General features: G+C 41.6%; 5 protein-coding genes across 5 annotated transcripts in view; 2 read left to right on the top strand and 3 right to left on the bottom strand.

The window, feature by feature from the left end:
- LOC127500293 (extracellular calcium-sensing receptor-like) overlaps positions 1-3,915 on the bottom strand; it is a 4,591-nt gene extending 676 nt beyond the window's left edge. Inside the window, exons 1-6 of the mRNA XM_051871381.1 lie at positions 2,455-3,915; positions 2,053-2,344; positions 1,039-1,821; positions 728-961; positions 367-490; positions 1-238 (exon numbers count right to left, since the gene is read on the bottom strand). The exon at positions 1-238 is cut by the window's left edge and continues 676 nt beyond it. Coding sequence (XP_051727341.1) covers positions 1-238; positions 367-490; positions 728-961; positions 1,039-1,821; positions 2,053-2,344; positions 2,455-2,768 — 1,985 coding nt within the window. The 5' untranslated portion in view covers positions 2,769-3,915. The remainder of the gene's footprint in view (positions 239-366; positions 491-727; positions 962-1,038; positions 1,822-2,052; positions 2,345-2,454) is intronic.
- Positions 3,916-20,573: 16,658 nt separating this feature from the next.
- On the bottom strand, positions 20,574-41,091 carry LOC127499607 (extracellular calcium-sensing receptor-like). The gene is made up of 7 exons (XM_051869997.1): positions 41,079-41,091; positions 23,869-24,019; positions 23,459-23,750; positions 22,443-23,231; positions 22,134-22,343; positions 21,786-21,909; positions 20,574-21,657 (listed from the first exon to the last, which is right to left on the bottom strand). The coding sequence occupies exons 1-7, from the start codon at positions 41,089-41,091 to the stop codon at positions 20,744-20,746; spliced, it is 2,493 nt and encodes an 830-aa protein (XP_051725957.1). The 3' UTR covers positions 20,574-20,743.
- A 1,107-nt stretch (positions 41,092-42,198) lies between these two features.
- LOC127500324 (extracellular calcium-sensing receptor-like) lies at positions 42,199-44,665 on the top strand. The gene is made up of 3 exons (XM_051871428.1): positions 42,199-43,187; positions 43,268-43,495; positions 44,509-44,665. The coding sequence occupies exons 1-3, from the start codon at positions 42,318-42,320 to the stop codon at positions 44,644-44,646; spliced, it is 1,236 nt and encodes a 411-aa protein (XP_051727388.1). The 5' UTR covers positions 42,199-42,317; the 3' UTR covers positions 44,647-44,665.
- Positions 44,666-44,833: 168 nt separating this feature from the next.
- Positions 44,834-47,185, top strand: LOC127500338 (extracellular calcium-sensing receptor-like). Its single transcript, XM_051871444.1, has one exon. The coding sequence runs from the start codon at positions 44,837-44,839 to the stop codon at positions 45,632-45,634; it is 798 nt and encodes a 265-aa protein (XP_051727404.1). The 5' UTR covers positions 44,834-44,836; the 3' UTR covers positions 45,635-47,185.
- A 5,596-nt stretch (positions 47,186-52,781) lies between these two features.
- LOC127500300 (extracellular calcium-sensing receptor-like) lies at positions 52,782-56,966 on the bottom strand. The gene is made up of 6 exons (XM_051871391.1): positions 56,592-56,966; positions 56,191-56,482; positions 55,136-55,924; positions 54,828-55,055; positions 53,880-54,003; positions 52,782-53,774 (listed from the first exon to the last, which is right to left on the bottom strand). The coding sequence occupies exons 1-6, from the start codon at positions 56,810-56,812 to the stop codon at positions 52,876-52,878; spliced, it is 2,553 nt and encodes an 850-aa protein (XP_051727351.1). The 5' UTR covers positions 56,813-56,966; the 3' UTR covers positions 52,782-52,875.
- Positions 56,967-71,470: the final 14,504 nt, after the last annotated feature.

Below are 71,470 nucleotides of genomic sequence, written 5' to 3'. Positions count from 1 at the left end.
GAAAAGAGCAGCAGGAAGCTCAGCTCTGAGTTGTTGGCTCTGACAATAGGTGTTTCTTTATGAAGATAAAACAGAAAAGACACAAATGCTGTTAATAACACCCCAGTGAAGGAGAAAATACAAAGCACCATCCCCATGATTTCTGTATAGGAAAGGAATTCAACCACTTTTAATACACATCTGTCTTTGCTTTCATTCGACCAGTACTCCAAATCACAAGGAAAGCAGTCACTAGAATCTGTGAAGGAATATCAAGAAAAGATTACTTGAATGGAAAGTGCATCATGAAGTCACTTGACCAATGGACAGTATTACACTTCACTTTATCACATTTTCATGAGAGTTATTCAGCATGTACAAATTTACCTGTGCCATTACTGATTTCTCCCTCTGCACATGGAATGCAGTCATAACAGCAAACAGGTCGTCCTTTTTGCACAGCTTTCCTAGTGCCTGGAGGGCAGCTCTCACTGCACATGGACACAGGCAACTATGGGGAGAAAAAAAAAAAAAAAAAAAAAAAAAAAAAAATCATATAAATACCAAAATGATATTTGAATTAAATGAATTGCTTGACAAAATAGAGTATTTTTATTTTTTCTCTTTTGCAACTCCACTTAATATATTTTCAGACAGATTCATGTAAACTACTGTTTTTCATTGGTTTTCCTAATTCAAACAGATACTTCATATGCCCTCAATAATGCATTATACAGAATCAATGTACCTGTCCACTGTTCCCTGCCCATAACATGTGTTCCTTATTAACTTGAAGATGTTGATATTGCTCTGAAGGCAGTGAACTTTCAAAAGATCCCACATGTCTAAACTGTAGACTTCCATCCTCAGCAGGCTGCCAGTTCACCAGGTCATATCTCGCCACTGGATCACCATTTGCATCAAAGAAAATTTCTTCACCTGTTTTAACAGTGAATCTCACATCTCTCATATACTCCAACACCTGTTAGGAAATGTCAGGAACATGATTAATGTTTAATTTCAGTATAATTTCTAACCTATTATTTGTTGTGCTCTTACCTTTTGTGTTGTGGGCCATTCCCTTTTGCTGTTGATGGTGGAGGATTTTAAGTCTTTTAATACGTTATGTAGTGCATGAGCGACAGAATACACTGCAGTGTACACTTTATTTGCTATTCGTAGCTCTGATACATCAGTATATTCATTTTGCTGCTCAGCCAGTCTCTCTGAGCCAGTACAACCGCCACTGCTCATGAAAGAGCACTGAAAAGCTGTTTCCCAGAATTCTTTTAACAGTTCATTGTTTGGTTCTTGATCGGGGTGCACATTCACTAGGAACTCTCGCAGGCCCACAAGTTTGGCATTTGCTACAGCAAAGCCCACAGCTCCAGAAAGGAAACTGTATTCCTTTGTTTCTGCAAGAGTTCGAGAAGTGATCCAGGATTCACTGCCAACCCACTGCAACCCTGTGATGTTATGTTGCGCAATTACTTTCACAAGGGGGACAAAATCTCCTAGTGCAATAAAAGCCAGCACCACTCTGGCAGTGCCCTTTTTTATTACTTCCAGTGTCTTCAGAATCTGCTCTTCTGGATCAGTTCGAAATATGGCCTCTGAGTATTCAATACAAATCCCCTCTTGTTTTGCAGCCTCCTCAAATGCTACAATACCATTATTGCCATAGTCACTGCGACTCCTGACAGTCCCAACCCAAGTCCAGCCAAAGTGCTTGACAAGCTGAGCCAGTGCTCTACTTTGGTAATAATCACTGGGTATTGTTCTGAAGAAGGTTGGATACTTTTTTCTGTTACTCAGACATGCACATGTGGCAAAATGACTGATCTACAAAAAAAAAAAAAAAAAAAAAGTATTTTAACCATGTATTAACTTTTCACCCCTCCCCCCTTACAACAATTTACAAAAAAAAAAAAATATATATACAATATATATATACAAATATATATATATATATATATATATATATATATATATATATATATATATATATTTGTTTATTTATTTATTTGTATTATTAATATTTTAAATCTTCCAGTGCTTCATCAGAGTTCTTACAACAGGTAAGCTGAATGGGCCAGCGACAGATGCCAATCCAATGGTGGGAGAGGATGTTGACTCTCCAATAATGGCATGAACAGCTGGTGGTCTAAAGCAGGATGTGTCACTCAAAGTTTCTTCATAACCGTTCATCAATGCCATGCCTGAGAGGACAGCATGAGCTATAGAGCCACAGGAGTCGTATATCTTATATCCCAAAGAAACACCAGGCAACAGTTGTGTGCTGTTATTAATCTCCTCAATAGCAAAAATCAGTGTCTGAGCAAATTTGAATTCACGCAAGTTCAAGCTGTGAAAGTAAAGCATAATTTCAGTGTTACATTTTGCAAAGAATAATCATAGAGTAACATTCAACTTTTTTTTTTTTTTTTTTTTTTTAAATCATAATATCATACAGACCTGATGCATTTTATTGGCTCTGGTTTGGAAGTGAAAGGATGCATCTTTAGAAGAGCATTTCTGTGGATTGTGAAAATCGCTCCAATGTTGATGTCTCTTTCTGCAGAGAGTAGAGGAAGGGCAGGCTGACCAAGCAGTCTGCAGACCTGTGCTGAAGCTATTACACAGATCCCATGTAGCAGCACTAGCAGCAGAGACACAGTCCTCTTTGCCATGCTAATATGTATGCAGATTGGGAACCTCTGAGGCATTACAGGGAAAGTGTCACCTTTTATTGAGACTTTGAATGCTTTGGGGTTGGCATATTGAATCATTTACTCATTATGGAAGAAAGAGCAGCGCAACTAGATATTTAGGGGTCAAAGGGCATAAAAAGGTGCTGGAACCTTATAGTTTAAATTGTAGATGGCACCATAATACGTACATTTACATTTGTTCCCCCTAACTCTGACACCATATGATCTCAAATTGAAATTCAATTCAGTCTTTAAGATTTTTCCACCATTTTCAAGGTCCAAACTTTCAAGGTCCAAAAAAAAAAAAAAAAACTCATATACATTAGATACATGAAATTCAGAGGACGCTTGCCAAATAAAAACATACAATTAAAAACATGTCTTTGTGTTCAAGATAAATATTAATTTGAAACCAAACTTTTTTTCCCTAATAACCTTTAATATAGGTTAAATGTGCCTTTTTTTGTGCAGAGATATGTCACTTTGTGTAAATCAGCAATGTTAATATTTCTCTCATGGGAGCTTAATGGTAAAACTTTATGCCTATGCATATAGAACTGCTGTTCCCACAGAGGGAAATTGCACATTATTATGGCATATCACACTCCTGTGTAATTTGCTGACACCTTTAATAGTCAAAAACATTTTAATGGCTAAAAAGCCTATAAAGCTAGTGGAACATGCATGGTCACAATGTATTGTCACTGTTACATCCCCTGTTGGCATAGAGGTATGAAGAAGACGTACATAATAAAATTTAAACACTCTCTTATAATTTTGGTCTCTGGGGAGTACTGTTGTAACTGTACCGAGATAACTGCAAGTGGTTCGCTTTATTTACAAGGAAATATAATTTACAAAAATGAAAACACACAAACAAAATCCTTATTTACAACTATATACAATTAAGCAAAAAGAAAAGAAAAATAATAAATTGAAATAAGCCACAGAGAGAAAGAAAATGAGCGATGTTAAACAAAAATAACAAAACCAAAACACTCACTGACTAATCCCCACCTCTAACTGAAAACAAAACCTGACAATAAAGAAATCTTCAGCGTTCAACACGCCATTACTAAAGCTAAAGCTTGTGAATCATTTCACACCGGACTTTGTGAACGAATGTCAATTCAAAGGGACAATACAAAACCAAGTTGTTACTCAAGGATAGATCAGTACAAACTGTCGGTGATCCAGCTTACAGCCTCCAGAGTGATACTGGATATGGCAGTAATAAAGGTGAGAGCACTTTATTACAGTTCATCGGAGTTGATTTACGGATATAATGTTTACCAGTTTATTAAGCACCACCCGAAAAGGCATAAGGTCTTTATGTATTTGTTTACTGTTAGTTGTAACGAGTGTTTCTGTGTACTTCGCTATGTATGTTGATGATAATGCAAGGGAGAGAGAGAGAGTTTATGGATAATGTTAATGCACACTTGCACTGTGTTTTATTAAGCTCTTACAGTGCCTTTCTAGAGTGAAAATGCTTTATATTTTGTGTGAAGTACAATAAATGCTATAAAACTCATCGGTAAACAGGCTTGTACTAATATAGTGGATGAAAACAAGAAGACAATATAAGTTATAACCGTAATTAAACTAACTATACCTATCTCCATGCAGCATATATTCGCAGTATTCGAGAATGAGCTCTTGAAGCTCCACCCTCTTAGGCTGAGCGCACCAGCTCATTTTCATTTAAAGGGCACACACTGGTATGGCGCGTTTTTGCTCACCCCCAAAAAGTGGAAATTTTAACATGCTATAAAAAATGATCTGTGGGGTATTTTGAGCTAAAACTTCACATACACACTCTGGGGACATCAGAGACTTATTTTACATCTTGTAAAAGGGGGCATAATAGGTCCCCTTTAATTCAAGGGCATTGTGAGTAAATGCATAGCATTATCAGGTGCAGGCTGGCCAGCTAGAAAAAGTTGCCTGGGTCCTAGAATATCACGAGTGAGCAAATGGAAATGATGCACCATGTTCTGTGCTCCGTTTAGTTTTGTTTTGTTCTGTTTAATAAATACAAACTTGATCTTCATTTCATCACGCTTGTCTATGGCCTCGTATTTCAAGTGTGCAACAAATTCAAAGCTCATTAAAGAATCATTGGCATACAAGTCCTCCAGCGTCTTTATACCTTACTCGCCCATGCTTTTAGGGAACCATCAGCAATATCAAGAGGAATAATAGGGTTTTCCCAAAGTGGTAAATGTCTAAGCAGAATAATACTAAAGCTGCATACCCATGCAGAAAATGTATGAAGTATTAACAGATTTTTAGTGAATGTAGATAAAACATCTTTTTGATCCTAAAAAAGGAATAACCTTCAGTGGGACGGAACTCATCTCCCACTGTTCTGTAACGGCGGCCCATCCACCAGGTATAAATTATACCACCAGTTACATGAAATTAAAGAAAATACAACACTTTAAATCAGGACAAATAACAAAACTGGATGCAGTTCAGTTGAGTATAGGTATTTGCAAAGTCAAGCAATCAAAAAATCAGCGTTTTCCAACAAATCACAATTTTCAACAAATAGTAAGAAGAGAGAGAGAGAGAGAAAAAAACAGTACGACAAAATATAAAATATAAAGTCAGTTCACAGGTGCTTGTGTCCTGTACCGGATTACCTTTTTTGTTAATCATGGCAGAAGTGTCCATTTCACTCCACATAATCATATTATTATACAAAAAGAAAACAAAACAAAAAACAGGGAGAGAAGGAAACAATTAATTAAATATACACAACTTTCTCAAAAGTTCCAAAGTCTGTCAAAGAAAAAGATGCCCATCGGGTGATACGCGAATGTATAGCCATGAATGCATGTGTGTGTGTTGGGAGAAAGCCTTCAGGAGAGCTTGAGGGTTTCAGAGTACTATGGAGAAAAAATACCTGAGCTTTTCAGCACTCTTCCGCAGGGAAAACAGAAAGACACTCTGTAGCCAGTGTTGCGTTGCATTCACACAGGGCATCAGCGGCAACGCTTGACGGAGGGCGTGCGCTTGTGTTGACGCGACCGTTATAGTGATAACAGCCAATCACATTACTTTCCGTTGTTGCATGAATGCAATTGACTAGCGACTGCTCTAGAGTGTTTGCATAAGATGATCTGATTGGCTGACGCTTGCGTTGGCGCTTGAAAAGTTGAGAAATCGGAACCCACAATTCAGTTTGGCAACGCATGACATCACCAATTCAAAGTAATCGAGAAGCGTTAACGCCGACGCCGGAGAGCTGTGTGTGGATTGGGTTCGTGGATTGAGCAAACAGCAACAAACGCCTGTGCGCAGAGTACGAGACGATCTAGATGTGAGTTGCGAATCTGAAAAGTGTTTGGGAGCAAAAGAATACCAACGACACTTGCACAAAGTGGGAAGCTGAAGGAAGGCGGAGGGCATGAGCTGGTTAGTCAATGGGTCAGGATGGCAGGATCTTGGTATGAGGATGTTGATGATATGGATAGTGAGGAGTGGATGGGGTGAGAAAGAGAGGGGTAGAGGAAGAAGGCAGGGAGAAGGGGGTAATGAGAGGATTAAGTTAAGCTAAAATAGGGGTTTTGGAGGAGAACAGTGTTGAGGAAAACAAGCAAATGGTGCGGAGGAAGATGGACGATGGAGAATTCAAAGTTATCCTTATGTTTAGGAAAGAAGATGTGCACATACGCTTCAGTCCAATTGCACTTACCCAGGAATTTAAAAAAAAGCTAGGTGAAATAGAAATGGCAAAAATACTTTGTGATGGAAACATCATGTTAAAATGAAAAACAGAGGAACAAAGGAGGAAAGCATTGCTCATTGGAAACATATGTAAAAAGAAGGTAGCAGATAAAAATGTAATAAATAGAAGAAAGGGAACCCAAGAAATAATATGGGCCATTCCAACTGATGAAGACCTGGACAACATCAAAAAGAACATTCAAGGAGGAAATGTAAAGAGTTTAAGAAGATTAAATAAAACAATAAATGGAGAAAGAATTGCAAGCTTGTCGGTTTTAATTGAGTTTCAAGATGATAAACTTCCGGAGACTGTCAAAGTGGGATACATGTGTCAGTTCTCACAACAAACAGCTAGTGCTGTCAGTACTGATGTGGGTGGTACACCACCTTGTAGAACCCAAGTTGTTAGGGCCCCAGGGAGTGCAGTTGAGCCTGATCATGCAACATGTGAAAGTAACACAATGGATAGGATACTAAATATGCTGGAGAAAGCATTGACATGTAACACACAGTCCTCCAAAGCAGTTGTGCATCGCAAACAGAATGTTAAGAGACCACAGGTGTGTAAAGTCTGTCAGACTATTGACCATAGCACGGTTGCTCACTGTAGTGTAACCAGGTCATTGTTAAGGGGGTTTAAATACTTTTAATGTTTGTGAAGTATATATCTGTGGAGAATGTAATGAGAGGTTCCTTTAAAAAACGTCAGGTGGCGTCATCGCGCATCTGTATGAATGTGTGAGCACGCGCGATGACGAAGTCACAGAGTTTCGCTGCATGTGTGTGCGATTGCTGTTCGAGTGTAATTTAATATCATCCAGGTACAGATCTCTATGTATAATGCTTTTATGGAATTGTATAATTGCTGTTTACTGGAAGATTGCCGCGAATGTCGATTTATGTCCACAGAGAGTTGGATGTTAACGCAGGATTGCGTGGATGTGAGTGTGGCTGAGCTGCCGCACTGCATATACAGACGAGGCCTTTTCGCGTGGAAGAAGTGTTATATTAGTGTGTAACATCAGAAACACAGGAAAAAGTGAGTAATATACACACTGTCATTTCAGGTGTATTTAGTGAGTGTTATTGTAGTCTAAATGTATGTGCAGTTTTAAGATGTTATGTTTTCTTTATGGAGGGCCACTACCGTATTATTATTGCTGGTGTTTTTGGTATTTTTGACATTGTTCTTTATTATTGCACACAAGAAGAGACGACAAATTGTATGTTATATTATATTTATTTCGGGGTGAACAATTTGCTGTGTAATCCAAAGATATTCTGACATTGTATTTTGGTTTGTTCTGGGTTTTTTCCACCCCACATACCTAAACAAAAAGAAATAGAAACTCCTAACCGATTATAAGGAATAAAATCCGAACCTCACTCATTTTTGTTGGTCCTGAGTATCATTTTCCTGTGGCCACAGTAGATTGCACAAATTGTGTTTCACTTGCTACCTTCCTGGACATACACATGACATGTGTGAGATGTCTGCGTCACAGGTTAGGCCAAACAGCTCGACTGCTGCTGTCGACGGTCACAGTCAAAGGCCCTCTCAGGGAAACTATTGAGTTTCCCTGAGACATTGAGTCTGTATATGCTTTCTTATGTGAAAATGTCCCGAAGTCTAGCAAAGTAATCTTTATCCATCTAGTGCAGGATAAAGTTGAGTTGAAAGGAATGATGGATACTGGGTCGATGGCAGCTACCATCAGTGCTGACATAATACCCATATTAAAACAAGCAGGCGTGATGACAGAAGACATGCTGGCCCCTGTGGATATTGTTTTAGTGGGATGTGGGGATAAACAAACCAGTCCTTTAGGACTATGCGATTTGAAACTTGAGGTTTATGGGTACAAGTTTTTAGTCCCAGTTCTGTTTGTTGACGGACAGATTGATCCCATTGTTTTGGGTACAAATGTGCTTAAGCCACTTACGACATTTCAAGTCAAATGATGGATTTTGCCATGTTATGAGTAATCCTGATGCACTGGGCCAGAGTGAGAGTAGCCAGTTTCTTTGTCTTCTGTCTAACCTAGAGAGATGGCGAGGGGAGTCCATCCCAGACAAGGTCGGAACTCTGAAGTTGAAAAGTGCTGTAACTCTTCAGCCTATGACTGAACATTTGGTGTGGGGTCGTTTACCCATGGGTACCGTGTTATCAGCTGGCAGTACGGTACTCGTTGAGCCATGTGAATCACCATGTGTGAACAAACAGATAATGGTTGGGCGAATAGTTTCTCCACTGTGGGGAGATGGGTGGCTACCCATGAAGAATATCAACCCCACTACTGCAGAAATTACTCTACGCAGAAACTCAAAAATTGCAGATGTTTTCCCCTGTGTCGTTTCAGAGGACTTTGATCAGTTGTCTGACACTTTGACTGTTCACCAAAATGTGGGGAAAGTGTGAAGTAATAGTTCCTGTGGTAGCCTCACTGCCAGAAGAGTGTGCAGTGACATCTGTGATGTGAATGATAAGCTGGAAAAGCTAGGGCTTAGCTCCATTCCAATTGGTGGCTGCGAAGTTTCTTTACAGTGTAAAGAGAAACTTGTTGATTTGAATGGGACCTATGAGTCTGTCTTCTCGAGACATGATCTAGATTGTGGTGCCATCATTGTGGTGGATTTTTGCCATCATTTTAGACTAACAGACGACCGACCATTCAGGTTACCATATCGCAGAATATCGCCTGCTCATTATCATAAATTGAAAGAGACTTTGGACGAGATGGAGGCAAAAGACATAATTCGTAAATCCTGTAGTGAATTTGCCTTTCCCTTGGTTCTCATGTGGAAAAAGAATGGTGATCTATGAATCTGCACAGATTTCAGATGGCTTATTGCCAGAACTGTTAAAGACGCCCATCCGCTTCCACATCAGAGCGATGTCTTGGCTGCGTTGGGGGGAAACATGTTCTTTAGCACCATGGACTTGATGGCTGCCTATTACAGCATACTCCTCCATGAGCTTGACAGGAAGTATACTGCATTTTCACCGTTAGGATTGCACGAATACAATCATCTCCTACAAGGGCTGAGTAATAGCCCAGCCACGTTTATGCGCATGATGCTTACCATATTTGGTGACCAGAACTTTTTAAGTCTTCTGTGTTACCTTGATGATTTGTTGGTGTTTGCCAGGTCTGAAGAAGAGAGCTTAGCCTGATTGGAAATGGTATTTCAACGCCTGAAAGAGCATAACTTGAAACTTTCACCTTCAAAATGTCAGTTTTTGAGGCGCTCAGTTAAATTTCTGGGTCATGTAATTTCCCAGCATGGAATTTCGAGGGATCCAGATAAAGTGGAAGCCATAGTCAAGGTGGAAGAGACTGATTTGATGGAGTTAGATGGTGTCACTCCATCGCCTTCCAAAATGCTTTCTTTTTTAGGGATGGTAATCTACTACCAGCATTTTATTGAAAACTGCTCTGTACTGGCCAAACCCTTGTTTGTTCTGATTGGTGGTCAGAAAAGGCTTCGTAAATCGAAAAGCAGAAAAAGGCCTTTGCTGTCCCGCAAAGTTGGCCCAGATGATTGGACCCAGGAGCGTAAACAGGCGTTTCGGAATCTTAAGGCAGCACTCGTTGAGGAAGTACTTTTGGCTCACCCTGACTTTAGTAAGCCATTCATTTTATCTGTTGATTCATCTACAGCTACAGTCTACAGACTTGGTGCAGTATTGTCGCAAATTCATCACAACAGTGAAAAAGCACAACCAATAGTTTTTTCCAGCAAATCTCTAAATCATGCTCAGGCAAAATACCCTGCACATCGCCTTGAATTTTTTGCAATGAAATGGGCAATTTGCCATTGTTTGCGTGGTCATAGGTTCACTGTGTGGACCGACAACAATTCCTTGAAGTAGATACTGACCAAGCCCAGGTTGGATGCCTGCAAGCAGCACTAGGTGACACAGTTGGCACCATTTGACTTTGACATCCAGTATATTCCAGGCACTAAAAATGTGGTGGCTGACGCCCTCAGTAGAGAGCCTTTTGTGCAGTCTAAAATTTTGCACAGATTGACTAGGGCTCCTCATTCCACCCTTCTTAAGCAGGCGGCCAATTTCAAAATGGATGATGTTCAGAATATGTTTCGGCTCTCGGCGGAGCTTCCTGAGATGAGGGGTGTGAATGTTCAGTTTGAGCCTGGAGACCCTACCGTTAAAGCTGTGTGTACTGCAGGAAGTGTACATGTGCGCAGTGATGAGATTACTGCTGTCATGCAAACACATCAGCATTGGGAAGATGCAGTTGCTATAAGAGCTATTTCACATGTGCAGTACATAGAATCTCTTGTCGCAGTGGGGCAGAACCTGGTGCCCGTTTTCAATCATGATGAACTTCTTACCAAACAAGTCAATGATGCTGTTATCGGTTGGGTCAATTTTTTTATTGACCGCGGTCATTGTCCCTCTAGACGCGAAAAAGTTAATGAATCACATGGGACGTTAAGGATATTGAGACAGTGGGGTAAACTGTAAGAGATGCATTGTGAGCAAAGCTCCTGAACCAGAGGCTAGGGCCCCATTAGTTCCCATTCAGTCGGTCACGTTCGACGTACGTCGGACAGACCGACGAATAGGAATCTCGCTAGAGAGGCCAATCTACTTCGAGTGTAACTACAACGAGCCAATGCACATTGGCATGCAATCATATGCATCAGCTGCTCGCCTCGCAGCGCGGGTATATAACGAGCAGCAGGTGCGTTGCATCTTCAGCTTTTCGCTTCGGAGCCGAACGGTGTTTGTTCCTGTTCTCTGCAAGCAAGTGTCTGCTAGAAGACGAGTCAAGCTTTTTGGTTGAACTTCTCTTTTTTTTCGAGTGCGGGCGAACAGCACAGCAGCGGAGTCGAAGTCCTCTCTTTATTTTCTGTTTTTTGTTTCGTTTGCCATTATAGAGCAGATAGCTGTTTTGACAGCGTCAGAAGGCTGTTCTCACGGCCGGTACGGTGCGCTTCGAGCGCTGAAAGCCGTTTTTACGGCTGGTAAGAGTGAGCGCCTTCAAAGAGAGAAAGAGCACACGACAGGCTGCACACAATCCCTGTCTGTGTTGCGGAGGCCGTTCCCCTGCGTGCTTCAGCACTCTAAAAGAGTAAAGTCCCTAAAAGAGCTTACACAAATAGAGCTTGCGTCTTTTTAAAGATGACATTCTATTTGTGTGTTTCTGGATGCGGTCGTTTCCTGTCCTCACTGACGGCCACGATCACTGTTTCACATGTCTGGGCGCTTGCTGAAACGATGTTCGTGGGTGGTTCATGTTTTCGTATGAGAACATGATCACGTCGACACGCCGGTCGTGACTCTTCTTTCTCCGGGAAGCTTGAGTCCCCTCTGTTGTTGGCCAGCTGCCGCTTGTGTGTAAAAGCACAGCCGCGGGTCTGCCCGACACTCTGGGAGACCGCGGAGATCAGCGAGAGCAAACCTCTCGCTCCTCTGCGTGTCGTGTGCCGTCGAGCTGTCGGGCTGCAGCGCGGGTTGTCACGGCAACCCAGCGCTCGCTCGCCGCTCTAGATGCGCGTCTCCTTGCCTAATCTCCATTGTAGCGCCCTCTCTGGTGCACCAGAAGAGGTCTACTTTGGTGAAATGGCTTGGGTGTCTTGAGGTTGAGGGGTTCCTTCGGGGAACCAACCCCCTAGGGCCCCTCCCTCTAGCGCATTACATGCTGTGCAGCTTCTGGATTGGATTGCTGGTCCTTTTCATAGGGGAACCTAGCATTCCATTTAGGGCTCCAGCTGAGGGTCAGATGTCGATTGCAGCATCGGAGAGAGGGCTGTTATGCTCTGGAAATGAGGGTGATGCTGCCCACTGTAATGGTGTGTGCTTATGCTGACTCAGATTCAGAGTTTACAGCCATGCTTTCCCGGGTGTTCCGGATGTGCATGAAAAACTTGGCAGTATGGAACTATATTGGTGCCGTAAATATGGAATGCCAAAAGTGCCAAAATCTGCATAAGTTTTTACTCTCTCACTACCCTTATGGGTGGGGTGGCTGTTCACAGACCACACCCACCCTGCATGTGAGGCCAAGGCACTCTTTATGCATGAGGGTAGTTCTGAGCCGGGGTTGAGCTGCGCTTGTTGACTAACTGTGATCAAAGTCACGGCGCAGGCCTTCGGCCAGACGATGTCCACCTCAGTGGTCCAGAAGCGCCCCCCTGGCTTACCTTGCTGAGGTGCAAGAGGTCGTCAAGCTAAACGCTTTCTCGACACTCCCATCTCACAAGGTGGCCTTTTCGGTGACACTGTCGGGGACTGAGCCCAGCAGTTCTCCTCAGTTAGTGGCAGACCGGGGAGCCTCCCCCGACAAACCATTGAGTTCCTCGTGGGCCCTCAGTCTGCTCGTCGCCAAGGATGTCGTCCCCTGCAGAAAAAAAAAAAAAAAACTCCGGCCCAGTCTGCTCTACTGTGTCCGCTGCAGGAAGATGACGCCTCCCGTCTCTGTTACTGTTTAAGTGGTTAGTGAAAAATCACCCCTGAGACGGGTGACCCAGAGATGGGTGGGACCAGAGACCCAGCCCCCGGAAGAGGGCTGGGTGGTAAATCCTGTTGGTTGGGTTTGTTTCTGTTCTCCCGCTGGTCCAACAGCCAGCGGTACCCAAATTTTCAAAAAGAGAGCAGTTCCTCCATCTCTGGGTCTGAAGAGGGCTCAGAGAGCAGTGGGAGGAGAAAAGCCTCACCACTCTCATCCTCCTCTTCCTTCGCCAGAGGGCAGCAGCGTGCAGTCGAGAAGGCAGCAAAGCCTCTCCTGCGCCCCCTGCCCAACCGTGGAACCAGGTAGGTGTTGCACAGCACACTCTGACCCCTCTTCGGGCCGCCTCGCAGAGAGAGCCTCCCGAGCTGCGTCCCTGTGTTCCACCTCGCTGCCTCACTGCGGGTACGCCTGCGGTCCCTTTGATCCCGCTTGTACGGTCTCTGTGAGCCTGGTTAGCGCTCCCCAGTCCGTCTCGCTGGCTCATTCGGACCATCGGGCTCGGCTATGCGATTCAGTTCGCCCGGCGTCCCCCCCAAGTTCAGGGGTGTCCACCTCACTGCAGTGAAGGCTGTCGATGCCCGTGTCTTGCGTGCGGAGATCGCGGTCCTACTGGCGAAGGACGCGATAGAGCCGGTCCCTCCAGCCGATATGAGGTCAGGGTTCTACAGTCCCTACTTCATTGTACCCAAGAAAAGCGGTGGGTTACGACCGATCCTGGATCTGCGAGTTTTGAATCGGAGCCTTCACAAGCTACCGTTCAAAATGCTCACGCAGAAACGCATTTTCGAGTGCATCCGTCCCCAGGATTGGTTTGCAGCGATCGACCTGAAGGACGCGTACTTTCATGTTTCGATTCTTCCGCGTCACAGGCCATTCCTGCGCTTCGCGTTCGAAGGTCGAGCATATCAGTACAGAGTCCTACCCTTCGGGCTGGCCCTGTCTCCCCGCCTCTTCACGAAGGTCGTGGAGGGAGCCCTTGTTCCCATGAGAGAACAGGGTGTTCGCATTCTCAACTATCTCGACGACTGGCTCATTCTGGCACAGTCCCGGGATCAGTTGTGCGAACACAGGGATTTGGTGCTCAGACACCTCAGCCAGTTGGGTCTTCAGGTCAACTGGGAAAAGAGCAAACTCGCCCCGGTGCAGAGGATCTCTTTTCTTGGTATGGAGTTGGATTCGGTCGAACAGATAGCACGCCTCACAGAGGAACGTGCTCAGTCGGTGTTGAACTGCCTGAATACGTTCAACGGCAGGACAGCGGTTCCACTGAAATTTTTTCAGAGGCTCCTGGGGCATATGGCAGCCGCAGCGGCAGTAACCCCGCTCGGTCTGCTTCATATGAGACCGCTTCAACACTGGCTCCACGGCCGGGTCCCGAGATGGGCGTGGCAACGCGGCACGTTCCGGGTGGCAATCACTCAGGAGTGCCGCCAAACCTTCAGCCCGTGGTCGGACCCCTTGTTTCTTCGGGCTGGAGTACCCCTAGAGCAGGTGTCCCGGCATGCTGTGGTATTCACGGATGCCTCTGCCACGGGCTGGGGTGCCACGTACAATGGGCATGCAGTATCAGGGGTGTGGACGGGCCCCCATCTGCTTTGGCACATCAACTGCCTCGAGTTGCTAGCGGTACGCCTTGCTCTGAGCCGCCTCAAAGGGCCGCTACGGGGCAAGCATGTACTGGTCCGTACGGACAACACTGCGACCGTTGCGTACATCAACCGTCAAGGTGGTCTACGCTCCCGTCGCATGTCGCAACTCGCCCGCCATCTCCTCCTCTGGAGTCAGAAGCATCTGAGGTCGCTTCGTGCCATTCATATTCCCGGTGTGCTCAACTGTGTGGCCGACGAGCTATCACGAGCTGCGCGGCCAGGAGAGTGGCGACTCCACCCCCAGGTGGTCCAGCTGATTGGAGAGAGTTCGGAGAGGCTCAGGTAGACCTGTTTGCCTCACCAGAAACCTCCCATTGCCGGTTGTTTTACTCTCTGTCCGGGGGAACACTCGGAACAGACGCACTGGCGCACAGCTGGCCCCGGGGCCTTCGCAAATATGCGTTTCCCCCAGTGAGCCTACTTGCACAGACCCTGTGCAAAGTCAGGGAGGACGAGGAGCAGGTCCTGCTAGTTGCGCCCTATTGGCCCAACCGGACCTGGTTCCCAGAACTCTCACTCCTCGCGACAGCCCCTCCCTGGCCCATTCCTCTGAGGAAGGACCTTCTTTCTCAGAGACGGGGCACTCTCTGGCACCCACGTCCAGACCTCTGGAAACTCCATGTCTGGTCCCTGGACGGGTCGCGGAGGTTCTAGGTGACTTACCCCCCGAGGTACTTAACACCATCGCTTCGGCACTTGCTCCGTCTACGAGACGGGCTTACGCCTTGAAGTGGAACCTGTTCGTCGAGTGGTGTTCTTCTCGTCAAGAGGACCCCCGAAGATGCTCGATCGGTGTCGTGCTTTCCTTCTTGCAGCAGGGGTTGGAGCGTAGGCTGTCCCCCTCCACCCTCAAAGTCCATACTGCTGCTTTCTCCGCGTATCATGACCACATAGATGGCAAGTCTGTTGGTCAGCACGACCTGGTCGTCAGGTTCCTTAGGGGGGCGAGGCGGTTGAATCCTCCTCGTCCTCCCTCCATACCCTCTTGGGACCTTGCTCTGGTGCTGAGAGCACTTCAGATTGCTCCCTTTGAGCCCTTGCAATCAGCAGACTTTAAAGATTCTGTCTATGAAGACTTTGCTGCTGGTTGCATTGGCCTCCATCAAGAGGGTAGGGGACCTGCAGTCTTTTTCGGTCAACGAATCGTGCCTAGAGTTCGGGCCGGGTGACGGCCATGTGGTACTGAGACCCCGGCCTGGCTACGTGCCCAAGGTTCCTACCACTCCCTTCAGGGACCAGGTAGTGAGCCTGCAAGCGCTGCCCCCGGAGGAGGCAGACCCAGCCCTGGCTTTGCTCTGTCCAGTTCGCGCTTTGCGACTGTACATAGACAGAACTCAAAGCTTCAGGACCTCAGACCAGCTCTTTGTCTGTTACGGAGGCCAGCAGAAGGGAAAGGCTGTCTCCAAGCAGAGGATGGCCCACTGGATAGTGGATGCCATCGCCCTGGCTTACCAAGCTCAGGGCGTGCCCTGCCCGCTCAGGTTGCATGCGCACTCCACGAGAGGCGTCGCATCTTCCTGGGCGCTGGCTCGTGGCGCCTCGCTAACAGACATTTGTAGAGCTGCGGGCTGGGCGACACCTAACACGTTCGCTAGATTCTATAGCCTTCGTGTCGAGCCGGTCTCCTCCCGTGTTCTCACCTCAGGTCAGAGGCACGGAGAGGCCCCGGCTTAGTGTCGGCTTGCTGCGCTCACATGCACTTTTTTCTCCAGAGAGTCCCTACAAGGCAGACCCTGTTGAGTCCTCCGATCTCCCTTCGGCAGCCGACGTGGCGGAGCGTCTGGCGCTAGGCCTATACTCCGTTGTATCCTTGAGAACCGGGTTTAGGCTGGGTACCATATGTGTGACCCTACTGGGATCCCATATGTCTAGTTCCACGGTTGCTCCTAAACAAAGCCCGTGTCTTTCCCTCTGGGAGAACCCACCTCTCATCGAGTCGGAGTCACCCCAGTTCTTCCATATGTAGTACAGCCTACGGGTTAGTCCATATGTACTTCTCCACATAACTCCTTCGGGGAAGGATGTGGCTTCCGCAGCGTTCCTTTCCCAGCGGAAGGGTACGCTTTCCCAGCGTTATCCAACTGTCTCACTGAATGGGTTTTGGGGAACAGCAGTGATCGACACTCTCTGTGTTAGCCCTGTCCCACCGTCCGTAGGCAAGGGGGTTCAGGTGGCTTACAACAGAGCGCTGGAAGAGGGCAGCCCCTGTGGCGCTTTGGTAGGGATTCCTATTCGTCGGTCTGTCCGACGTACGTCGAACGTGACCAACTGAATGGGAACGTCTCGGTTACAAAGGTAACCCTCGTTCCCTGAAGGAGGGAACGGAGACGTACGTCCCGTCGCCACAGTCGCTGTACCCCGCTGATGCTGCCGCCTATCCGGTTCGGCTCCTCAGCGAAAACCTGAAGATGCAACGCACCTGCTGCTCGTTATATACCCGCGCTGCGAGGCGAGCAGCTGATGGATATGATTGCATGCCAATGTGCATTGGCTCGTTGTAGTTACACTCGAAGTAGATTGGCCTCTCTAGCGAGATTCCTATTCGTCGGTCTGTCCGACGTACGTCTCCGTTCCCTCCTTCAGGGAACGAGGGTTACCTTTGTAACCGAGACGTTTCCATTAACACTTCGTCGCCACTCAAATTTGTCTGTATAGACTTTTGGTCAGCTGAAGATGTTATGTGTGAACCTGTACTTTTGAATGGAGAAACAGTTGACATTGACAAGTTTGTGCAGTCACTCAAGCGAGACCTCTGTGAAGCTATGAAACTTGCACAGTCACATTCAGAAAAACAACAACATAGACAAGCAGAAATGAATAACAAAAGGAGTAAGGGACAACCAGTTGACATTGGTCAAAGAGTTTTATTGGCCAACAAAGGCGAAAGAGGTAAAAAGAAACTGGCAGATTGTTGGGAGAGTACAGTTTATGTAGTAATCGACAAAAATTTCTTGTTGAACACGTACAAACTCAGAAGCCCTTCTGGTGTTGTTAAAACTGTTCATAGGAATCTGATTATGCCGGTTGACTTTCTGCCATTGCTTGATGCAGACGCTGTCGAGGAACAGTTATCCAGTTTGAGTGGTGATGAACCTGAGGACTCTAGTTTTGAGCAGCTTGCAGAAGAAAGGACTACTCAGTGGGTTGCTGACCTCTCTAGCAGCTCTGGCGGTTCTATAGCAAACAGAGATGAATTGGATGAGCAGAATGTGATGTGTGAGGAAACTGCTCAGGCAAGTGATGGTGTAGAAGTTGAAGGGGAGTTGGTAACATCTGCTACCAGTGAGTGTGATGTTACTTTTGCTGGTGTTGACTTCCATGTGGACTGTGATAAACGTGGTTGTGACCTTTCTGAATACAGGAATGGGAATCAGGATGATTCTGCAATGGGTGTCAATTTGAGTGAGGAGTATGTCACTGAGGTTAAGGCAGTTCACGAAGAAAGCACGGTTGAGCCTTCCCCTACTGTACAACCGTCTACCTTTGAAAGACGGAGTTGTCAGTGAAAAGACCTGATCAGAGTGAGGGTTTTCGTACTAGACATGTAGAGTTGAGTATTTTGTGCACGATTTTGTTTATTTTATTTTATTTTGTTTCTTTTTGATGATGAATTACTCTTTTGTATGCTATTCATGATGTTACGCAAAATCTAGTGAAATCAGTGGGGGTGAGTGTAACAAGGTTAAAATTGTTTTATTTCACAAGATTTTCCTGTTAATATGCATTCAATGCTGTTCTACAATTGTTTAAACCAGTGTTTCTAAAAATACATTAAAAAGGGTCTGTACATTAAAAAGAACCGATTAGTTGTTAGCATTGGTTGAAAATAATTCACACACAGAAATTCACAATGTTTAAGTTGTTTTAATTTATTTTGTTAGTTATTTACAGATGTAAGATCATATATTTAACGTACATATTTCATTGTTGTGGATTGGTATACTTGGGAATGTTATTTTTGTTGGCAGTGTTACTGATGTGTGAGCTGAAGCTGTCGTGATGGCCTGCCTATATAAAAATCCATTCTCTATGCAGGTATGCATTGACGAACCATATTTTTGTGTTTTTACTGCATTGCATTGGCTTCCTGTTAAACATTGTATAGATTTTTAAATCTTGCTAATTACTTACAAAGTACTAAATGGTTTAGATCCCCAGTACCTGAGCGAGCTCTTAATAAATTATAGTCCTTCACGTCTATTGCGATCTCAGAATTCAGGCTATTTGATAATACCTAGAATATCAAAATCAACCGCAGGTGGTAGATCCTTCTCCTGTTTGGCACCTAAACTCTGGAATAATCTTCCTAGCATTTTTTGGGAAGCAGACACACTCTGTCAGTTTAAATCTAGACTAAAAACGCATCTCTTTAACCTGGCATACACATAACACATTATCAATTTATGTTTTCAAATCCGTTAAAGGATTGTTAGGCTGCATAAATTAGGTCAGCCGGAACCGGGAACACTTCCTATAACACCGGATGTACTCATTACATCAGAAGAAGTTTGGCATCTACGCTAATATTAGTCTCTCTGTTTATCCTGATGTTTACCGTAGTCAGCCGGATCCGGACCGTATCCAGGTGAGATCAAGGACCTGCGCCTTGACACGACCACAACGCAGCCCTGAAGTGTCAGCAGAGATTGAGTCAACTAGATCATCCGCTGTGAAGGCCTCATCGACATGACAGCCAGTGGCACAGTTCCTCAACAAACCTTCCATACCGGCGTGATGAATATGATCGTCAACTGGATGGAACTGGAATAAAAACTTTGACTGTTGCGATCCCATCGGACGTATGAAAGCTGCCTGAATCATAATAAAGCACTGTTCGCTGTTGGCCAGAGGAGAACTGGCCCCCCGACTGAGCCTGGTTTCTCCCAAGGTTTTTTCTCCATTTTAACACCTGTTTGCCACCTGTTTGCCACCTGATGTCCCCTGTTGGAGTTTGGGTTCCTTGCCGCTATCGCCTTTGGCTTGCTTAGTTGGGGACACTTGACATTTGGTATTCAACAGTGTTTTTGATCTGCCTGCATTGATGCCATTGTATGCAAACTGAACTGAGCTGGATGATGACATCACTGTTTACTCCAGTGCTAATATAGATAAATTAACTAAATTAATAACTATTGATTCTTACAACGGAATGAATCAATACTGAATTTACTTAAGATGGATAATGACACCATTTTCTATAAGAGCTGCTGTGCAGCCAAAATTATAACCAGTTATCACTGTAAAGCTGCTTTGACACAATCTGCATTGTAAAAAGCGCTATATAAATAAGGATGACTTGACTTGAGTTACTGCGTTTTCTCCATTTCTGTACTTTTTTTTTTTTCTGAAGCTGTCGTGATGGCCTGTCTATATAAAAATACATTCTCTATGCAGACCCAATCCGGCGCTCTCCTGTCGTTCTTCACTAATTTTCAACACAACGCAGACTACAGAAGCATATGGTTACACTTGCTGTGCCTTCGGTGGTTGGCCCCTGAACCACTGCTTGCAACTATATTTATTATTATTATTATTATTATTATTATTGTATATCAAGTACACTTGCTATTTGGAAACAGAATGTGTGTGCTGGATGAAACAAAAATTACTGGAGCATGAAAATGAAATGGATTGACTAACAAACTGCCAATAAAGGTAATTTGACTTCAGTCTACAATTTGCATTTAATATGACATATGTATGAGGTTTAACATACAAAATACATATAAGATGCATAAAATGGTGTACATTTAAATTATAAAACCAATAAAATGCAAAATGGCTTACTGCAGGAAATATTTTACGACATTTATATCTAAAACTTGAAGGGAAAGGGTCATTAAATTAAATTTCCATTTCTTGTTAATTGCAAAAAGTCAATGTCATTTTTTATTAGGAAGTATATAATGCAGGTCCAGAACATGGCTGTCATGAAGATGGTCACTGAGAGTCCACTGTGTCTAGTGCTGACCCGGCCTACACTGCAGAGCCTGCTACAGCCTGTGGAGAGCAGAACTAAATGGTCAGACAGCCCTGAAAGTTGTGCTGCTGTTGTGTAGTTATCATTACTATAAGACATGGTAAGCCTCCTGTTTGGGTATCTCTTTGATTGCTTGTGCTGAATTTTCTCGCAGAAATGTACTTATTGCATCATCTATTTTTCTAAATAACATGATTATCTACGGGTTTAAAGTTGTTTAGATGAAGATTTCCCCATTATTTGTTTCTTTGTATTTTTTTCAGGTTTTAGCAAAATTATGTAACATTTTGGGGCAAATATACATAATAGTAAACCGAAACTTGATGCTAAAATAGCAAATATCTGAACAGCTACAGTAAATTTCCCAGGAGAACTGACATAAGCTGGGATAAATGTAAGCCAGACAGCACAGAATATGAGCACACTGAATGTGATGAACTTGGCTTCATTGAAGTTATCAGGGAGCTTCCGAGCCAGAAAAGCTAAAACAAAACACAAGATTGATAGCAGGCCGGTATAACCCAGAACAGCCCAGAAACCTAGAGCTGAACCCAAGTTACATTCAAGAATGATCTTTTCTCTGTAATAGCTCGAGTTCATATTTGGAAAAGGAGGGGATAATGTTAACCAAAGCACACATATAACCACCTGTATTAACGTTAAGCAAACAACACTAAGTCGTTGTTGTGCAGGTCCAAACCATTTCATGACATTTCTTCCTGGAAGTGTAGCCCTGAAGGCCATTAACACAACTATTGTTTTGCCCAGAACACAGGAGATACAGAGGACAAAAGTGATCCCAAATGCTGTGTGACGCAACATACAGGACCATTCAGTGGGTCGACCAATAAAAGTAATAGAACAGAGGAAACACAGAGTCAAAGAGAAGAGCAGCAGGAAGCTCAGCTCTGAATTATTGGCTCTAACAATAGGTGTTTCTTTATGAAGATAAAACAGAAAAAATACAATTGCTGTTAATAACACCCCAAGGAAGGACAAAATACAAAGCACCATCCCCATGATTTCTGTATAGGAAAGGAATTCAACCACTTTTAATACACATCTGTCTTTGCTTTCATTCGACCAGTACTCCAAATCACAAGGAAAGCAGTCACTAGAATCTGTGAAGGAATGTCAAGAAAAGATTATTTGAAAGGAAATTGCATCATGAAGTCACTTGACCAATGGACAGTATTACACTTCACTTTATCACATTTTCATGAGTGTTATTCAGCATGTACTCTTTTACCTGTGCTATTACTGATTTCTCCCTCTGCACATGGAATACAGTCATAACAGCAGAGAGGTCTTCCTTTTTGCACAGCCTTCCTAGTGCCTGGAGGGCAGCTCTCACTGCACACGGACACAGGCAACTATGAGAAAAAAAGTTTTCATATAAGATCCAAATGATGATTTGAATTGTTAAAATTATTTGCTTGACATTGTGGAATAAATTTTTCCAGCTTTTACTGTGCTTTCATATATTTTTAGGCATTCTCATCTAAATGACTGTATTATGAAAAGTACAACAATTGGAGAACAAAGTTATTTGACACGCTTTCAATAATTTGTTATGTACCTGTCCACTATTTCCTGCCCATAGCACGTGTTCCTGATTGACTTGAAGACGTTTCTCCAAAGGCAATGAGCTGTCATAGACACCCACATGCTTGAACTGCAGACTTCCATCCTCAGCAGGCTGCCAGTTCACAAGGTCATATCTCGCCACTGGATCACCACTTGCATCAAAGAAAATTTTCTCACCTGTTTTAACAATGAAGCTCACATCTTTCATATATTCCAACACCTAAGTGGAAACCACAGAAACAGTATTAAAATATATATATATATATATATATATATATATATATATATATATATCCCTTACTTCTGTGCTCCTACATACCTTTTGTGGTGTGGGCCGTTCCCCTTTGCTGCTGCTGGTGGAGGATCCAAAGTCTTTTAACACATTACGTAGTGTATGTGCAACAGCATACACTGCAGTGTAAACGTTATGCTCTATTCGTTGCTCTGATACATCAGTATATTCATTTTGCAGCTCTGCCAGTCTCTCTGAGCCAGTGCAGTCACTACTACCACTGCTCCTGAAAGAGCACTGAAAAACTGTTTCCCAGAATTCGATTAAAAGTTTATTTTTTGGTTCTTGATCAGGATGCACATTGAGTAGGAACTCGCGCAGGCCCATAATCTTGGCATTTGCTATAGCAAAACCCACAGCTCCAGAAAGGAAACTGTATTCCTTTGTTTCTGCAAGATTTCGAGAAGTGATCCAGGATTCACTGCCAACCCACTGTATGCCTGTGATGTTGTGTTGTGCAATTACTCTAAGGAGGATGACAAAATCTCCGAATGCCATAAAAGCCAGCACCACTCTGGCTGTGCCCTTCTTTATCACTTCCAGTGTCTTCAGGAACTGCTCTTCTGGGTCAGTTTTAAATACGGCCTCTGTATATTCAATACAAATACCTTCTCTTTTTGCAGCCTCCTCAAAAGCTGCGATGCCATTATTACCATAATCACTGCGACTCCTGACTGTCCCAACCCAAGTCCAACCAAAGTGCTTGACAAGCTGAGCCAGTGCTCTACTTTGGTAATAATCACTGGGAATTGTTCTGAAGAACGATCGATACCTTTTTCTGTTACTCAGGCATGCACATGTGGCAAAATGACTGATCTACACACACAGGCACACACAGACACACACACACAGGCACACATAAATATATATATATATAAACCAGATACATGTTTTCACAATGTTTTCTATATTTAGAGCTTTTTTTTTTCATTGGGTAAATATGACTTGAAGCATATATTTACGGTGCATGTTCCAGTAGAACACTGATGTTCATCTCATACACTGATTTAACATGATATCAAGGAGCAGATAAGAGTTCTTACAACAGGTAAGTTGAATGGACCAACTACAGATGCCAAGCCAACGGTGGGAGAGGAGTTTGACTCTCCAATAATGGCATGAACAGCTGGTGGTCTAGAACAAGACGTATCACTCAAAGTCTCTTCATAACCGTTCATCAATGCCATGCCTGAGAAGATAGCCTGAGCTATTGAGCCACAGGAATCATATATCTTATAGCCCAAAGAAACACCAGGCAACAGCTGTGTGCTGTTATTAATCTCCTCAATGGCAAAAATCAGTGTCTGAAGAAATTTAAATTCACGCAAGTTCAAGCTGTGAAAATAAAGCAACAGTCGAGTATGTTACAGTCTGCAATGAATCATCTCTAAGACATCTCTAAGTTCAATCATTTTTTTCAGAATTCTCATTTCAAGGTCATTATTATACAGACCTGCCACATGTTGTTTGCTCTGGTTTGGAAGTGAAATGATGGTTTTGCAAAATAGCATTTTTGTGAAGGGAGAAAATCGCCCCAATGTTGATGTCTCTTTCTGCAGAAAGAAGAGGAAGGGCAGGCTGACCAAGCAATCTGCAGACTTGTGCTGAAGTTGGTACACAGAACCCATGCAACACCCGCAGCAGTAGCAGCAGTGACAAAGTCCTTTTTGCCATGCCAATATGTATGCAGGGCAGGAACCTCTGAGGCAGAACAAGAGTAGTGCTGCCTTTTATCGTATCTTAAATTCTGTAAGCTCAGGTGCCCCCTGTTGGAAAGCGTGCACATTTGGGCCAAGATGCACAAAGCCTAGATTGACGCTGTCTCTGAGGCCCAATAGAGGTTTTACATCATTGTCAACAACATGGAACTGTAGTGTCCTGCATGTGAAGTTTACATTAGTGACACCTAAAGTCCTTATGATCTGAACGCCATAGGCCACAAGGTTGACTACATGGCTGTGGTCGACATGAGCGCCTGGGTCGATGTGCTGGAGGATGCCTCTGGACAGTACATTGCACTGAGCTGGTTTGTTGGAAGTGGATAGGACAGTAAATATCTCTCCTCTATCAGCTGGCACCTCTACACTTTCACAGTAAAACAGGTGTGCTGGTTCATATGAAATCTGTGTATCAAGTTCACTTATTCTATGTGTCTGTCCTCCTCTGCGTATGGTATGGGGTGCTCTGTATGACTGAGATGGACCTTGTCCTGGTCTGCTGTAGGTGTGTGTTTTGGTTGCAGCGCTTGTTGAAGGCTGCAGAGCTGCTGCAGTCAGATGAATGCTGGCCACAACAGTTCGAACATATAGAATATTGCACGGCACAAACGCTTTCCTTTATTAGTTTTTTGGTACCTGCTTTTTTTATTTCTTTGTTTCCTTTTTCAGACTTTCAATTGTCCGCAATATTCTCGTCAAAGACGAGGGGGTCAATATGATGAAGTCCTTGTGCCATCGTCAATATAGGCTAACTTCTGACACCATGTAGATGCGTGTAGACAAGTTAATTGACACCTTGTGTAGAACTCAGGTCTCCTCTTTATTTTTTCATACCATTTCCCCTTCATTTCAGCCTCCACCCCCTATTCCACCAGACCACCTACATCATCTCCTGTGGACAGCCACAGGGAAGATCACAAGCAATCATCAATATAATCTACATTAGACAAGTTGAAGTTTTATGGAAGGAAAATGTTTTTTGCATAACATCTTTTTATTATCATTATTATTATTACTAAAATTTAATGATAATAATATAGATGCCAGTGAAAGCTAGAAACTGGCCACAAGTCACAAGTCTTAAGTAGTTATGTTTCAAGTTTGAGGATGATATAACAAAAAATTAGGTTCCTGCAAGGTTTTTTCTCTGACTAGTGCATTTTCGGTAATGCTTTAGATTACAGCCCTTCCATGTTTTAAGGCAAGTAAAACTGAAACTATTGTGCTATATATATGTGTGTGTGTGTGTGTGTGTGTGTGTGTTTATGGCATGCCTTTCAGGAAATTATAGTATTTATAATATATGGCATGCCGTTCAGGAAATTATAGTATTTATAATATGATTGGTTGTATATATTGAATGAAACTCGAATATATGGAACGAAAGTCTGAATATATGGAATGAAACTTGAATATATTGAATGAAAGTCTGAATATATGGAATGAAAGTCTGAATATACTGAATGAAAGTCTGAATATATGGAATGAAAGTCTGAATATATTGAATGAAACTTGAATATATTGAATGAAAGTCTGAATATATTAAATGAAACTTGAATATATTGAATGAAAGTCTGAATATATGGAATGAAAGTCTGAATATATTGAATGAAAGTTGAATATATTGAATGAAAATCTGAATATATGGAATGAAAGTCTGAATATATGGAATAAAACTTGAATATACTAAACGAAAGTCTGAATATATGGAATGAAACTTATATTAAATGAAAACTGGCGTCATCAAAGCGCCAGCTTGTGTTTTTCATTTGTGATTGTTCAGATGTTGAACTATGATCGAGTCTGCGCGAGATCTAATAGCAACAATTTTAAGTAATAACGAATTAATTAATACGCTGGTGAATGCGTGTATGGGCCAAAATACTGGCAACATGACTCAATACGCTTCTAACGATGAAGAAATCCGTTCGCTATTTAATCGCGGTAGACTTAACGCGGTAAACCACACAGGCCAACAAGTTTCTGCTTGTCCGGCAACAGAATGAAACATGCCTTCCACATGCCTTCTACAATATTTGCCCATTCACTCGAAAGGGTCCTAGACAGAAGAGGTAAGAACAGAACCGAATGCATTTGAATTGCGGTTTGTAAGAGTTTTATTTCAATCAGTCATAGTAAACCTCATAAATATCACAGGTATTAGGTTTGATTTCAGACATAGTCAATATTAGGCTATATCTTTAAATTTAAGGTAAATACATTAGGCTTGTTAGGTTTTATTTAAACTTTGAAAGGAATACTTTGGATTAGTGCACTGCTGTATTAATGGCATGTATGCATGTATGTATGTATGTATGAGTAAAATAAATTATGAAGTTACACAGTTTAACAGTGCAGTATGGTAAGAGACAAATGTTGACAATTGACTATGAACCACAAAAATAAATAACTGCAGTTTACATGAAATTCATTGTAAACACAGTTCACAATTGTGAAAAAATCAGCATATGCTGGTTACAGTAGGTATGTTTTGAAGCATGGAAGCTGGTTTGAGCTGGTTTATACTAGTCAGCACGATCAGGTATTTCACACCCTTTTGTCCAATTTTTTTGCCACAATTTTTCTTCTTCTGTTAATGAATCTCGAAAACTTTGTAGGATTTGTCCAACTTTCCGAACCGAATGAACACCAAGTCCTCTCGCCACAGCGTCCACATTGTCCAATTCTGGGCCTGCTAATAATGCCAAATGTTTTACTGTAACAACTTTAGCTTTGATGAAAACATCACCCATGCCTGGGGCTTAATTTCTCTTAAAGTCCATTCTTGACCAATAAACAATTGGTTCTTCTAATAGCCAATATAAAGAGGATATTTGTGTGAAAAGTTTTCTGCATTCTAGAATGTCCCAAGCTTTAAAACATTATAATAAAAAGGAAAAATTCCTCTCACATTTAAAATATTGCTGTTCAAAAGAAAAAACAATTTGTTCCAATCCTAGATTTCCAACCTGCTTTAGAATGCGCCCAGTTAATACTCGCCATGAAGTTTCTAAGTTGCCATAAAAAAACTTTTGCACAAATTGTATTCTAAAAGCAGCTTTTCTACTGGCCAAATGAATCAAACCTTGACCCCCAAACTCTTTTGATAGATATAAAACACTCTGTGGTATCCAGTGCATTCTAAAACTGCTCATTTATGCCACAGTGCAGATGCTATCAAATTATTGACAATTAATATTCTACCTCTGTAAGACATACGTGAACGAAGCCATCTCCATTTTTTTAAATCTTCCTTCTACCATTTCTAAAAGCCCTCCCAATTTTTATTTTCCATAAAATCATTTCCTACATAAACACCTAAATATTTTAAACCTCCACTACTCCAACTTAGACCACCTGGTAATTGGGGCTTTTCTTCCCTCCAATCTCCTACTAACAGACCAGAACTCTTCTTCCAGTTGACTTTAGCAGATGAAATATCACCAAAGTCATGTACTATTTAAGTTATTTTGTTTACATCATCTTGATTTTTAATAATAACCACAACATCATCTGCATAAGCTCATGTATACACAGGTGCAAACTGATCATCAATTCTAAGCCCCATTAACTCATTACGAAATCTGTTCAGTAAAGGTTCAATAGCTAATGTATACAACATGCCCGATAAAGAGCAACCTTGTCTTATTCCCCTTTTCACCTTAAAAGATACTCTTAAGCCACCATTGACTTTTAAAACACTCTCAGTACCTCCATAAAGAATGTTTTAATCATAATCAGAAAACCTGAAGAAAAATTAAAAGCCTCCAATGTGCTCCATAAATATTTGTGCTCCACACGTTCAAAAGCCTTCACTTGATCCATCAAAAACAAGCTAAATTTAAAACCAAACAAATTAGAAGTATGAAGTAAATCCCTTATAAAAGATATATTAAGATGGTTCTACCGGGAGGACTGATCATTATGTATCACATACTCCATTGCCTTCTTTAACCTATTTTCCAAAGCTTTAGAGAGAGACTTGTAATCAGCACATAACAGAGCAACTGTCACAGTTCCCGTGTTTCCCGGACTCAATTTCCCAAGATCGTCTTGTCTCCACACCTGCACTCACTTCCCTCGTCTTCTCCCCATCATCACGGATTACCTGCACCTGCTCCTGATCATCAGCACTCCCTTTATAATGGACTCACTCCCTTCACTCCTGGTCCGTTCTTATTGTTAGCTTACCGTGTGTTAATGTTATGTTATTGGTTAATGTGTGTGTAAGCGTGCTATCTCCTGTGTTCTTCATTAAAACCCCTGCATTGTGGACATCCGTTGAAGTCTCGTCTCTCCAGCACTGCACACCCGTAACAGCAACAGGTCTCCAGTTAGCTATGTTTCTTATTTCTCAAATCCCTTTTTTTTTGCTAGCAATGTCAGAACTCAATGGGAGTTGCTCTTTGGCAAAGCTCTCATTAAAGACTGCTAACAGATTTGACCCCATTATGCTCCAAAAAGTTTTATAAAACTCTATTGTTACTCCATAGATTCCTGGAGCTTTACCATTGGCCATACTCATCACTGCTGAGTACAGTTCAGGCAATAACAATGGTCACTCAAGTTTAGCATTTATTTCAGCCGGTACTTTTTAAAAGACCTTCAAAAAACTTCTGTGCAATATTCAAATCTTCATGATCACAAGACGCATAAAGATTTGAATAAAAATCAACAGCTCTCTTACGAATTCCCATAAGGAATGAATTAATCTACTTTGGCCATTTCTTTTTTGTGCTCAAGACCAAAAAAAAAAAAAAAAAAAAACTGGTTGGTGCATCCATTTTGTTTAAATTCTGAAACCGAGATCTCACAAATGCTCCCTGCCCTTTGATTCTCAATAGATCTGTTAAAACATCCCACATCCCACCATTGTTGAATTGATTTAAATTGCTGTAAATTTGTCTTCCATTGTTCCCCCAAAAACAACATAAAACCTTTCTTAAAACGAGGGTCATTTAACAATGAAGCACTGAAATGCCAATAAGCACTCTTTACTTTGATAGAATTAATAAAAACAACTCTGCAAGCCAAACTGTGATCTAAAAAAATTACTGGAGTTATAGCACAGGATTAAAATATCTGTAAATTATGTTTATAACAATATATTCTATCAATTTTTGCTATGGCTAGAATTTTCTTGATAATGTGCCCAAGAATATTGTCTAAAAACTCCATGCTTATTACGCCATACATCTACTAAATCAAAAGTTTCCACAACACTTGCAAGCTTAATTCTTAAAGCCATGTGTGGATCAACATGATTTTGATCCAAGTTACTGATTGTACAATTAAAATCTCCAGCTAAAAAAAGAAAATCAGGACTCACATCCTGCCAGTGTATCAGACAATTTTTTTCCAAAAAAAGCATTCTTTCTTTTGCATTAACAGGAGCATATACATTAATCAAAATCATTGTTTTTATTTCATACTTTACAATGACTTTAATAAGCCTTCCTGCTATGACTTTTTTTACTTCATATGACCGAGGTATAAAAGACCTCGAAAAAAGAATGGCTACTCCAGCACTAATTGAACTTTTATGACTCATTATGACAGTGCCATCCCATACCCTCTGCCAATCAACTTTATTATCAATACATGAGTGAGTTTCTTGTACAAATGAAATATCAATATTTTTTTTTAATTTCATCAACTCATCTCATGCTCAATTTAAATTTAGAGAGGAAATCTTAAACTCAGTCATAAAGAAAAAAAGTTATGACTATCAAGACAAACCTCACAACAAAACATTTCCATAAATTATTGTGATCTTTCCAATTCGTTCTGTGTTATTTGTACTCGTGCCTTTTGCACCAATTTCTTAAGATGATAAACTTCAGTTTCAGTGAGGCCATCTCCTCCCACATTTTCCATCACTTTTGCAGATTCAATGAACTTAGCTCGATCTGAGAAAAAAATCATCAACAATCACATTTCTCTTTCTTTTTGTTACTTTCAAGAAGCTACGAAATTGTTCTAAATCGTACTCCTCCTCTTTCCGTTCATTTATCATAATCTGAGTGGAAACTTCTCTTTCTCATAAATTGTGGAGTTCCAAGGATGATTCCAAGGATGTTTAATCCCTCTGTATTCCAGTGCCATTTTTGTGGGAGATTAGGGTAAACTCACAAAATACTTTACTTTAAACACAGTTCCTAATAATAAGAAGTGAAAAAAGAGAGAGAAACGCCAAAGACAAACACGTTCTAGGCCAAACGCTCTCACCGCTACCCACAATCCTCAGAGAGAGAGAGGGAGAGAGATTTTTGATTTTTAACAAATGGCATTATTAAAACACCACTGCTGTACAAAAATTTCAACATCATTCGTTGCTCTATAACACCTAAAATCTAATTTTATTAACTTTACAAACGCTTTAAAAATAGGCAAAAGCTCCTAAACATGCTTATTCTCAACTGTATTTCTCCGTGTAGTATGGATGTTTTGCTCAACCTACCAAAAACATAATTACTGCCATTTTTCCTTTTGATTCTGTCTATAGCCAGCACCCAAAATAAAAATTCTTTGTGTATATACCTCTCCACATTTTAAAAAAGCCTTACTTAATAATTCAAACAATGGCATTAATCTTCTACATTCCAAAAAGCAATGAAATACAGTCTCTCTGTGGCCACAAAAAATACACTTATCATTAACATTAGGATTAATAACAGATATAAAAGCATTCACTGCCACAACACCATGTAAAATTCTCCACTGTAAATCACCAACACGTTTTGTCAGTGGTGGTTTATACAGCACCCTCCACACTGGTTTTATTTCCTAATCTATTGCAAGTTTACTTCTCCACACTGTATAAGCTCTCTTGTCTAACATTGTTTTGCTCCCTTTCGAAAGGGAACTCGCACTGCGTCCTAGAACGCAAATGGGGAAACGCCCTCGCGTGACCAGTATCTGTCCAATCACAACAATCCTATTGACCGGCAACAGCCTATGACATAATACAGGTGTAACCAGGAAGTATGAAAGGGCCGCCTGGAGAACATGTCATTCTCTTTTCGTCTTCAGGGACTGTTTGTCTGTAGCGATCTGTTCAAGGTAAGACAATTTATCATGGCTGAGAAACGTTTCAAGCGTTGTGCTGATCCATGTCCTAGATATTTGACACCGGAGGATATACGCGACTTGTGCGTTCATTGTCTGGGTGAAGAGCATGCACACTCTGTTCTCGAGGGATCAGTTTGCATGCATTGTGAGCGTCTTCCCATGAGGACGCTCCGCTCTCATCTGTCCATCTTCTTGAGGGAAGAAGGACAGACATCTGTGCCTGGCGGCTCGGGCCCCTCTCGTGCTGAGGCAGAGAGGCAGCTTAAGTCGTGGGGTTCACAGGTGGAGCTCGCCAGACGCTTTAATAAGGATGTCACTGTCTCTCGCGATTCGGTGGCTCGCGACAGTGATCTGCTCGATGAGGATTCTATTTCTCTTGTATCCTCTGGTTCACGAGATAGTGCTCTTTTGGCTCCTAGCCAAAATGAAGAGCAGTCGATGGCTGAGTCTGGCAGTGAAAGTGTTAGATCTGAGCCATCTCGGCCATCCTGCCCCGCGTATGAGGAGCTGCTCGACGTGATAGGGCGCGTTTCAGATAGATTAAAGCTGTCGTGGGAGCGCGTTCAGGAAGAGACTGTTCGTGGTAGGTTGGACGAACGTTATGTTTCTGGCCACCGTCGTGCAGCCCCCGTGAGCATTTCATTCCTTCCCAATCTCCATTCTGAGATCGTTAAAGCATGGAAGAACGTCTCGGGTTACGTTTGTAACCCTGGTTCCCTGAATAGGGAACGAGACGCTGCGTTGAATCGCATTGGGATCACTTCTGCGTGATTACATCTTGAAGCACTCGTGAAATCGAACCAATAGTGTGACGGGACGTCAGAGCAGGTGACGTCACGGACCAGGAAACTATAAAGCACTCCTGAGAACAAAGAACGGCAGCTTCTGATGTGGATGAAGCAGACGCTCACAGGTGCGCAGGGAGTATGGCTAAGCAACGCAGCGTCTCGTTCCCTATTCAGGGAACCAGGGTTACAAACGTAACCCGAGACGTTCCCTTTCATGGGAACATCGACGCTGCGTTGAATCGCATTGGGAACCCTATCCCAACTAGGCCATAGGACCAAGTACCTGTCCGTTAACTTTGGGACGAGAGCACCGCGGACCCCGGAGTGGAGCCCAAGTCAAGGTTGTAAAACCTAATAAAGGTATGCTGAGATGACCACCCAGCCGCATCACAGATCTCATTAATGGGAACTCCCGAGAGCAAAGCTTTTGAAGCAGCCATACCCCTGGTGGAGTGTGCCCGGACAGCCAAAGGTGAAGGCTGTCTAGAAGACTCATAGGCAAGAGAGATGGCCTCGACCAACCACTTGCTCATTCTCTGCTTAGACGCTGGGCCCCCTGCTTTTGAAGCAGCCATACCCCTGGTGGAGTGTGCCCGGACAGCCAAAGGTGAAGGCTGTCTAGAAGACTCATAGGCAAGAGAGATGGCCTCGACCAACCACTTGCTCATTCTCTGCTTAGACGCTGGGCCCCCTTTCTTAGGGGGCCCGTAACAGACAAATAATTGATCAGTCTTGCGCCACAGGGCAGCTCTGTGGACGTAGCCCTCACCGGGCACAGCAGATTTAGTTTCTCCTGATCCGCATTTGAAAAGGGTGAAGGACAAAAGGCCTGCAGAACAATGGGCCCCGGGACATTGGTGGGGACCTTGGGTATATACCCAGGTCTATGATGCAGGAAAGCCTTGACCATTCCAGGCGCAAATTCCAAAAATGAAGGAGCAACAGAAAGTGCTTGTAGATCTCTAATTCTTTTGAGAGATGATATAGTCAACAGAAATATATTTTTCAAAGTGAGGAACTTTTCAGATACTTCCTCTAAAGGTTCAAAGGGAGCCGCAGCCAACCCTTTCCAAAACAATGGCCAAGTCCCAGGACGGAGTTCTTGCACACACAGCAGGCCTCAGCCTCTGGGTGCCACGGAGAAAACGTATAACTAGGGGGTTCTTTCCCACAGATATATCCCCCAAAGGCGCATGATAGGCGGAAATAGCTGCAATATAGACATTCAATGTAGAAGGAGATAGGCCATCCGAGAATTTTTCTTGAAGAAATTGCAGTACATGACTGATGGATGAGTGGAACGGGTCCACCTGAGATCGGCTACACCAAGTAGCAAACAGCTTCCACTTATATGCGTATATAAGTTTATATAAGTTTTCTCGTGGACGGAGCTCTGGAGTGGAGTATGGTCTCCACAACCTCAGTTGAGAGACCGGATTCTATGAGCTCTGCCCCCTCAGAGGCCAAGCCCACAGTTTCCACAACTCCGGGCGGGGGTGAATTATCATGCCGCCCTGCTTGAGACAGGAGGTCCTGCATGATTGGAATCTCCATGGGGGAGCCTTCTAATAGGGACACTAGATCCGAGAACCATATTCGGGTCGGCCAGAACGGGGCTATTAATATGAGATGGACCCCGTCCCGGCGAACCCTCTCCAGAACTCCTGGGAGCAGAGCAATCGGGGGAAATGCGTACAGACGCAGCCTCGGCCACGTCTGTACCGTGGCATCCAACCCCAGCGGGGCTGGATGGGTCAGGGAATACCACAACGGGCAATGAGAGGTCTCTTTCGAGGCAAATAGATCGACTTCTGCACGACCGAAATTCTTCCAAATGAGCTCCACCACCTCGGGGTGGAGTCTCCACTCCCCGGGCCTCGGCCCCTGTCTCGACAGGATGTCTGCCCCCACATTTTGATGCCCTGGGATATAAGCTGCTCTCAGAGAGAGAAGCTTCCCCTGGGACCACAGGAAGATCTGATGGGCTAACTTGCACAGCTGGCGAGACCTCAGACCCCCCTGATGGTTGATGTAGGAAACCACCGACATCCTGTCTGTGTGAACTAACACATGGTGGCCCCACAGGTCTGGGAGGAAGTATTTGAGTGCTCGAAATACTGCCATCATTTCCAGCTGATTTATGTGCCAGGAACGATGATGGTCCTCCCAAAGACCCTGAGCCGAGCGACCACTCATGATCGCCCCCCAGCCTGTGAGAGACGCATCCGTCGTTAGCATTATGCTACGAAAAGGAGCTCCCAGCACAGGTCCCTGGGACAGGAACCAAGGCTTCTTCCACATGACTAAGGCACAAAGGCATCGCCGCGTGACCTTGATCATGTGGAAAGGATTTCCCCTCGGAGAAAACCCCTTGGTCCTGAGCCACCACTGTAAGGGTCTCATGTGCGGCAGGCCAAAAGGTATCACGTTGGACGCAGCTGCCATCAGGCCCAACAGTCTCTGAAACTGTTTTACAGTCAGTGACTGGCCTAATTTCATCCCTTTCACGGCTGAGAGAATGGCGTTCACCCGAGCAGGAGACAGACGTGCCTGCATCTTGGTGGAATCCCAGACTACCCCTAGATAATTGGTAGTTTGTGCTGGAAGAAGTACGCTCTTCTTGGCGTTGAGCCTCAGCCCTAACCTACTCATTTGTGACAGAACTACATCTCGATGTTGAACTGCTTGTTGCTCTGATTGAGCTAGAATCAACCAATCGTTGATATAATTTAGCACGCGGATGCCCTGGAGTCTCAGAGGAGCCAGAGCTGCATCCACGCACTTCGTGAAGGTGCGGGGTGAAAGAGACAGGCCGAACGGAAGAACCTTGTATTGGTAAGCTTCACCCCCGAAAGCAAACCTGAGGAACTTCCAATGCGAAGGATGGATTGACACATGAATGTAAGCGTCTTTCAGATCTATTGTCACAAACCAGTCCTCGGACCTGATCTGTGTGGTGATCTGTTTGAGTGTAAGCATCTTGAACTTGAGCTTTTGCACTGAACGATTTAACATGCATAAATCTAGAATAGGACGCAACCCTATACTCTTGTCCTCGGACGAAGAGATATTTGTTTGCTGTATATGTAGCGGACAGTCAACACCAAATAAGACACACGAAAACACAGAGCGCTGCTGAAGACACAGAAGCTGGCGTTCTTTGTTCTCAGGAGTGCTTTATAGTTTCCTGGTCCGTGACGTCACCCGCTCTGACGTCCCGTCACACTATTGGTTCGATTTCACGAGTGCTTCAAGACGTAATCACGCAGAAGTGATCCCAATACGATTCAACGCAGCATCGATGTTCCTATGAAAAGGAACCCTTATTCAGCCCGCATCCATCGACATGGGCATGCAAATTATGCCAATGTTGAAGGGTTTCGTGAGCATGGATATGTGGCGATGTCTCCCATTGATGAGACGTTTGTGATCTTGTCAGCGGGGGGGGGCGTCAACCCTTAAAGCTCCGGCTCTGCTTACCAGACCACTTAAAACCACCTCGCGTCTGAACGGCAGAGCATACGTGGCGGCGGGTCAGGCTGGTGCACCATGGCAGTGCTTCAAGCATACCAGGCTGATCTGCTGAAGGATTTAGACCAGGGTCAGGGTCTTTGACCTGAGGCGGTAGCTGAGTTGCGCTGCACCACAGATCTGGCTCTCCGTGCCACTAAGCAGACCACTGCCACGATCGGTAGATCGATGGCGGCAATGGTGGCAACGGAGAGACACCTGTGGGTGAACTTGGCGGATATCGAAGGTTTTCTCCTCGATGCCCCAGTCTCGCCCTCTGAACTTTTTGGCACTTCCGTCGAGGTGGTTGTTGGGAAGTTCAAAGAGGTGAGGGCGCACTCAGCAGCTTTAAAATCTTGCATACCGCGCCAGTCTGAATCCATGCCCAGACAGCTGGGGGGACCTACTTCAAACATTGATGTCTTATGTACTTGCTCAATAACTGGTTTTTGTTATTTTTTAACCCCCAAAAAAAAAAAAGTTTTATACTGCAGATTCAATATAATTATTTGATTCAGGGCCCTTTGGGGGATTTAGAGGAAAAATACATTTTTATTCTTGCCTGTCCAATTCCATAATTTCTGCCAAATGTCACCATCATCAGCAGCTACAATGAGGGTTATGACCTGCTTAAGTCTGATTGGCTGCCATTTGTTGATTTGACTATTAATATTAAAGTTATTAAAAGTTCGAGAGGAATATGCCATTCTAATCTTGCGAGCGAACATGCCACGTAGGTCATGTATGATGGCCACGATAGGCCATAGTGAGGAGAAGACAGAGTGGATGAATGAGTTGGCCTCAATAGGCCGAATGAAAAGCAAGCCATATAGCTGTAAAATAATAGGTATGGGAACTGCCACCATTACCAGGAGTTTGTATCAATAGTATACTTACCGCAGGAGATTTAAGTATACGGAGTTTATGATATGCTGTAAACATGCCTAATGCTTGTTGAAACATAGATTATCATAGATAATCTTAGATGTTAATTGTTATTTGTTACTGATGATCAGGATTAGTCACATTAGTCTGAGGTGCTAGAAGACCACATGTGTGTACCTTTGGTCCATAGAGTTAGTGGTTCGCTTAACCTGAGTGGAGTATATAAAGAAATTAGAGCGAGTGATATTGAATCATATGAGAAACACCACCACCAGTAGTTTGAATTAGGAACGTACTACAAAACGATGACACCACCAGTAGCTCGCAAAGAGAAACATACCTTGATTATTACTTGATGAGTAATGATGGGCATTTGAGGTTTTTTTTTTAGTCTGATCTTGCTTGGAACTTGAATGGTGGGGATGAACATGTACACAGCTTCTTGATAGAGGAGGCTGACACCCCATGTTCAGCTGCGTTCGTAGCATTACCAGTCCAAGAAGAATGTCCTATGTAGAAATAAGTTGGAACACAGCAGTCCTTTCCATCTGCTGTTAGGAGAATTCTAGACCATTGTGATTGGAAGCCAGATATTTTAGGTAAATAATAGAAGGTATATAGTTTCTAAGGGAAAGACTCATTAAGAGCACAAGTACTGAAATTTGATATGCTTGGATATGCTTGGGCGTGACTCCTGCTAATGGCTTGATAGAACTAAGCCGACAGGACTCCATCTAACCGTCAGAACCTGCCAAGAGAACCCCCAAAAGAAATTAAACAGATAGCATGACAGATAAGTACAAAAAATACTCAAAATACATAGACACAGATAAAGACTGAGAAACTTCGTCATACAATGCCATTGCAGAAGGGAAAACGCTTTACTTGATAATGCTTTACTAGGTAACTTTAGCTAGCTATTTAACCCTGTAAAAGCTAGCAAACCTTTGCAAAAGGATAAAACCGTTAGCATCGTTGCTCAATACATTAATGAAGATAAAGCTTACTCGAAAGTGCCCTGCACAGGAGATGGGGACATGATGAGCACAAGCAAAATGCTTATGACCAGGCAGGCAGAGTATCGAGCACAGAGTAACTCTGATATGCGATGTGCAGTAGGATGCATAATGTATCACTTTAACACAGATATTGCTATGTGCACATCCACAATAGTCACATTGCAGGAATTGCCAAAGTTGCACGTGTTTAGGTCCTGTCAGTTGTGCGCACTGTTTTTCTGTGCGCACTGTTTTTCTGTGCGCACACACAGAGGCGCGCGACACACGTGAACACCGAATTGCATTCACTTTCGCATCTATTTGTGCTTGGACAGACACGTACACACAGAATTATGTCAAAATGTCCTTGTACACACAGTGCATATGACTTAAGTATCGTGAACAAAGAAAACCGATGTGTATCAATATAGGGGATCGGCGCATTCGATCTTAAAATGACAGCAGGCTTGCTGCTTTCTGTGTCATGAATGTTAACGAACGCAAAATACAAAGAGAAAAAACACTTTTGCAGCTTTAAAGACACAATATGTAAGAATAAAATATACAAAAACTACTTGCTCAGTGTTATATTTTTCCTTAAATTGTGTACTTAAATTATCCTAAATTTGTAAATTCAGAGAAATTCACAAACCCGTCCCTTGTCGCCTGTCAATGACGTAATATATGCATCATCCAGGATTTCCTCTTGTACTGCATAGTAACCATGGAAACTTGACATCTGCATGACATCTAGCGGCACGCTGTTGTAGTTTCATTCAAACATTATGGACCATGGCAAGCAAACTTTGGAATAAAAGGACAATTGGATTGAGGATCAATATCAGCGTGGCGTTTCCGAGATGCAAGAGCTTTGCGACGAACTTGACAGAGACGGCACTATTGCACATAGAGATAGGTGAGCGAAAGTACACAAGATGAATAATGTTAAGTAGCTCAATATGATGAAATGTTAGAATGTCATCAGTATGATATAGAGGCCCTTTGATGATATTGCTGAAACAAATCTGAAAACAATAGAAATCCGCAAAGAGAGGACCTGCATGCTTCTGAAATTTGGAACAGAAATTTTCTCTCTCATTGCCGCGACAGCTTAATGAACATTCGAAATGATAGGCTGACATGAACTTAAATGACACTGTAGCATTTAATGTATTCCATCTAAAATTAACATTTTCACATTGAAGTAAACCAAACTACCGCTAACATTTTCTGTGTGATTATTTAGATAATCACAATAATAGGCCTATACATGCATCGTGAGAAAAACATTGCTTACGCAGTGGTTCACTGGAGCTTTTTAAGTTTTAGATTGAAACATATCAGTAATTTAAAGGCAGGCTGAATTTTAAATGAGCTATATCCCGCGCCGGGAAGCTGTACCCCTGCGTCGAAATCTGCGAACATAATAGTGGGTGGGAACAGAACTTATATACTCAAGTGACGTGTAATGATTGGTTAGATAATGAGTAATGACGTGCATTAGAGTCTTCCTGGTAGAACTTCTACTAAAGCTCCCATTTCTTTTGGCATCCCACCTCCTCCCCTACTCCACCTTCATTGTATTTCACCTATGTAATCATCAGTAGTAGTTCGGAAGGCAAACTGGAGGTCAAGTAGAAGAGTTAGATTAGAGTTGGATTACAGATACAGTAGTATTCCTTGTCTTTGATTCTAGGTCATCTAGTCAAACATTTGCCAAACAATTTTGCTAGATGTTTACAATATATTGTTAACCTGGATCAGTGACAAACACCCAAGGGTGGCACCGGATAATTAGAGAAATTATTCCTTTTGAATTTCTAACATGTGTCACTCATTTGTCAACTGAATCTTTTCATCATGTCTGGATTCCATATCTTGATTTTTTTCTTGATATTTTGAGGTATGGTATTATCTGTCATGGGTGACTGAATGTAATCCACACAGAGAACTCACAGGAGATAAACTAGAACTCAACCACATACAACATAGACGATAACAGACAAATAACTAGGGAAACTCAGGGCTTATATACACAGAGAATGTAAAAGAGAAACAGAACAGATGTGTTGAATTAGGGACAATGAAAAGTAATTAGAAACTCAGGTAAACAGGAACAGACTGAAAACGAAACTAAAACTGAACGTTATAACATCATAATGCTGCTGGCTTTGTTTCTTTTTTTCTCTCTTCTCTTTCTCCTGTAGTATTGTATATGTCAGCAATTGTCTGTATGTCCCGATCGTCTCTATATAGCGGACAGCAAAACTGTTTACCATGTACGCTAAGATTATATGGCCACACAAACTCATGAATTGGGGTATGTTGTAAGCATGTCTACAACAGAAAATACACTAAATTCCAACTTTTGATCTAATGGGTATTGAAGATATGCCGAGGCTTTTTAATTGATGCAGAATTTAATGTAATTTAGCATGGATCCTCAGTTTGGATATGACTTTTTGACTTGAGTTGGACAAAAAGAGGCAACACCTCAAAAATTCATTGTCTTATATTTTTGCAACGCTTTGATGAAGCAGAGTGGGTAGCTTATTTTTATCTGGTGCATTTTCGCGGGAAATTCGAGCATGTTGCAGTTTGTCTTTGAGTCATTGCGTCACATCTTTATACATAAAGAACGAGTCCCAGCTAGTAAGCTACATTGCATGTGAGGCATATTATTTAGCCTTTTCTTACATTAACAATTTACAAAGTATAACAATAATAATAATTTGCACGGTTTGATGTGATTTGAGCTAAGCGATTGTTAGATTTAACCCTCTGGAGTCTGAGGATTTTTGGGGCCCTGGAGAAGTTTTGACATGCCCTGACATTTGTGCTTTTTTCAGTTGCTTATAAACATATTAATGGCAAAGGTGGTCCTTATACTGTATTCAGCACGAACTAGGCTACCATAATAGGTTGTAGACTTCTGATTAATTATCCTGCCTACTCGTTCATATAAAACATGATTTAAATTTTGTAAGACACTTTTTGTCAAGAAAGACTATGCGGGAGGCGTGAATCTTCATGAATAATGATGTGATTCACACCTGAGAAGACAAAGACCCGCATAATGACCCATATAATGAGCCCTTTCAGTCTGGTAGGCTACGTGAGAGGAAACTAAAAAAAATGTAAAAAATGTTGGTAGTTTATTCAGAACATAGTTAACAATATAAATGAGAAATCATGATTTTTGTGATATGCATGCATGTATTTTTCACATCATTTGAAGAAAATGTTGTTTAGGCATAAATTTAAAATTACCAGTCAAAAGATTGGACAAATTACTATTTATAATGTTTTTGAAAGAAGTCTCATGATCATGAAGCCTGCATTTATTTGATCAAAATACAGAAAAAAACAGCAATACTGTGAAATATTATTACAATTTAAAATAATGTTTTTCTATTTTAATATACTTTAAAAAAAAATGTATTTCTGTGATGCAAAGCGTCTAAACATTCATATTACCTCTATGGTATTTTATATAGAGAGAGCCTAAATGTTAATACATTGCTAATATATTTTATTTCAGTATTTATTACGTATTTCAGTCGATTTCACTCATCTTAGTATAGCAATACAGTTTAGGAGTAGCCACTATGGCAATTTACTAATGTAAGTTGTGTGTAGTAAACGAAGCTGCAAGTCGACAAATAAAGAACTTAAGAATAAAAAACAACTTACCTTTCACAATCATCGGCTCGATCTAGTGGATCCTCGAGTGCACAGAAATAAAAGAAGACATTTCACAGATTAGAATGGTATATAACTCTTAATTGATATGTCCAAAATTGACAGAGTATTTTTAGTCTCTTTCACACTGGTAAGAAAAAAACCGAGGTGGTATCACCGGCGATATCGCTGACTCCAGAGTGTTAATCATGGTATCTCAAAATAGCACAGTTGAGTACACTTAGATGTTCTTAAGATTAACGGAAGAAGTACTAAAGAAGAATTTTTAGTATATTAAGTACAAAATTAGTGCACAAAAGTAGAGCACTATAAGTACATTATTGAAGTGTACTTTTTTCACCTGGGGGACATTTGAAGACACAATAAAAGGCATGACCATCCCTGTTCTGCCTCAGAGGTTTTTCACCTTGCATACATATTGGCGTGGCAAAGATGACTGTGTCACTGCTGCTACAGTGGCTGGTGCTGCATGGCGTCGGTTTGCCTGTTTCAGCACAACTCTGCAGACTGCTTGGTCAGCCTGCCCTCCCTCTACTTTCTGTGCAAAAAGACATCAACATTGGGGCAATTTTTTCATTCCATAGAAGTGCTCTGTTAAAGACGCACCCTTTCACTTTCAAACCAGAGCCAACAACATGTGTCAGGTCTGTATTACTACTTTGAAACCAGGCATTATAAAAACTGAAAAAAAACATGATGCTGATAATTCTTTACAGAATGTAACAAACAAATTGATGCTTTATTTTCACAGTTTCAACTTGCGTGAGTTTAAATTTGCTCAGACACTGATTTTTGCCATTGAGGAGATTAATAACAGCACACAACTGTTGCCTGGCATTTCTTTGGGCTATAAGATATATGATTCCTGTAGCTCTATAGCTCTGACTATCCTCTCAGGCATGGCATTGATGAACGGTTATGAAGAAACTTTGAGTGATACATCTTGTTCTAGACCACCAGCTGTTCATGCCATTGTTGGAGAGTCAAACTCCTCTCCCACCATTGGCTTGGCATCTGTAGTTGGTCCATTCAGCTTACCTGTTGTAAGAACTCTTTACTTATCTGCTGCTTTTTATGTTTAATCAGTATATGATGAACCACTGGAATATTCACCAAAATAAATGCTTCAAGCCATATTCAACCAATTGAAAACAACTGTTGTAAATATAGAAAGTTTTGTTTAGATTGTAGCAGTGTGTTTATAACAATTATGCTATTTGTATAGTAGTGATGTATAGTGGATTAGGAAATGGAAAAAAAGTATCTGAAAATTGTGTGATTAATATACTCTGCATATTTTTTTTATTGCAGATCAGTCATTTTGCCACATGTGCATGCCTGAGTAACAGAAAAAGGTATCCATCCTTTTTCAGAACAATACCCAGTGATTATTACCAAAGTAAAGCACTGGCTCAGCTTGTCAAACACTTTGGCTGGACTTGGGTTGGGACGGTCAGGAGTCGCAGTGATTATGGTAATAATGGCATCGCAGCATTTGAGGAGGCTGCAAAACAAGAGGGTATTTGTATTGAATATTCAGAGACCATATTTAAAACTGATCCACAAGAGCAGTTCCTGAAGACACTGGATGTGATAAAGAAGGGCACCGCCAGAGTGGTGCTGGCATTTATTGCATTAGGGGATTTTGTTCCCTTCCTGAAAGTAATTGCGCAACATAACATCACAGGGCTGCAGTGGGTTGGCAGTGAATCCTGGATCACTTCTCGAACTCTTGCAGAAACAAAGGAATACAGTTTCCTTTCTGGAGCTGTGGGTTTTGCTGTAACTAATGCCAAACTTGTGGGCCTGCGAGAGTTCCTAGTGAATGTGCACCCTGATCAAGAACCGAAAAATGAACTACTAAAAGAATTTTGGGAAACAGCTTTACAGTGCTCTTTCATGACCAGCGGCAGTGGTGCCTGTACTGGCTCAGAGAGACTGGCAGATCTTCAAAATGAATATACAGATGTATCAGAGCTACGGATAGCAAATAAAGTGTACACTGCAGTGTATGCTGTTGCACATACCCTACATAATGTATTAAAAGATTTCAGATCCTTCACCAACAACAGCACAGGAGAACGGCCCACACCGCAAAGGGTATGTTGAGCACATGAAATAACAATAGAAAAATCATAATGAAACCAATTAAAATAGGAATAATGGAATAATATTCTCAGATTTTGGAGTATATGAGGGATGTGAGATTCAACGTCAAAACAGGTGAAGAAATATTCTTTGATGCAAGTGGTGATCCAGTGGCAAGATATGACCTGGTGAACTGGCAACTTGCTGGGAATGGAGGTGTGCAGTTTAAGAATGTGGGCCTCTATGACAGTTCACTGCCTTCAGAGCAACGCCTTCAAGTCAATCAGGAACATGTGCTATGGGCAGGGAACAGTGGACAGGTACATTGATTCTTTACATTACATTATTGAGGGCATGTGAAATATCTGTTAGAATTATGAAAAGTAACAAAGAGTGAAATCATATAAAAATGATTTCATGATGATAAACAATTAATTTAAAGCTGCAGTCCATAAGTTTTGCCTCTTTGTAGCATCTGTTAGAAACCTGCAATTACAGTTTTCAAATTAAGCAGAATTATCATCTTTATGTGGGTTGTGCATTGGCACAGCTCCTCAGCGCGGATGAATCTAATGTTTTGAGGAGAATGTGTGGCTGTCAGTCACTGCACAGGTGGATACCGTACTTCAGAATCATAAATTTTCACTGGAAAATGTCATCTGAACAAGTAAGTAACAAATCTGCCACTTTTATTCTGACCAGCTGAGAAAAAAAAAAGCATTACAATAAATCGTGCTACCAATGGTGATTAAATCTAACGATTTCTTAGCTCATATCACATCAAACCATGCAAATTATTATTACTGTTATACTTTGTTCTCAAATTGTTAACGTTAACAACATCAGCATTGCGTGACTACGTGTATTTAGTGTTTATTAGCGTTACCTGTAGATTTCAATTTCTGTACAGTCTAATCTCTAATGTTAATTTGTCATCAAAATGATAAGTTTATTATTCCAGTTGCTGTAAGAAAAGGAAATAAATGATCCGCCACCTGCAGCATCCTCACATGCGATATAGCCTACTAGCCGGGACTCCTTTTTTATGTAAACAGATGTGACATAATGACGCAAAGACGAACGGTGGCATGCTCGAATTTTCCGCGGAAACCTACCAGTACCACTCAAATTAGAACGCATTATTAAAAGTTTACTGTTGTGAATCAGGTTAAGGTCAGGAGATGAACACTGTTTTGAACACTGGCTGGTTATGTACTTGCTCAAAAATTGATTTTGGATAATTTTTAACCAAAAAATAAAAAATAAATGGACTGCAGCTTAAATGATTCAAATCATCATTTGGGGTCTTATATAACACATTATTTTCTCATAGTTACCTGTGTCCGTGTGCAGTGAAAGCTGCCCCCCTGGAACTAGGAAGGCTATGCAAAAAGGACGACCTGTCTGCTGTTATGACTGTATTCCATGTGCAGATGGAGAAATCAGTAATGGCACAGGTAAATTATCATGAAAGTGTGATGAAGTTCAATGTAAACATTGGTGAAATGACTTCATGATGCATTTCCCATTCAATAATCTTTTCTTGAAATTCCTTCACAGATTCTAGTGACTGCTTTCCTTGTGATTTGGAGTACTGGTCAAATGAAAGCAGAGACAGATGTATATTAAAAGTGGTTGAATTCCTTTCCTATACAGAAATCATGGGGATGTTGCTTTGTATTTTCTCCTTTATTGGGGTGTTTTTAACGGCAATGGTATCTTTTCTGTTTTATCTTCATAAAGAAACAGCTATTGTCAGAGCCAATAACTCAGAGCTGAGCTTCCTGCTGCTCTTTTCATTGACTCTGTGTTTCCTCTGTTCACTTACTTTCATTGGTCGGCCCACTGAGTGGTCCTGTATGTTGCGTCACACAGCATTTGGGATCACTTTCGTCCTCAGTATCTCTTGTGTTCTGGGGAAAACAATAGTGGTGTTAATGGCTTTCAGGGCTACACTTCCAGGAAGCAATGTCATGAAATGGTTTGGACCTGCACAACAACGACTCAGTGTTGTTTTCTTAACGTTAATACAGGTGATTATATGTGTGCTTTGGTTAACAATATCCCCTCCTTTTCCAAATAGGAATTTGAGCTATTACAGAGAAAAGATTGTCCTAGAGTGTAACTTAGGTTCAGCTCTTGGTTTCTGGGCTGTTCTAGGATATACTGGCCTGCTATCAGTCTTGTGTTTTGTTTTAGCTTTTCTTGCACGGAAGCTCCCTGATAACTTCAACGAAGCCAAATTCATCACATTCAGTATGCTCATATTCTGTGCTGTCTGGCTCACATTTATCCCAGCTTATATTAGTTCTCCTGGAAAATTTACGGTAGCTGTGGAGATATTTGCTATTTTAGCATCAAGTTTTGGTTTACTATTTTGCATATTTGCTCCAAAATGTTACATCATTTTACTAAAACCAGAGAAGAACACAAAGAAACAAATGATGGGGAAATCTTAATCTAAAGCCTATTAAACCTTTAAATAAGCATGCCATTGAACAACATAGCTGTACAAAGCAACAGTTAAGTAATCCAACTGAAAACAAAAAAAAGTAAAATATGGTTTGTAATTTTTAGTCATAATAACTGAACAAGTTTCATTATTACCTGGACATATATATATATATATATAGTACAACAGCAGCACTAGTTTCAGGGCTGTCTGACCCATTAGTTTTGCTCTCCACAGGCTGTGGCAGGCTCTGCAGTGTAGGCCGGGTCAGCACAAGACACAGTGGACTCTCACTGACCATCTCCATCACAGCCATGTTCTGGACCTGCACTGTGTACTTCCTAATAAAAAATGACATTGACTTTTTGCAATTAACAAAAAATGGAAATTTAAATTAATGACCTGTATTTCTAACAGCTTATATAATAATAATTATAATAATAATAAAACATCTGTTCTCAGAACAAGGAAAATAAGTTTTCCACTGAGCCCCACTTTGGTGAGTTTTGTTAAGATTTTGACTGAAAAGCTGAAATTTTACTTTGGACACCAAACACTATCATCACGTGGTGTTATGTCCTTGTGTTATGTTGAAGTTTTTTCTTCTTTCCCAGATTCTTTTTTCTACTTTTTCTTTCAATTTCACAGTGCCATGCCATTGGTTCACGGCAGGTCACCTGATCCCTGTGCTTCCTGTGATGTCATCAATCTAGTCTCCAATCGGCTCATTACACAGTGGCATAAAAGTGGAGTAAAGATGTCACTCACAAGGCCCGAGAGAATCAGAGATTTTGATTTAAATTTTGGGTTGTTGTAGTGACTTTGTTTTGTGTATCCCCTGTGTAATTAGTAACTGTATATACTATGACTTGTGTAACACTGTGCTCATTCCCTATTCATCTTACCTTTCATTGCTTAAGTCATATCCGAGGTTGAAGAAGGGACATGTAAGCAAGTTGCGCGACTTACATTGTGCACATGTAGGGATTTCACTTGAGTTGTATTAGAAACACTAGGGCAGGGACGAGCTCCATCCGCTGTATTTTTGTTTTGGAATAGTGTATTTAGGTAAGATGTCTGAGACATATTCTTTTCTTTCTTCTCATTGATAGTTTAGAGCACATGTGTCAAACTCCACTCCTGGAGGGCCACTGTCTCGTAGAGTTTAACTCCAACCACCCCCAAAACACATGCCTGGAAGTTTCTAGTAATCCCGAAGACCTTGATTAGCTGGCTGGGTGTGTTTAATAAGGGTTGGAGCTAAACAACTGGACCTAAGCTGAGATTGACACCCTTGGTTTAGAGGGTAAAGTTAGTTTGGGTTTGATTATTTCTTTGATTTGGATGCTGTCCGTGTTTCTTCTCCAATTCTCTTTTCCCCTATTTTGTTCTAATATTTGTGTTTACCATTCCTTTTTGATTTTATATATATATATATATAAAATATGTGTTTGTAATGTAAGTAGTGTATATTTTCTTGTTTATTTCCCTTCTTATATTGTAAAAATATATTTTCTCTTGTTACTCATAACCTAACATTACAAATAAAATTGCTAGTCACTCAGTTTGGTAGTTTATGGCTGCCCTGTTACCTCATTTGGTTGTGGCATGGGAATGAGGTGTGAACAGTCCAAACAAGGGCAAGGCATACATAAGTATAGGCTGGTCAGGGATGAGGCCGCTCCAGACACCAAGGCAACGATGGAGAAGGAAGGAACCAGAAGCAGAAGCAACAGATTTGGCTGCCAGGTCAGGAGAGTCAGTAACCAGAACGAATAAGTCAAAAAGTAAATAAATACAAGACCAGACTGGCAGAAAAACAATAAATAAATAAATAAATGCAGTGAGAGCTAACAAGACCTGTAGAAAAAAGCAAGCTAGGCACACGCAACGAACCAGCAAAGACATGAGGGAAAGCAGCACAATATAAATGATGCAGAACACATAAGGTTCTGGTGAACACAGTCAAGCAAAAGAGGACTAGCTACTAGCTGTGTTCGACATCGGCTGTGGCTGGATGGAACTGATTGGCAAGAATTGCCGTTTGCAGTTGGGGAGGAGCTATATAAGCATATACTATTTAAATACCACAGAACAACGTCAGTCTCCTTTCTTTGCAGAATGCGATATATCCGCTCAACCAATCACAGCGCACCATTCCACGCACTGTAAACAGTAATGGCGGCGCTCTGAATACACCCGCCATCCTAGTTTTCTTTATCTGCTTTGTACTTTGTGATCAACAAAAACAGAAAAATGAATAATTTTGACGGCATTGATGAACCTGTGGTGGTTTCTGCGGTGGGGAAGAAACGCAATTCATCGAAATGTAATCATTTACGTGAGGAGATTAAGAAGATGAGGCACTCGAGTCGAGAGGAGGAAAAATGCTGGCTGTTGCTTGTTCCACGACAGCATCAAACTTCTGTCACGGTCCCCAAAACTGAATAATGGACAGTTTTTAAAAGCCGTTTTTAATACCAATGTACTCTGTAAATGTGTTTATTTTAACTGTGCGGTGGTGCCAGATACTCGCTAATGACAAACGGAGACATAATTTATTTATAACATTAACAAGATGACTCGTTGAATTCATTTTGGGAGCGACAGCTGAATGTATTTTTAGTAAAATGCCTGTATATAAGATTAGTATTGGCAAAGTTCAGAGGCTGTCATATATGTGAATCAACTTACTTTGTTGTGTATTTTCAATATGACAAATAACTTTTATATTGATGGATTAATCACATTTTGAAAAAAAAAAAAAAAAAAAAAAACCGTGTTATTGCATTTTGGGGGGAAAACAATTTTTATAATAAAACAGTTTTTATAATAAACCTTAAAATCAAAATGTAGATTTCAATTTTTTATGTTTTTATAACCAAAATATGCTATGTGAAAGTTTGAAACAGAAAATAGTGGTTTTCATCTTGCCACTTTCTTGGTAAAGAAAACACCTTTCTACTCAAATTAATCAACATGGAGTTACAGCGTTTTAGAACCAAACTCTTCAAATACAGATTTGTGTTAGGGTGCGTTCACACTTGTCATGTTTGGTTGGATTAAAACGAACCCTGGTGCGATTGCTCTGTCAGGGTAACCACCCGTCCCGCGCGTTGTACCGCACAGCATTTTCACTCCTTGTACCGCACGTCGCATATTGAGAAAATGTCCCGCATTTTCATCAGTCTGTTGGTTTTTAATTATAATATTAAGAAAACGTGCGTGCGTTCTTTTGCCTTTTTAAGAAAGCATATTTTATTTATTCTTTTTGCTGCGTAGTTTTTCCACCTATATTTAACAGCGCTTAGACAGAAGTAACATCCCGCCTTACACAAATACAACAGCCGTTTTTTAAATCCTATCCAATGGTTGAAAAGAAAGGAGTAAACACGGTCACTGGTAGGTTGTGACGGCTGCCAATCCAAATGTGGAGCGGAGTTGGACTTGGTCAGAACTGTTTCAAAAATAGGGCGACCAGACGTCCCCGTTTTCCGGGGACAGTCCCGGTTTTTGGTGTTCTGTCCCCGGAAATGTCCCCGTTTTACAGCTCGTTCAAAACAACCCGCATATACATTGCAAAAAGCCCGACGAGCATTCAGCAGCCTGCTGGAGAAATTGTGTAGTGATCATATTCACCAACAGAGGGGGCTGTGCAGCTACACTTGGTCGCGCGCGCGCCGCTACTTCATGAGGAGCGTAATCTGGATCTGGACCAGAGTAAAGCGCCATTATCGTCAAATATCAAAATAAACATCGTTATCGGTTTCAAGGTAGTAACATACTAACCATTCATGTTAAATTAAAGTAATACTGTTTCTATGTTTTATAACAGGGCCTCAATAGGGTGCGAGATTGTTTTGCACAATTTTAAACGTCCACAAAAGTTCCGCAGTCACAACGCAGCAATTTCCACACACACGTCTTAACTACGTTGCGAAGGTACACTCAGATATGAATAAATAAAAAATAAAATAAAAATAATACACGTACTTTGTGCTTAAAATGAGTCTAAAATGCAAAATAGTTAAAAGTTAAAACAGTTGTAATTTACAGCTAAAAAACAGCTTGTGAAAATTAAAATATTAAATTCAATAATGTTAAAAAATATTTGTTAAATGCTGTTTTATATTTATCTTCTTATATTTATGTTGTTTTATTTTTGTAATGTAATGTGCTTTTGTAAAGTCATACTAATGTTATAATAGGCATATTGTTTTGAACTGCTTTTACAGTGGTTACTATTAATCGTGTAAAAGTTTTTTTTTTTTTTTGGTGAACTGTATTAAAAGCAGAGCAGAAATCCTAATAATAAAACTAATAACACAATAGTAACACAAATCTGTATTTCTATAACAGTAAAAGCCATTTTCATGTAGTCACGATGCTATGTTGTGTCATGTATATCGAAATAAAACTGATAAAAACGTAGACCCCACTTCTGTGGTATTTAAATAGTATATGCTTATGTTGAAGTTCATTCTTGTACAAACAAACGCTGTAAGCAGTACATAAAGTATTGAATGAAAATGTCTGAAACATCTGTGTATTGGACAAATATTGCATTTATTTCATTTAAGCTGTGATAAAGTATGCAAACGCAGAGCGAGCGTCACTGCTGGATGCAGAAAATGTCCAACTGCACGCCTCCGTTTTCAGCTCCTCCCCAACTGCAAATGGCAAAACTCTCGCCGATCAGTTGCATCCAGCCGTAGCCGATGTCGAACACAGCTAGTAGCTAGTCCTCTCTTTTGCTTGACTGTGTTCACCAGAACCTTATGTGCTCTGCTCTCATATTGTGCTCCAATCTGTTGCTTCTGCAGTTTCATCTCCCTGTGCCAAGTCTCTGGTTCCTTCCTTCTCCATCATTGCCTTGGCGTCTGGAGCGACCTCATCCCCGACCAGCCTATACTCATGTTTGCCTTGGCCTTGTTTGGACTATTCACACCTTACCCTCCTTGTCTTGTCAATTGTTAATAAATATCACCCATAACTCATTCTGCTTCTGAATCCTCTCTCACAGAAGCGTGATATGCATTCCCATGCCACAACCAAATGAGGTAAAAGAACAGCCATAAACTACCAAACTGAGTGACAAGCAATTTTATTTGTAATGTTAGCTTATGAGTAACAAGAGAAAATATATATTTACAATATAAGAAGGGGAATAAACAAGAAAATATACACTACTTACATTACACACACACACATATGTGTATATATATATATATATATATATATATATATATATATATATATCAAAAAGGAATGGTAAACACAAATATTAGAACAAAATAGGGGAAAAGAGAATTGGAGAAGAAACACGGGCGGCATCCAAATCAAAGAAATAATCAAACCCAAACTAACTTTACCCTCTAAACCAAGGGTGTCAATCTCAGCTTAGGTCCAGTTGTTTAGCTCCAACCCTTATTAAACACACCCAGCCAGCTAATCAAGGTCTTCAGGATTACTAGAAACTTCCAGGCATGTGTTTTGGAGGTGGTTAGAGCTAAACTCTATGGGAGAGTGGCCCTCCAGGAGTGGAGTTTGACACATGTGCTCTAAACTATCAATGACAAGAAAGAAAGAAATATGTGTCAGACATTCTACCTAAATACACTATTCCAAAACAAAAATACAGCGGATGGAGCTCGCCCCTGCCCTAGTGTTTCTAATACAACTCAAGTGAAATCCTTACGTGTGCACAATGTAAGTCACGCAACTTGCTTACCTGTCCCTTCTCCAACCTCGGATATGACTTAAGCAATGACAGGTAAGACGAATAGGGAATGAGCACAGTGTTGCACAAATCAAAGTATATACAGTTACTAATCACACAGGGGATACACAAAACAAAGTCACTACAACAACCCAAAATTTAAATCAAAATCTCTGGTTTTCTCGGGCCTTGTGAGTGACATCTTTACTCCACTTTTATGCCACTGTGTAGTGAGCCAATTGGAGACATAGGGTGCTTCTCAATATCCCTCCTCGTTTCCTCGCTCCTCCGTCCTCCATCCTATGACCCGGAAACCGATCAAGCTCAGCCATCTTGAAGGACATCTCATTTCTCTAATTGCACCGTGAGGAGGCGAGAATCAAGGAGTGAGGAAGCTTCCTGAGGAGTCATGAGTGAGGATACACAGTGTATCCTTTGCGGAAGTCTTTCTCATCGAGAAACGTGACGCACATATACATTCTCCTCCCCCTTCATATCTGTCACAATAATTTAAATGTATGCTTTACTTTAGCAGTTTAAATAAACTTTACATCTCACGTATTTCAAAAGGGCATCATGCTTTATCAATATATTATATATATTTTTTAAAATAACCAAACTTTAACAACATGTGGGTAGATCCCTCGAGTGCAGCTGATGACGCTTTGAAGTGACGCTAAAGCGAGCGAGGATATCATTACACTTGATTCAATTCCTCCATCCTCGAGCCTTTTCCTTGCGTCCTTCCCTCGCATCCTGAAGGGGTGGAGCTAAGACGTGAGGAAAGGAAGCGAGGAAAGAAAACGAGGATAAACCAATAAGAATTGAGAAGCACCCTAGATTGATGACATCACGGGAAGCACAGGGATCAGGTGACCTGCCGTGAACCAATGGCATGGAACTGTGAAATTGAAAGAAAAGGTAGAAAAAAGAATCTGGGAAAGAAGAAAAAACTTCAACATAACACAAGGATGTAACAGCACGTGATGAAAGTGTTTGGTGTCCAAAGTGAAATTTCAGCTTTTCAGTCAAAATCTTCACAAAACTCACCAAAGTGGGTCTTAGTGGAAAACTTATTTTCCTTGTTCTGAGAACAGATGTTTTATTATTATTATAATTATTATTATATAAGCTGTTAGAAATACAGGTCATTAATTTAAATTTCCATTTCTTGTTAACTGCAAAAAGTCAATGTCATTTTTTATTAGGAAGTACACAGTGCAGGTCCAGAACATGGCTGTGATGGAGATGGTCAGTGAGAGTCCACTGTGTCTTGTGCTGACCCGGCCTACACTGCAGAGCCTGTCACAGCCTGTGGAGAGCAAAACTAATGGGTCAGACAGCCCTGAAACTAATGCTGCTGTTGTACTGTGTGTGTATGTATATATATATATATATATATATATATATAGTCTAGGTAATAATGAAACTTTTTCAGTTATTATGACAGTTTTCAGTTGGATTACTTTTGCTTTGTATAGCTATGTTGTTTAATGGCATGCTTGTTTGTGGGTTTAATAGGCTTTAGATTAAGATTTTCCCATTATTTGTTTCTTTGTGTTTTTCTCTGGTTTTAGTAAAATGATGTAACATTTTGGAGCAAATATGCAAAATAGTAAACCAAAACTTGATGCTAAAATAGCAAATATCTCCACAGCTACCGTAAATTTTCCAGGAGAACTAATGTAAGCTGGGATAAATGTGAGCCAGACAGCACAAAAAATGAGCATACTGAATGTGATGAATTTGGCTTCATTGAAGTTATCAGGGAGCTTCCGTGCAAGAAAAGCTAAAACAAAACACAAGACTGATAGCAGGCCAGTATATCCTAGAACAGCCCAGAAACCAAGAGCTGAACCTAAGTTACACTCTAGGACAATCTTTTCTCTGTAATAGCTCAAATTCCTATTTGGAAAAGGAGGGGATATTGTTAACCAAAGCACACATATAATCACCTGTATTAACGTTAAGAAAACAACACTGAGTCGTTGTTGTGCAGGTCCAAACCATTTCATGACATTGCTTCCTGGAAGTGTAGCCCTGAAAGCCATTAACACCACTATTGTTTTCCCCAAAACACAAGAGATACAGAGTACGAAAGTAATCCCAAATGCTGTGTGACGCAACATACAGGACCACTCAGTGGGCCGACCAATGAAAGTAAGTGAACAGAGGAAACACAGAGTCAATGAAAAGAGCAGCAGGAAGCTCAGCTCTGAGTTATTGGCTCTGACAATAGGTGTTTCTTTATGAAGATAAAACAGAAAAGATACCACTGCTGTTAAAAACACCCCAATAAAGGAGAAAATACAAAGCACCATCCCCATGATTTCTGTATAGGAAAGGAATTCAACCACTTTTAATATACATCTGTCTCTGCTTTCATTCGACCAGTACTCCAAATCACAAGGAAAGCAGTCACTAGAATCTGTGAAGGAATTTCAAGAAAAGGTTATTGAATGGGAAATGCATCATGAAGTCATTTCACCAATGTTTACATTTAACTTTATATCACACTTTCATGATAATTTACCTGTGCCATTACTGACTTCTCCATCTGCACATGGAATACAGTCATAACAGCAGACAGGTCGCCCTTTTTGCATAGCCTTCCTAGTTCCAGGGGGGCAGCTCTCACTGCACACGGACACAGGCAACTATGAGAAAATAATGTGTTATAGAAGACCCCAAATGATGATTTGAATTATTAAATCTGCCGTTCATTTTTTTTTTTTTTTTTTTTTTTTGGTTAAAAATGATCCAAAATCAATTTTTGAGCAAGTACATAACCAGCCAGTGTTCAAAACAGTGCATGCTTGTAATAATGCGTTCTAATTTGAGTGGTACTGGTAGGTTTCCGTGGAAAATTCGAGCATGCCACCGTTCGTCTTTGCACTAAATACACGTAGTCACGCAATGCTGATGTTGTTAACGTTAACAATTCAAGAACAAAGTATAACAGTAATAATAATTTGCACGGTTTGATGTGATATGAGCTAAGCGATCGTTAGATTTAATCACCATTAGTAGCGCGATTTATTGTAATGCTTTTTCTTCTCAGCTGGTCAGAACAAAAGTGGCAGATTTGTTACTTACTTGTTCAGATGACATTTTCCAGTGAAAATTCTTATTTTGGTCATACTTCCAAATACTACTACAATCTGTGATTCCGAAGTACGGTATCCACCTGTGCAGTGACTGACAGCCACACATTCTCCTCAAAACATTAGATTCATCCGCGCTGAGGAGCTGTGCCAATGCACAACCCACATAAAGATGATAATTCTACTTAATTTGAAAACTGTAATTGCAGGTTTCTAACAGAGATGCTACAAAGAGGCAAAACTTACGGACTGCAGCTTTAAATTAATTGTTTATCATCATGAAATCATTTTTATATGATTTCACTCTTTGTTACTTTTCATAATTTTAACAGATATTTCACATGCCCTCAATAATGTAATGTAAAGAATCAATGTACCTGTCCACTGTTCCCTGCCCATAGCACATGTTCCTGATTGACTTGAAGGCGTTGCTCTGAAGGCAGTGAACTGTCATAGAGGCCCACATTCTTAAACTGCACACCTCCATTCCCAGCAAGTTGCCAGTTCACCAGGTCATATCTTGCCACTGGATCACCATTTGCATCAAAGAATATTTCTTCACCTGTTTTGACGCTGAATCTCACATCCCTCATATACTCCAAAATCTGAGAGGATTATTCCATTATTCCTATTTTAATTTGTTTCATTATGATTTTTCTATTGTTATTTCATGTGCTCAACATACCCTTTGCGGTGTGGGCCATTCTCCTTTGCTGTTGTTGGTGAAGGATCTGAAATCTTTTAATACATTATGTAGGGTATGTGCAACAGCATACACTGCAGTGTACACTTTATTTGCTATCCGTAGCTCTGATACATCTGTATATTCGTTTTGAAGATCTGCCAGTCTCTCTGAGCCAGTACAGGCACCACTGCCGCTGGTCATGAAAGAGCACTGTAAAGATGTTTCCCAAAATTCTTTTAGCAATTCATTTTTCGGTTCTTGATCAGGGTGCACATTCACTAGGAAATCTCGCAGGCCCACAAGTTTGGCATTAGTTATAGCAAAACCCACAGCTCCAGAAAGGAAACTGTATTCCTTTGTTTCTGCAAGAGTTCGAGAAGTGATCCAGGATTCACTGCCAACCCACTGCAGCCCTGTGATGTTGTGTTGCGCAATTACTTTCAGGAAGGGAACAAAATCCCCTGATGCAATAAAGGCCAGCACCACTCTGGCGGTGCCCTTCTTTATCACATCCAGTGTCTTCAGGAACTGCTCTTGTGGATCAGTTTTAAATATGGTCTCTGAATATTCAATACAAATACCCTCTTGTTTTGCAGCCTCCTCAAATGCTGCGATGCCATTATTACCATAATCACTGCGACTCCTTACCGTCCCAACCCAAGTCCAGCCAAAGTGCTTGACAAGCTGAGCCAGTGCTCTGCTTTGGAAATAATCACTGGGTATTGTTCTGAAAAAGGATGGATACCTTTTTCTGTTACTCAGGCATGCACATGTGGCAAAATGACTGATCTGCAATAAAAATATGCAGAGTATATTAATCACACAATTTTCAGATACTTTTTTTTCCCATTCCTAATCCACTATACATCACTACTATACAAATAGCATAATTGTTATAAACACACTGCTACAATCTAAACAAAACTTTCTATATTTACAACAGTTGTTTTCAATTGGTTGAATATGGCTTGAAGCATTTATTTTGGTGAATATTCCAGTGGTTCATCATACACTGATTAAACATAAAAAGCAGCAGATAAGTAAAGAGTTCTTACAACAGGTAAGCTGAATGGACCAACTACAGATGCCAAGCCAATGGTGGGAGAGGAGTTTGACTCTCCAACAATGGCATGAACAGCTGGTGGTCTAGAGCAGGATGTATCACTCAAAGTTTCTTCATAACCGTTCATCAATGCCATGCCTGAAAGGATAGTCAGATGTATAGAGCTACAGGAATCATATATCTTATAGCCCAAAGAAATGCCAGGCAACAGTTGTGTGCTGTTATTAATCTCCTCAATGGCAAAAATCAGTGTCTGAGCAAATTTAAACTCACGCAAGTTGAAGCTGTGAAAATAAGGCATCAATTTGTGTTACATTCTGTAAAGAATTATGAGAATCATGTTCAGCCTTTTTCAGTTTACATAATGCCTGGTTTCAAAGTAGTAATACAGACCTGACACATGTTGTTGGCTCTGGTTTGAAAGTGAAAGGATGCATCTTTAACAGAGCACTTGTATGGAATGAAAAAATTGCCCCAATGTTGATGTCTTTTTGCACAGAAAGTAGAGGGAGGGCAGGCTGACCAAGCAGTCTGCAGAGTTGTGCTGAAACAGGCAAACAGATGCCATGCAGCACCAGCCACTGTAGCAGCAGTGACACAGTCATCTTTGCCATGCCAATATTTATGCAAGGTGAAAAACCTCTGAGGCAGAACAGGGATGGTCATGCCTTTTATTGTGTCTTCAAATGTCCCCCAGGTGAAAAAAGTACACTTCAATTATGTACTTATAGTGTTCTATTTTTGCACACTAATTTTGTACTTAATATACTAAAAATTCTTCTTTAGTACTTTTTAAGATAATCTTAAGAACATCTAAGTGTACTCAACTGTGCTATTTTGAGATACCATGATTAACACTCTGGAGTCAGCAGTATCGCCGGTGATACCACCTCGATTTTTTTCTTACCAGTGTGAAAGAGACTAAAAATACTCTGTCAATTTTGGACATATCAATTAAGAGTTATATACCAGCTCGGAAAAACGCATCAAATTTAGTCAGTTTCATGTACTTTTCATCGTTTTGAGATGCGGTGAGGAATAATTTTAAAAGGATTTGCCTCAGAGGATGAGCATGACTGGTTTCACTTTCATTTTGAGGATCAACTAGATCAAGCCGATGATTGTGAAAGGTAAGTTTTTATTCTTAAGTTCTTAATCACGATATAGTGTCTGTGAATATTAAACTGCAAAACAAAACTGTTTAAATATGAATCCTGCAAGTTTTGTGTGTCTCAGCGTTAATTAATGGGGTAGATCGACGTGCAGTTTCGTTTACTACACACAACTTACATTAGTAAATTGCCATATTGTCTATTCCCAAACTATATTGCTATACTGAGTTGAGTGAAATCGACTGAAATACGTAATAAATACTGTAATAAAATGTGTTAGCAATGTATTAAACTGCACATTAACATTTAGGCTCTATATATAATATATAAAATACTATAGAGGTAATATGAATGTTTAGACGCTTTGCATCACAGAAATACATTATTTTTTAAAATAGTATATTAAAATAGAAAAACATTATTTTAAATTGTAATAATATTTCACAGTATTGATGTTTTTTTCTATATTTTTGATCAAATAAATGCAGGCTTGATTGTCATGAGACTTCTTTCAAAAACATTATAAATAGTAATGTGTCCAATCTTTTGATTGGTACTGTAATTTTAAATTTATGCCTATACAACATTTTCTTCACATGATGTGAAAAATACATGCATGCATAACATCACAAAAATCATTTTTTTCTGTTAAGAGTAAACATTATATTAAAGTTAATACAATAGCTGATATGATCCTGTTATCAGCATGCTCACAGAGGGGTTTTATTTTTCTTTTATCTCACAGATTTGAGAATCATAGTGACTAGATATTCTGAATTAATATAATGGTGAGATCACTGACAGGAAGCAGGAAAGTTTTTTTCTTTTTCTTTTTTTTTTTTTTTTTTCTCCAGTGCAGAAACACAAAACACCTTGGAATGCCAGGTAAGTGATGTTCACTTATATCTTTGGATTTAGGTCAGGATTTATTTCCAGGTAAAACTCTATACTCAAAATGTGCCCTCATTTATTCAAAATGTATCTCATTTATATTGTTAACTATATTCTGAATAAACTACCAAAAAAAAAAAAAAAAAAACTACTTTGTACTTTGATTTTTTTAGTTTCCTCTCACATAGCCTACCTGACTGAAAGGGCTCATTATGCGGGTCATTATGTGGGTCTTTGTCTTCTCAGGTGTGAATCACAGCATTATTCATGAAGATTCACGCCTCCCGTATACTGTCTTTCCTGACAAAAAGTGTCTTACAAAATTTAAATCAATAGTAGGCAGGATAATTTTTACAACATTTTGAAGCAAAAATTCTAGTCTACAACCTCCAATACCCAGAAGTCTTGTGAACACATATTTAGTATTTGTTTTGTGGCCGTATTTCAGTGACTTAAGTTTTTTTTTTTTTTTTTCCTCAATAACCACGCATAAAGGTTATTCTCTCAAAAATACAAACATGTACATACATGTTGCTACCATATTATGGTAGCCTAGTTCGTGCTGAATACAGTATAAGGACACTTTTGCCATTAATATGTTTATAAGCAACTGAAAAAAGCACAAATGTCAGGGCATGTCAAAACTTCTCCAGGGCCCCAAAAATCCTCAGACTCCAGAGGGTTAAATCTAACGATCGCTTAGCTCAAAACACATCAAACCGTGCAAATTATTATTATTGTTATACTTTGTAAATTGTTAATGTAAGAAAAGGCTAAATGATATGCCTCACATGCGATGTAGCTTACTAGCTGGGACTCGTTCTTAATGTATACAGATGTGACACAATGATGCAAAGACAAATTGCGACATACTCGAATTTCCCGCGAAAACCCACCAGATAAAAATAAGCATTCCACTTTGCTTCATCAAAGCATTGCAAAAATATAAGACAATGAATTTTTGGGGTGTTGCCTCTTTTTGTCCAACTCAAGTCAAAAAGTCAAATCCAAACTGAGGATCCATGCTAAATTGCATTAAATTCTGCATCAATTAAAAAGCCCCGGCATATTTTCAATACCCATTAGATTTGTTGGAGTTGGAATTTATTGTATTTTCTGTTGTAGACGTGCTTACAACATACACCAATTCATGAGTTTGTGTGGCCATATAATCTTAGCGTACATGGTAAACAGTTTTGCTGTCCGCTATATAGAGAGGATCGGGACATACAGACAATTGCTGACATATACAATACTACAGGAGAAAGAGAAGAGAGAAAAAAAGAAACAAAGCCAGCAGTATAACGCTCAGTTTTAGTTTCGTTTTCAGTCTGTTCCCGTTTATCTGAGTTTCTAATTACTTTTCATTGTCCCTGATTCAACACATCTGTTCTGTTTCTCTTTTACATTCTCTGTGTATATAATCCCTGAGTTTCAATAGTTATTTGTCTGTTATCGTCTGTGTTGTATGTGGTTGAGTTCTAGTTTATCTCCTGAGTTCCCTTTCGTGGGAACTATCGACGCTACGTCGAATGACATGATGGGAACCCTTCACGTCATTCGTGAAGGGTTGCACTTCTGTATCTCCTGTGGGCCCAGGGAAAGTTCCTTTCATTGAAAGCAGCTTATATTCCAGGGCATCAAAATGTGGGAGCGGACGCCCTGTCAAGGCAGGGGCTGAGGCCCGGGGAGTGGAGACTCCACACCGAGGTGGTGGAGCTCATCTGGAAAAAATTCGGTCAAGCGGAAGTCGACCTATTTGCTTCGGGAGAGTCAACCCAGTGTCCACTGTGGTACTCCCTAACGTACCCAGCACCTCTGGGGCTGGACGCTATGCTACAGACGTGGCCGAAGTTCTGGAAAAAGTATGCCAGGAAGGGGTCAGCCTAATACTGGTGGCCCCGTACTGGCCGACCAGGATATGGTTTGAGGACCTAATGTCTCTGTTAGACGGCTCTCCAATGGAGCTTTCTCTCAGGCAGGATCTCCTGTCTCAAGTGGGCGGCACAATACTCCATCCCCGCCCAGAACTATGGAAGCTGTGGGCCTGGCCTCTGAGGGGGCAAGGCTCATAGATTCTGGTCTCCCAACCGAGGTTGTGGAGACCATCCTTCATTCCAGAGCTCCCTCCACATGAAAGCTATATGCATACAAATGGAAGTTGTTTTCTACTTGGTGTAGTCAACGCAATACGGACCCTGTCCAGTCATCTATTAGCCTTGTGCTTCAGTTCCTCCAAGAAAAGTTCTCGGAAGGATTATCTCCTTCGACATTGAAGGTTTATGTAGCAGCCATCTCGGCTTATCATGCTCCTGTAGGGGGTTTCTCGGTGGGTCGAGACCCTCTTGTCATACGCTTCCTTCGTGGCACGCTGAGGCTGAGGCCTGCAGTGCGCACAAGAACTCCAGCCTGGGACTTGGCTATAGTATTAGAAGGGCTAGCTGAGGCTCCCTTCGAACCAATAGAAGAGGTGTCAGAAAAATTCCTCACTCTGAAAACGATATTTCTTCTGGCAATCTCGTCTCTTAAAAGGATAGGAGATTTACAAGCACTGTCGGTTGCTCCTTCGTGTCTGGAATTCGCGCCTGGTATGATTAAGGCTTTCCTGCACACTAGACCTGGCTACGTGCCAAAGGTCCCCACCAACGTCCCGGGTCCTATTGTACTCCAGGATTTCTGTCCTCCTCCTTTTGTAGATCCGGATCAGGAGAAACGCAATCTACTTTGCCCCGTCAGGGCCTTAGATACATATGTCCACAGAGCTGCCCTGTGGCGAAAAACAGACCAGTTTTTTGTATGTTATGGGTCCCCTAAGAAAGGGGGCCCAGCATCTAAGCAGAGAATGAGTAAGTGGGTGGTCGAGGCCATCTCACTCGCCTATGAAGCAGCTGGACAGCCATGTCCTCTAGCTGTCCGTGCTCATTCCACCAGGGGTATGGCGGCCTCTAAGGCATTAATGTCAGGAGTATCATTGAATGATATATGTGATGCAGCTGGTTGGTCATCCCAGCACACATTCATCAGGTTTTACAACCTAGACATAAGCTCTACTCCGGGTTCCTCGGTGCTGTCTACAAGATCACAGACAGGTACTCTGTGATACGGCGTAGTTGGGACAGCGTTCCCATCATGTCATTCGACGTAGCGTCGATAGTTCCCACGAAAGGGAACGTCTCGGGTTACTGGTGTAACCCTTGTTCCCTGAGTAAGGGAACGAGACGCTACGTCACGTTGCCGTACCCCCAGCGTACCTGTGAGCGTCTTGCTTCAGCCATAATCCAGAAGCTAGCGTTCTTTGTTCTGGGTATGCTTTATAGTTTCCTGGTCCGTGACGTCACCCGCCTCTGACGTCTCGTCTCATCATTGGTTAGATACAGAAGTGCTTCACGACGCAATCACGCAGATGGTTCCCATCACATCATTCGACGTAGCGTCTCGTTCCCTTACTCAGGGAACAAGGGTTACACCAGTAACCCGAGACGTTCTCTGTGTGGATTACATTCAGCCACCCATGACAGATAATACCATACCTCAAAATATTACTTAAAGAATCATCAATAAGATCAAGATATGGAATCCAGACATGATGAAAAGATTCAGTTGACAAATAAGTGACATGTTAGAAATTCAAAAGGAATAATTTCTCTAATGATCCGGTGCCACCTTTGGGTGTTTGTCACTGATCCAGGTTAACAATATATTGTTCCTGGCATCAAAAGTCACGATGTCAAATAAACATCTAGCAAAATTGTTTGGCAAATGTTTGACTGGAGGACCTAGAATCAAAGACAAGGAATCCAACTGCATCTGTAATCCAACTGTAACTCAAATCTAACTCTATTCTACTTGACCTCCAGTTTGCCTCCCGAACTACTACTGATGATTACATAGGTGAAATACAATAAAGGTGGAGTAGGGGAGGAGGTGGGATGCCAAAAGAAATGGGAGCTTTAGTGGAAGTTCTACCAGGAAGACTCTAATGCACGTCATTACTCATTATCTACCCAATCATTGCTTGTCACTTGAGTATATAAGTTCTGTTCCCACCCACTATTATGTTCGCAGATTTCGACGCTGGCGTTCAGCTTCTCGGCGCAGGATATAGCTTGTTTAAAATTCAGCCTGCCTTTAAATTACTGATATGTTTTAATCTAAAACTTAAGCTCCAGTGAACCACTGTGTAAGCAATGTTTCTCTCACGATGCATGTACAGGCCTATTATTGTGATTATCTAAATAATCGCACAGAAAATGTTAGCGGTAGTTCGATTTACTTGAATGTGAAAATGTTAATTTTAGATGGAATACGTTAAATGCTACAGTGTCATTTAAGTTCATGTCAGCCTATCATTTCGAATGTTCATTAAGCTGTCGCGGCAATTATAGAGTGAAAAAATGGTTGGCTCTTTGTAGCTCTTCACCATAGACAAGTTGCCGGCTCAGGGTGCTGACCCACCAAAGAATGTCCGATTAGAGACGAAACGAAGATGCACTTGTTTTTCTGGGAATAACCCATTTATTGTCACCACTCAACAGACTGGATTTGCTTTGGTTGTGGTTTTCTATAAATTAAAAATAGTAACATAAACATGAATATACATGACAATAATAATGAATTACAACAATTAAACATATTGGCAATAATACAGTACAATAAAATAAGATTAATAATTAAACATTAAATCACAAAAGATTTAAAGCAAATGTAATTTTATGTGCAGCTTCGATATTATGTTCGATATTATGTGCAGCGCACAGCTGTAACCTGACACCTTGTTAGCGCTGCATAGCTTGTATGGCACCACTCTGACTGGGCTAAGAACGCGCATGCGTGTAGCAAGTTGTTTACAACAATTCTCCCATTAAATATATAGGAATACAGCGAACTTTGCTTCAAACAGGAACATAAGTGTAATAACAACAAGTTAAATCTCTAGCACAGACAATAATGAAGATACATATACAAACATACGAACTAGAGGGTTACAAGCACACTTATTAATACACACAAGCACATCTCGTTACATCTCGGGAATAACGCGTTTGCAAGAGCGAATTAAGTTTACATCGGCTATTGAGTTATGGATTGCAGACATACTTTTGCATTCACGCACAACCCATCATCCAAAAGACAATATATAAAAGATCTATAAACAATTATGCCGCTATAACTTCAGCATCCGTCTCTGTGTCCTGCTGCATTGAACTACCGTCTCTGTGAGGGCGGGGGAAATCACGTGAACAATGTTTCTGGATGCTGATTGGCTCAGGTAAGGCGCTGTGTATGCGTGAACCGATATCGATATAATTTAATTTGGACTATAAAACAAAGTGATTAGTATTACTAATTATGTCACTATTCGCAAAGAAGAAAAATGTATTATAATTTTGCACTGGCCCGATGCACATCAGAACTGGTTCAAACTTTACGCAAACATTTTTTAAAAAGTCAGGATTAAAATAAGATGACGTTATAAACAAACATTATGAACGCATTATATAATAATAAATAAAATAACACCAACCTGCTAGAACAGCTGGAGTCTGCGGCGCTTACTCTCGTTGAACCTTCTCAGTAGAGCATCTTTCCATTCATCCCGAAATTTTCTTGTCAAGTCTCTTTCAAATGCCAGTTGCACTAAATGTGCCTTTCGCTGATGTAGCATGCTCCTTCGATTGTCCGTGAACACATTTTTCAGAGTAGAAAATGAGTTTTCGCACGTAGCTGTAGAAGCTCCAAATGTCAGCACACATTTCATTGCGGCGAGTACACTAGGCATAGCTTCAAGCGTGGTATGATGCTCCTGGAGTATTTGTTTGAGAGTTATTTTCTCGCCACTAGAAATCGAGCTAGCCAGTACTTTACGCAGGAATTGACGGGCCACAACAAATTCTGAATGAATCACTTCCGAATTAGTTAAGTTCATCATATCTTGTACGAGTTGCGCATCCAAGAAAGTGCTGTCATACTGTGGATCAAAAGCTGAAAGAGCTTCAATTAACTTGCTATTTCTTTCTCCGAAACGCTCAGAGCTTTCTGCAAGCACTGCGTCCAAAGTACTGTAGTATAATCGTCTGAGCTCTTCTTGATTTCCCAAATCACCTTGAGCCTGGCCAATGCTTTCCTCCAGCAGATAATCTTGAAGGCCTTTGTTGATTGTGCGCTTTCGTTTGGGGGGTTTTGGCATTTCAGTCTCGTCAGCCTTCTCCCACAGCTCTAAGAAGTCAGATTCACTGCGCAAATTCGTAAGGCATTCTGAAGCACATGTAACTAATTTGACAGCACTTAGAAGGTCCATGTCCTCTGACTGCATCAGTTTGTTTGGAGCATCAAGCAGCTGCAGAATCTTATACACCATGTGGGCAATGAACTTGAAGCTTGTCTCTGATATTTCCCTAATCAGGCCAGCTGCTTCCATGCGCACCTCCGTCTCGTATCTGCGGTTTCCACTGATCACGGCTAACAATTCAGTGATGTCTTGAAAAGAATTCAGAATTGTTTTGACCGTTTGAAGATGCCCTGTCCATCGCTGTTCAAGTAATCTCTTAAGTTGCTGCCCTCCGTACAAGACGGCAACGGTTGGCTTCTTTATGAATTTATAAAGCAAATTACACACATTAAAGAAGTCTTCAACCGCAGGCTCTGTGGATATTGCATGAACTACCACAAGATGGAGCTGATGATTGAAGCAATGCACGTACGGAATCACTCTTCCTAATTTGTCCTGCAAAATTTTCTGTACTCCTCCATTTTTTCCGGACATGAGAGAGGCCCCGTCATACACCTGGCTCAATATTTTAGAAGTACTGAGCCCGTTCTTTTCAAGCTCTGTAATTATTGTGTGGGTCAGAGTCTGGGCATCCCCTTTTTCAGTTGTTGTCATGGAAAGAAGTCGCTCTGTGACTTGATAATTGTCCTTAACAAAGCGAACGATTATGGAAATATTTTCCATTCCAGTTGGGTCACGTGTGCCATCTACTTTGATTGTGTACCAGGAGTCTGCAACTTCTCGAACTATTTCTTCAGTCACCAGACTGCTCATGTTTGCAATGACCTCATTTTGAATTTCGTGAGAACTGTACGTTGCATTGCGTGGTATTGTCTTCATAACACTCCTTAACTCTGGGTCTTTTCGGAGGGTATATTCGAATAATGAAAGGAAAAGTCCACTTCCATCCTCTGTTAGACTATCAAAAGCATCTGTGCTTCCCCTTAGTGGCAAATGATTCACAACAAGAAATTCAATCATGTCCACTACAGAAGAGAGGTAGTAGCGATTCCTAGCTAATTGGTTACTGTTAACCATAGTGGAAATTTCAAGTCCACTTTCAGCCCGTTTTTTCTCTGTCTTTCCAGAGTGCCATACTTGTAATGTGTTCTTTTGACGCTCCATGTTTGTTAGGGCCTTTTCCCGCCTCTACAGCGTGCTTCCAATCACTGAAGCCCCTTACAGTGAAAGCTGAGTCTGATGGAGAAATTAAGTATTTCCTGCATGGAAAACAAAATGCAGCATCTGCTTCCACGGAGTATTCCAACCACTCCCGTGACGTATACCATGACGCAACAAATGATCGATGCTGGTTGTAGCAAAGGCGAAGAGGAAAACGTCTTAACTTAACCTGATTCGGTTTATCCTCACCAAGGTCGAGGGGCACTCTTGGCGGTCCAGACGTGCATGAGCTGGAGCATGAGGGCAGAGGATCAATCGATGTTGGTGTCTTGTCGACTGGCGTGTCTACCGAGTTGCTGTTGGATGCTTGCAACTGTACGATCGCATCTGGCAAACTATGGGACCGATTTGTCATATATTTCCGTATATCCATTTTTATACTGCCTTATGGTAATCTATCTAACGTTAGCTATCATTGATGAATCACGCGCAATTGTAAGAAGCTCCCTGATAGGCTAGCGTTACTAGGAGACAAATCTCCGCCTACTATCAGTCCGACAGTCATGTCAGATTTTTGCCTGATATTTTTTTAGTGGTTATGGTATGATTAAAACTCGATTCAATTTAAAATGAGTAACGTTTTGTTTTTATTTTTTTTTTATTGAAATTACACATCACATTTTATGTCACATTGTACAATTTAATTACGTTTTTAAGTTCTCTTCTGCCAGGCTTGGGAAAGGGGGCTTGAGATCATCGCAGGGTGGGCTAAGCCCCCCCAAGCCCCCCCTTGACGCCGGGCCTGGGTATGAAGTCCCACAGGTATGAAGTCCCACACAAATTACAATTACTGGTGTTGGAGCATCTATATCTTAAAAAAGACACTGTAGATTGACAGTAAACATTTAGAACTATCTAATGATATAACTTGTTATCTTTATTAATATTTTAGATAGTATCTTAGATAGATAGCTCCTTTGCCTGCTAACATGTTCACGTCGAGCCAGGCGGGCGTGGTTTCAGCAACCTGTCACCTTGGTTCCAACCACATCCCGCCACTTTTCCCATTTTCAGTTATGTACGGTGATGCGCAGCTAAGATGGCAGCGGCCTCATTTTCGCTTAAAAAATGCTCTTCAGAAATCTACGGGTGATGTCACGGACACTATGTCCATATTTTTTTTTAAATCTATGGTCTTATAGTGGCTAAACATGAGATATAATTTGTTTTCAGTACATAAAACGGGCGATATTTGGTCTTATTAATCTATTACTTGTTCCAGAGCAAATTGAATTGTGCTTTGTTAAATTTGATAATTTAATATTAAGGCTTTTAACTTACATCCACTATAGCATAGCATATTGGCTATGACTAGACGGATCTTCTCCGCACAACCCATCATCCAAGATCTTCTCCGCTCAAATACATAAAACATTAGCCTTTATAGACATAGTGTTTCTTGAGCAAAGAAAACGCTGTACTTTATCAAACATCAGATCTTTATTTACCTTTGCATTAAAGAAGCAGAGATCTCCAAACTGCGTGCAGCACTTCATTCACGATAGAGGTGGGGCAGATTTATGAAGTTTGACTGACAGTTTGAGGATCCAGTGGAGTTAAGTTTTGTCACAAGCTCGTTAAAATCTTTTTCATTCATTAAATGTCTGTAAAACCCACAGACCAATAGCATTGATTTTTTTTTTTTTTTTTAACAAATAAAACAAAAATAAGGAAATATAGAGATATGAGGTTTCCGCCTGATACGACAATATATTCTTAACTGTGTAACATTTATTTTATTTTATTTATTTATTGTTTGGCATTTGGTAATCCACAGCACACTGGTTGGGAAACACTGCTGTAGAGCACTGCTTTTACATTCAACTGAATTGTACAATTGTGTTTTGTACAATTGTACAATTTCCTACTGTCATTTATAATGGCTATTGTTGTAAATTTAAATATTGTTGTTCAATAAATATTATTTTATATAAATAGTATGTTGTATTTGGTATTGAGAAAAGGGTCCATTAGTATGTAAAATGGATTGAGTGAAAGTTACATTAATACACCATTAGATGGCGGCAAAACTTTACAAGTGAATAAGACTCATTCAATAAGTCAGTCGCAAGAGACTTTTAAATTGAAAGGAACTTTTACAAACAAAGGACGTTGTTTTAGCGCTGTATGTTATGGAAAATTCCTTTAGCTGTAAACAGGACAAATACAAAATTGCTTTCTCAGCGGATATTCAAACGGATTTTTATAATGGATGTAATATTAAGGACATCGACCTAAAGAATGAATATTATATCAGACACAGGTAATGCTCGCAAGGCGACAGTAGAAGTAAAATCTTTGTGTGGCAGAGGGAGCTGCCACTCGACCTGTCACTGCTAGGGGCAGCTGCCACTCGACCTTCCACCGTTATATGCGCCTGCTGCCTCAGGACCCGCCACCGTTATACACACCTGCCTCGGGACCCGTCACGGATATATGCGCCTGCCTGTGTTACGTTTTAAAATTCCATAACCAGGAGGTGGAAGAAGAGAGGAGAGGGTAGAAGTGAACTACCCTCACAGAGAGGAAACCAATCATTGATGCTGCTGGTGTCTGTGGTTGATTACCTCCCTCAGATCCTGCTTCTTCTTCCTAGAGTTCCGCCTTCTCTGGGACTTACTCCGAGGAGGTGCCTGAGAGGCAACACTGGACCTCTGGCCCTGTCTCCAATCCTCGAATCGGGACGGGCCAGGACCTCCTGTCTGTCTGGGCCCAGGATCGGATCTGAGCGGTATGCAGGCCTTAAACGCCGCCGAGCGCCTTCGCCTCTCTGAACTTTCCTACCACCGCCTCGACGGAGGTACCGAAAAGTTCGGAGGGCGAAACCGGTGCATCGAGGAGAAAGCCCTTTTCTTACTCCCCGATGTCAGCCAGGTTCAACCACAGGTGTCTCTCTGTGGCCACCATCGCTGCTATCGATCTTCCAATCGAAGCAGCGGTTTGCTTAGTCGCCCGGAGAGCCAGATCCGTGGTGCAGCGCAGCTCTTCTACCGCCTCAAGGGACAGACCCTGCCCCTGATCCAGATCCTTCAGTAAGTCAGCCTGGTAGGCCTGTAACACCGCCATGATGTGTAAGGCCGCACTAGCCTGAACCGCTGCCGCGTATGCCCTGCCATTCAAGCGAGAAGTCACTTTAAGGGGCTTGGAAGGCAGGACCGGAGCTTTCAGTGTCGGGGCCTGCCCTGTGATGTGATAGTTCACGAACATCTCGTCAATAGGGGGCATCGACACATACCCATGCTGGCTCAATCCTTCCACATCAGCAAAATTCGCCCGCTGATGCAGATGAATACGAGCCGAATATGGGTTCTTCCATGCCTTCTCGATCTCTACATGAAGATCAGGAGGGAATGGAAGGCTCACGGGGGCTGCTTTGTTATGGCCAGAAAGGAACCGCTCATCAAGCCGTCCGCGTGCGGCCCCTCTCTTAACATGCTCCCACAGCAGCTGCAGCCTGCCAGAAGCACGTTCCATAACTTCAAGCAGCTCCGCATATGCAGGGCAGGGAGGCTTTGAGGTTTCAGCAGGCTCACCTGCTTCCTCTTCAATAGCCATCTCCTGCTCTCTTGGGCTTGCAGCCAGAAGAGCACTCGCTGCTGGATCTGACGATGTCAATGACAAGACATCGTCATCATCCAACAGCTCACACTCGTCAGCTACAGAGGGTTGAGAAAGATTTACACCTCTCTCAAATTCCTCTGCAAGCTCCATCTGCTAACCCCATGAATTCGAAGTAATCGCAAACAGACAAAACAGTCCCTGAAGACGATAAGATACTGGCTGGTTCTCTAGGCGCTCCTTATATACTTCCGGGTCACGCTATGATGACGTCATAGGCTGTCGCCGGCCAATAGGATTGGTAGGATTTGACAATTGCTTTCAGACACTGGTTCACGTAATGGCGTTCCCCATATGCGTTTTGAACGCAGTGTAGAGTTCCCTTTTGAAAGGGAAGTCAGATTTTCATGATATGACCCCTTTAAGTGACAACTGTTTTCCAAAGTACTTCCGAGTCCATGTGGCTTTATTTAACACAGTAGCATGACGGTTTCTAATGTAATGCCATCTAAGGGCTCAAAGGTCATGCACATTCAACTGAGGTGTCCTACATTGCCCTATACAGACTGAGATTTCTCTTGATTCCTGAATCTTTTTACAATCTTATTTATGGTAGATGGTGAAATACATAAATTCTTTGCAATCTTGCATTGAGAAGTGTGATTTTTTTTTTAATTGTTTGACAATTCTCTCATGACATTTGGCACAAAGTGGTGAGCCATGACCCATCTTTTCTTGCAAAGACTGAGAAGCTCTTTTACACCCAAACATGACACCCTCACCTATTACCAATTCACTTGCTAATTGTGCAAAATTGTTTCAAAACAGTTTAACTTGGATATTATATAATCTTTTCACTTTTATTTTGCTTCTGTCCCAACTTTTTTGGAGTGTGTTGCAGCCATCGAAATTTAAATTTGTTTATATTCACAAAATGTAATTATGTTGGTCAGTGAAAACATTGGAAATCTTTTCTTTGTACTTTTGTCAGTTAAGAAAAAGGTTCAAGAGAATTAACAAATCACAGATTGTGGTTTTTATCACATTTTACAAAATGTCCCAACTCTTCTGGAATTGTGGTTGTAGCTCCAAATAGAACGCCCCAGGTTACTTCACTGTAACCCTGTTCCCTGAAAAGGCGGGAACGAGAAGCAGCGCTTAATAGAGCGCTGTGGGAACGTCTTTAGTCGTGACCAGCTGTGAATATATGTGTAAAACAACGCCAATGAAAACGACCCATATTTATAGCCTTGCGTGACGTCATTGGAATGCGTTGTAAGCGAGGCTATAATTAGATGTGCCACAGGTGCATCAGCAGATATTTTGTCTGAAGCGCAGCTTCTCGTTCCCGCCTTTTCAGGGAACAGGGTTACAGTGAAGTAACCCGGGGCATTCCCTTTCAAAGGCTACACTCTAAGCTGCGCTTAATAGAGCGCTGTGGAAACGAGAATACCCACGCCGCCGCACTGTGTGACCGGACCCCCTGGCTGTGAAGTGTGTCACCAAGCGCAAAGAGTCTCAGACACTAGTTTGCGATGCTGACTCAAGGACGTGAGAGCCCGGAATAACATGAACATCCAAACTATAAAACCTTATGAATGTGTGCGGTGAGGACCAGCCTGCCGCATCACAAACATGTTGCAAGGGAGCGCCCGCTGCCAAAGCTCTAGGAGAGGCAACTCCCCTGGTGGAATGAGCCCTGATACCCGTGGGCGAAGTGTGACCACGCGCCTCATAGGCAAGGGCAATAGCATCTCTCACCCAATGTGACATGGTCTGTTTCGTGGCGGCCGCACCCCTGTTATGGCTGCCATGACAAACAAACAGTTGCTCTGACTTACGCCACTGGCTAGTGCGGTGGACGTAGGTCTGAAGAGCACGGACTGGACACAGTCTATGAAGTCTCTCCTGCTCCGGCTTCAAGAGTGACTGGATGCAAGGTCGAGAAAGGTACCTTCGGCAGATAGTCAGGATGAGGATGCAAAATAGCTTTCACCATTCATGGGCAAAGTCTAAGCAGGATGGCACAATGGACAGAGCCTGCAGATCCCCAATTCTTTTTAGAGAAGTTATAGCCATGAGAAAAACCATTTTTAGAGTTAACAGCTTATCTGAAACTGACTCTAACGGTTCAAAGGGGGTCTCAACCAGGCCCTCCAGGACTATTGCTAGGTCCCATGAAGGAATCCTGGTTCTAGAAGGAGGCCTAAGCCGCCTGGCTCCTCGAACGAAGCAAGAGAGCAGGACATGCTTGCCCAAAG

This window comes from Ctenopharyngodon idella, chromosome 18 (assembly GCF_019924925.1).
Source record: "Ctenopharyngodon idella isolate HZGC_01 chromosome 18, HZGC01, whole genome shotgun sequence".
Taxonomy (NCBI): domain Eukaryota; kingdom Metazoa; phylum Chordata; class Actinopteri; order Cypriniformes; family Xenocyprididae; genus Ctenopharyngodon; species Ctenopharyngodon idella.
This window is presented reverse-complemented; position numbering and strand designations above follow the sequence as displayed.

What these genes read in the sequence shown, in the direction of transcription:
- LOC127499607 (XM_051869997.1), bottom strand. An exon ending in ATCAGGAACACGTGCTATGG is followed by an intron (nt 21,910 to 22,133) that starts GCAGGAAATAGT and finishes TTTTTCTCATAG; the next exon opens with TTGCCTGTGTCCGTGTGCAG. An exon ending in AGAAATCAGTAATAGCACAG is followed by an intron (nt 21,658 to 21,785) that starts GTAAAAGAGTAC and finishes ATTCCTTCACAG; the next exon opens with ATTCTAGTGACTGCTTTCCT.
- LOC127500324 (XM_051871428.1), top strand. Translation starts at nt 42,318, where the DNA reads ATGTATAGTGGATTAGGAAATGGAAAAAAAGTATCTGAAAATTGTGTG. An exon ending in AACGGCCCACACCGCAAAGG is followed by an intron (nt 43,188 to 43,267) that starts GTATGTTGAGCA and finishes TAATATTCTCAG; the next exon opens with ATTTTGGAGTATATGAGGGA. An exon ending in GGGCAGGGAACAGTGGACAG is followed by an intron (nt 43,496 to 44,508) that starts GTACATTGATTC and finishes ATTTTCTCATAG; the next exon opens with TTACCTGTGTCCGTGTGCAG.
- LOC127500338 (XM_051871444.1), top strand. Translation starts at nt 44,837, where the DNA reads ATGGGGATGTTGCTTTGTATTTTCTCCTTTATTGGGGTGTTTTTAACG.
- LOC127500300 (XM_051871391.1), bottom strand. Translation starts at nt 56,812, where the DNA reads ATGGCAAAGATGACTGTGTCACTGCTGCTACAGTGGCTGGTGCTGCAT. An exon ending in GAGCCAACAACATGTGTCAG is followed by an intron (nt 56,483 to 56,591) that starts GTCTGTATTACT and finishes TTATTTTCACAG; the next exon opens with CTTCAACTTGCGTGAGTTTA. An exon ending in AGAAGTCAGTAATGGCACAG is followed by an intron (nt 53,775 to 53,879) that starts GTAAATTATCAT and finishes ATTCCTTCACAG; the next exon opens with ATTCTAGTGACTGCTTTCCT.